At 47.6% G+C, this 70,699-nt stretch overlaps 4 protein-coding genes across 6 annotated transcripts; 3 read left to right on the top strand and 1 right to left on the bottom strand.

The window, feature by feature from the left end:
• The first annotated feature begins 36,268 nt into the window (after positions 1-36,268).
• On the top strand, positions 36,269-39,346 carry LOC127312636 (protein RER1A-like). Its single transcript, XM_051343166.2, has 3 exons — positions 36,269-36,697; positions 38,115-38,295; positions 39,013-39,346. The coding sequence occupies exons 1-3, from the start codon at positions 36,339-36,341 to the stop codon at positions 39,058-39,060; spliced, it is 588 nt and encodes a 195-aa protein (XP_051199126.1). The 5' UTR covers positions 36,269-36,338; the 3' UTR covers positions 39,061-39,346.
• A 2,935-nt stretch (positions 39,347-42,281) lies between these two features.
• Positions 42,282-45,613, top strand: LOC127312638 (peptidyl-prolyl cis-trans isomerase CYP20-1-like). 2 transcript variants are annotated; one of them, XM_051343167.1, is made up of 7 exons: positions 42,282-42,488; positions 42,695-42,773; positions 43,541-43,588; positions 43,676-43,699; positions 44,859-45,041; positions 45,135-45,210; positions 45,312-45,613. In XM_051343167.1, exons 1-7 carry the CDS (start codon positions 42,378-42,380, stop codon positions 45,448-45,450), a joined length of 660 nt encoding a protein of 219 aa, XP_051199127.1. In that variant the 5' UTR covers positions 42,282-42,377; the 3' UTR covers positions 45,451-45,613. The 2 variants fall into 2 exon arrangements, with proteins under 2 accessions (XP_051199127.1, XP_051199128.1); XM_051343168.2 differs by having other exon boundaries at positions 42,283-42,473.
• A 1,292-nt stretch (positions 45,614-46,905) lies between these two features.
• Positions 46,906-49,499, top strand: LOC127312640 (protein METHYLENE BLUE SENSITIVITY 2-like). The gene is made up of 2 exons (XM_051343171.1): positions 46,906-47,356; positions 49,297-49,499. The coding sequence occupies exons 1-2, from the start codon at positions 47,022-47,024 to the stop codon at positions 49,310-49,312; spliced, it is 351 nt and encodes a 116-aa protein (XP_051199131.1). The 5' UTR covers positions 46,906-47,021; the 3' UTR covers positions 49,313-49,499.
• A 549-nt stretch (positions 49,500-50,048) lies between these two features.
• On the bottom strand, positions 50,049-53,008 carry LOC127312639 (WAT1-related protein At3g45870). 2 transcript variants are annotated; one of them, XM_051343170.2, is made up of 8 exons: positions 52,654-53,008; positions 52,423-52,485; positions 52,181-52,297; positions 51,799-52,093; positions 51,516-51,671; positions 51,238-51,389; positions 50,532-50,972; positions 50,049-50,387 (listed from the first exon to the last, which is right to left on the bottom strand). In XM_051343170.2, exons 1-7 carry the CDS (start codon positions 52,908-52,910, stop codon positions 50,795-50,797), a joined length of 1,218 nt encoding a protein of 405 aa, XP_051199130.1. In that variant the 5' UTR covers positions 52,911-53,008; the 3' UTR covers positions 50,049-50,387; positions 50,532-50,794. The 2 variants fall into 2 exon arrangements, with proteins under 2 accessions (XP_051199130.1, XP_051199129.1); XM_051343169.2 differs by having other exon boundaries at positions 50,049-50,384.
• Between the last annotated feature and the right edge of the window lie 17,691 nt (positions 53,009-70,699).

Below are 70,699 nucleotides of genomic sequence, written 5' to 3'. Positions count from 1 at the left end.
AAATAGAGAATAGTTTCTTCCTCACTTCATCCATAGAGATACCTGCACACTTGAATAACCCGCATAATTCATGCAAAAACAGTAAATGATCTCCAGGATGGACAGTTCGATCCCCTTCATAGCGGTTATCCATAACACGTTCAATAATTTTCATGGGTATCTCGAAAGCAGTACTTGGTGTTGGTGGATTTAAAATATCACAAGCATCATTAGAGTTATCGCATATGGGAGATAAAGCATTATCAGAGCAAATTTTCTCCCCTAAAGATGGGAAGCTAAAAAGATCATAAAAACTAGCTTCCCCAAGCTTAGACTTCTCCATAGTATTAGCAGTGATTGCGTTCATACTAATAACATTGCTACTAGCATGCAAATAAGGTTCCATAGGTTTTTTAATTTTCACATCACACAATTCATGTCTTAACTTAGGAAATAAATTAAAAAGCTCACAATTGTTTTCCATTATGCCTTACTAGTGTAAAACAAGAAACAAAAAGATGCAATTACAGGATCTAAAGGAAATAGCTTCGAGCACTCACCCAGAAAATAGCTTAGTTGCCGAGATCCGGAGTGTGAGTACCTTTTACCTTTCCTCCCTGACAACGACGCTAGAAAATAGCTTGATGTCTACTCACGCTTCTTTTCATGTAGACAGTGTTGGGCCTCCAAGAGCAGAGGTTTGTAGAACAGCAGCAAGTTTCCCTTAAGTGAATCACCCAAGGTTTATCGAACTCAGGGAGGAAGAGGTCAAAGATATCCCTCTCAAGCAACCCTGCAATCATGATACAAGAAGTCTCTTGTGTCCCCAACACACCTAATACACTTGTCAGATGTATAGGTGCACTAGTTCGGCGAAGAGATAGTGAAATACAAGTAATATGGATGTATATGAGTGGTAATAGCAATCTGAATAAAATATGGCAGCGAGTAAACATGCAACAGAACAGAAAATAAACGGAGATTCGATGTGTGGAAACAAGGCCTAGGGATCCTACTTTCACTAGTGGACACTCTCAACAATGATCACATAATAAAACCACTCTACACTCTCTTGTTGGATGACAAACACCATTAATTGTGTAGGGCTACAAGAGCACCTCAATGCCGGAGTTAACAAGCTCCACAACATTCGATGTTCATATTTAAGTAACCTTAGAGTGCATGATAGACCAACGCAATTATACCGAGTACTAACATAGCATGCACACCGTCACCGACAGACTATGAAAGGGGGAATAGATTGCATCAATACCATCATAGTAATAGTTAACTTCATAATCTACAAGAGGTCACAATCATAGCTTATACCAAGTACTACATGATGCACACACTGTCAACATTACATCATGGAGGAGGAATAGTCTACTTTAATAACATCACTAGAGTAGCACATAGATGATATTCAACTAGATCACAAAGAGAGAGATGAACCACATAGCTACAGCGGAGCCCTCAGCCCCGGGGGTGAATTACTCCCTACTCATCATGGAGACAGCGATGGCGGTGAAGATGGCGATGGAGATGGCGGTGGAGATGCCTTCCGGGGGCAATTCCCCATCCCGACAGGGTGCCGGAACAGAGACTTCTGTCCCCCGAATTGGAGTTTCGCGATGGCGGCGGCTCTGCAAGGTTTTCTGGTGTTTCGTCAATCTGTGTCGATGTTTTAGGTCAGGAGGCAACTTATAGGCGAAGAGGCGGAGTCGGAGGGGCCACCTCACACTAGGGGGCGCACCCCCCTGGGCCGCGCCGCCCACACGTGTGGGGCCCCCAGGGCTCCCCTCTGATCCCCTTTGACTTTCTGGAAGCTTCCGGGAAAAATAAGATGTTGGGCGTTGATTTTGTCCAATTCCGAGAATATTTCCGTTGTAGGATTTCTGAAACCAAAAACAGCAGAAAACAGCAACTGGCACTTCGGCATCTCGTCAATAGGTTAGTTCTGGAAAACGCATAAAATCATCATAAAGTGTGAACAAAACATGTAGGTATTGTCATAAAACAAGCATGTAACATCAGAAATTATAGATACGTTGGAGACGTATCACACCCATGTTGTCACAGTAGATGACTAGTGGGTCCAATGCACTAGGAACCACACCGAGCTCTACAATGAACCTCTTCATCCATACCGCTTCTGATGAAGCCTCTGAAGCCGCTATGTACTATGATTCTGTTGAAGACTTCGCCACCGTGCACTACTTCGAGCTTGCCCAGCTTACTGCAGCACCATTCAATATAAACACGTACCTAGACTAAGACTTAGAGTCATCAGGATCAGTGTTCCAACTTGCATTGGTGTAACCGTTTACAACGAGCTCTTGGTCACCTCCATAACAAAGAAACATATCCTTAGTTCTTTTCAAGTACTTCAGGATATTCTTGACCGTTGTCTAGTGTTCCATCCCTGGATCACTTTGATATGTGCTAGTTAAACTAACAGCATGTGCTATATCCGGTCTAGTACATAGCATGGCATACATGATAGAGCCTACTGCCGAGGCATAGGGGATCTTACTCATCCTTTCTCTTTCTTCTGCCATAGCCGGTCCTTGAGTCTTACTCAAAACCTTGCCTGGTAACATAGGTAAGAACCCTTTCTTACTTTCGTCCATTCTAAACTTCTTTAGAATCTTGTCCAGGTATGTACTCTGTGATAGCCCTATTAGGCGTCTTGATATATCTCTATAAATCTTGATGCCTAATATATACGATGCTTCACCAAGGTCTTTCATTGAAAAACTATTATTCAAATAACCTTTTACACTGCTTAATAGTTCTATATCATTCCCAATCAATAATATGTCATCTACATATAATATCAGGAATCTTTGTGAGCTCCCACTCACTTTCTTGTAAATACAGGCCTCTCCATGACACTGTATAAACCCGAAGTCTTTGATCACCTTATCAAAGCGTCGGTTCCAACTTCTCGATGCTTGCTTCAGTCCATAGATTGAACACTGAAGTTTGCATACTTTGTCAGCATTTTTAGGATCGACAAAACCTTTGGGTTGTACCATATACAACTCTTCCTCAATGTCTCCATTAAGGAACGCCGTTTTGACATCCATCTGCCAAATCTCATAATCGAAAAATGCAGCTATTGCTAACAAAATCCTCACAGATTTTAGCTTCGCTACAAGTGAGAAAGTCTCATCGTAGTCAACACCTTGAATTTGTCGGAAACCTTTTGCGACAAGTCGAGCTTTATAGACAGTAATATTACCATCAGCATCTGTTTTTCTTTTGAAGATCCATTTATTCTCGACAGCCTTGCGGCTATCAGGTAAGTCTACCAAAGTCCATACTTTGTTATCATACATGGATCCCATTTCGGATTTCATGGCTTCTTGCCATTTGTTGGAATCTGGGCTCATCATCGCTTCTTCATATATCGCAGGGTCTTCATCATTGTTGTCCACAATCATGACATTTAGACAAGGATCGTACCAATCAGGAGTGGCATGTTCCCTTGTCGATCTGCGAGGTTCAGTAGTTTCCTCGTTCGAAGTTTCATGATCATTATCATTAGCTTCCTCTGTTGTCGTTGCATGCGGTATAGGAACAACTTCCGGTACTACGCTACTCTGATCAACTAGTGAAGATTCATCAATCTCATCGAGTTCTACTTTTCTTCCAGTCACTTCTTTAGTGAGAAATTCTTTCTCAAGAAAGGTTCCGTTCTTAGCAACAAAGATTTTGCCTTCGGATCTGTGATAGAAAGTGTACCCTATAGTTTCCTTAGGGTATCCTATGAAGACGCATTTCTCCGCTTTGGGTTCTAGCTTGTCCGGTTGTAACTTTTTTACATAGGCTTCGCAACCCCAAACTTTAAGGAACGACAACTTAGGTTTCTTATTAAACCATAATTCATACGGTGTCGTTTCAACGGATTTTTATGGTGCTCTATTTAAAGTGAGTGCGGCTGTCTCTAATGCATAACTCCAAAATGATAACGGAAAATCAGTAAGAGATATCATAGAATAAACCATATCTAAGAGAGTTCGATTACGATGTTCGGACACACCGTTTCGTTGAGGTGTTCCTGGCGGTGTCAATTGTGAAAGTATTCCGCATTTCTTTAAATGCATGCTAAACTCATAACTCAGATATGCACCTCCGCGATCGGATCGTAGAAATTTAATCTTCTTGTTACGTTGTTTTTCTACTTCACTTTGGAATTCCTTAAACTTCTCGAAAGTTTCGGATTTATGTTTCATGAAATAGATATACCCATATCTACTCAGATCATCTATGAAGGTTAGAACATAACGATAACCACCGCGCGATGCTACACTCATTGGTCCGCATACATCGGTATGTATGATTTCCAATAAGTCAGTAGCTCGCTCCATAATACCAGAGAATGGAGTCTTAGTCATTTTTCCCATTAGACATGCTTCGCATCTATCAAGTGACTCAAAGTCAAGTGATTCAAGTAACCCATCGGTATGGAGTTTCTTCATGCGTTTCACTCCAATATGACCAAGATGACAGTGCCACATATAAGTAGAATTATCATTCAATTTAATTCGTTTAGCATCAATGTTATGTACTCCCTCCGTTTCTATATATAAGCCATATAGTTTTTTGAGAAAAATTCCAGAATATAAGGTTTATTGCATTGCCCTACTTGTATGGACAATATTTTTGGAGATTTGATTAGGTTTACTTATCTTATGCAAAGTCCTCTATTAGCTCACGGCAATTACTTATGGTTAACCCTAGCCAAACATGGTGCAATTTTTCCCAAATATGTGTTTCTTAATTTTCGTGCCAGAAATTATATGGCTTATATTTAGGACCGGAGGGAGTATATGTGTATCACTACTATCGAGATCTAACAGAAATAAGCCATTCTTTTCAAGTGCTCGACCATAAAAGATATTATTCATAAAAATAGAACAACCATTATTCTCAGACTTGAATGAATAACCGTCTTGCATTAAACAAGATCCAGATATAATGTTCATGCTCAATGCGGGTACAAAATAACAATTATTTAGGCTTAAAACTAATCCCGAAGGTAGATGTAGAGGAAGTGTGCCGACAGCGATCACATCGACTTTGGATCCGTTTCCAATGCGCATCGTCACTTCATCCTTCAGTAGTCTTCGTTTATTCTTTAGTTCCTGTTTCGAGTTACAAATATGAGCAACCGAACCAGTATCAAATACCCAGGTACTAGTACGAGAACCAGTGAGATAAACATCTATAACATGTATATCAGATATACCTTCTTTCTTCTTCTTGACAAGGCCGCTCTTCAGATCAGCCAGATACTTGGAGCAATTACGCTTCCAGTGTCCCTTCTCCTTGCAGTAATAGCACTCAGCATCAGGCTTAGGGCCGTTCTTAGGTTTCATAGGAGGCGTGGCAGCTTTCTTGCCACCCTTCTTGAATTTTCCCTTAGACTTGCCCTGTTTCTTGAAACTGGTGGTCTTGTTGACCATCAACACTTGGTGCTCCTTCTTGATCTCAATCTCAGCAGACTTTAGCATGGCGAAAAGTTTAGGTAACTCTTTGTTCATGTTCTGCATATTGTAGTTCATCACAAAGTTCTTGTAACTAGGTGGCAGTGATTGAAGGACACGATCAATCCCCAGTCTATTAGGAATCACTATTCCCAAGTCACTGAGTTTCTTCGCATGCCCAGTCATAATGAGCATGTGCTCACTAACGGAGCTGCCTTCTTCCATCATGCAACTGAAGAAGTGTTTCGATGCTTCATAGCATTCCATGGCCGCATGAGTCTCAAAGATGGTTTTCAACTCTTTGACCAACTCATGAGGATCGTGGTGCTCAAAACGTTTTTGAAGATCGGCTTCCAGACTGCACAGGATGGCACACTGAACTTGAGAGTACCGAGTTTTCCGAGTCCCGTAAACATTCTTTACTTCATCGGTTTCAGTTTCTGCGGGAGGGTCACCTAGCGGTGCATCAAGCACATATTGCAGGTTTCCACCAGCGAGGAAAATCCTCACATGACGGAACTAGTCGGTGAAGTTGCTACCGTTGCTCTTAAGTTTTTCTTTCTCTAGGAACTGGTTAAAATTGATTGGGGACGCCATATCTACAACATATATTTGCAATAGTTTAGACTAAGTTTATGACAAATTGAGTTCAAATTTTAATTCAACATAATTAAAAACTAGGTGAACTCCCACTCAAAACAATATCCCTCGAATTGTCTTAGTGATCACATGAACCAAATCCATCACATTTAAGTCCGATCATCACGAGACAAGATGCAATTTCAATGGCGAACACTCAAAGTGTTCATCATATCAATCATATGATTCATGCTCTACCTTTCGGTATCACGTGTTCCGAGACCATGTCTGTACATGCTAGGCTCGTCAAGGCCACCTTAGTATCCGCATGTGCAAAACTGGCTTGCACCCGTTGTATGCACTTGTTGATTCTATCACACCCGATCATCACGAGATGCTTCGAAACGACAAGTCTTGGCAACGGTGCTACTAAGGATGAACACTTTATTATCTTGATATTTTAGTGAGAGGGATCATCTTATAATGCTACCGTCGCGATCTAAACAAAATAAGATGCATAAAAGGATTAACATCACATGCAGTTCATATGTGATATGATATGGCCCTTTTTGTCTTTGCGCCTTTGATCTTCATCTCCAAAGCACGGACATGATCTCCATCATCAACGAGAATGATCTCCATCATCGTCGGCGTAGCGTCAAGGTCCATGGCGCCGTCTTCATGGTTGTTCACCTCATGTAGCAACTATTACAACTACTTTGAAATACTACTCAACATGAAATTTAAAGACAACCATAAGGCTCCTGCCGGTTGCCACAATACAATAATGATCATCTCATACATATTCATCATCACATTATGGCCATATCACATCACCAAACCCTGCAAAAACAAGTTAGACGTCTCTAATTTGGTTTGCATATTTTACGTGGTTTAGGGTTTTCGAGTAAGATCTAATCTACCTACGAACATGAACCACAACGGTGATACTAGTGTTGTCAATAGAAGATTAAATTGAATCTTCACTATAGTAGGAGAGACAGACACCCGCAAAGCCACTTATGCAATACAAGTTGCATGTCAAGCGTGGAGCAAATCTCATGAACGCGGTCATGTAAAGTTAGCCCGAGCCGCTTCATCCCACTATGCCACAAAGATGCAAAGTACTCAAACTAAAGACAACATAAGCATCAACGCCCACAAAACCATTGTGTTCTACTCGTGCAACCATCTATGCATAGACACGGCTCTGATACCACTGTAGGGATTCGTTGCATAGAAAACAAAAAAATTCCTACCGCGAGAACGCAATCCAAGCCAAGATGCAATCTAGAAGACAGGAGCAACGAGGGGATGATCGAGACTCACCCTTGAAGATTTCCAAAGCCTACAAGAGTAGGCTCTTGTTGCTGCGGTAGACGATCACTGATCATTTGCCGCTTGCAAAAGCGCGTAGAAGATCTTGACGGTGCCACAATCGGGCAGCACCTCCGTACTCGGTCACTCGTTCGGTGTTGATGAAGACGACGTCCTTCTCCCCGTTCCAGCGGGCAGCGGAAGTAGTAGCTCCTCCTTGAATCCGACAGCACGACGGCGTGGTGGCGGTGGCAATGGAGATCTCCGGCGGAGCTTCGCTAAGCGTTGCGGGAGAGGTGGAGGAGAGGTGGGCGGCTAGGGCTTGGGAGAGGGGGTGGCCAGCCTCAAGGGGTGCGGCCAGCTTGGTGGTCTTGTGGTGGCCGGCCCCCTCCCCTATGCCCCTCATTATATAGGTGGAACCCCCAAGTGTTGGACTACAAGTCTTCGAATAAGACCCCAACCCAAAAACCTTCCATGTGTAGGGAAACCTACCCAAGGTGGGACTCCCACCTCAAGTGGGATTCCCACCCTTCCATGTGGGGGGGTGGCCGGCCCCCTTGGTGGAGTCTGATACGTCTCCAACGTATCGATAATTTCTTATGTTCCATGCTTGTTTTATGACAATACCTACATGTTTTTTTTCACACTTTATGATGATTTTATGCATTTTCTGGAACTAACCTATTTACAAGATGCCGAAGTGCCAGTTCCTATTTTCTGCTGTTTTTGGTTTCAGAAATCCTAGTAAGGAAATATTCTCTGAATTGGACGAAATTAACGCCCAGTATCTTATAATTCCACGAAGCTTCCAGAACACCGGAGAGGGACCAGAGGAGAGCCACAGGCCCACCACACAATAAGGCGGCGCGGCCCAGGGGGGCGCGCCCCTGTTGTCTGGCTGCCTTGTCAGCCCTCCGACTCCGACTCTTCGCCTATAAGAACCTCCTGACCTAAAAACTTCGGGAGAATAAGCCACGGTACGAGAAACCTTCCAGAGCCACCGCCATCACGAAGCCAAGATCTGGGGGACAAAAGTCTCTGTTCCGGCACGCCGCCGGGACGGGGAAGTGCCCCCGGAAGGCATCTCCATCGATACCACCGCCATCTTCATCACCGCTGCTGTCTCCCATGAGGAGGGAGTAGTTCTCCATCGAGGCTAAGGGCTGTACCGGTAGCTATGTGGTTCATCTCTCTCTCCTATGTACTTCAATACAATGATCTCATGAGCTGCCTTACATGATTGAGATCCATATGATGAGCTTTGTAATCTAGATATCGTTATGCTATTCAAGTGGATTTTACTTATGTGATCTCCGGAGACTCCTTGTCCCACGTGTGTAAAGGTGACAGTGTGTGCACCGTGTGGGTCTCTTAGGCTATATTTCACAGAATACTTATTCACTGAGTTATGATTTGAGTTCGATGTCTCTATGAAATTGTGGTGTGTTAGTACCTCCTATAAATGCTCACAGTGACAGCGTGGGGTGTTTATTAGTACTTGGGAATACATCTTTAAGGTTTGCCTACATGATGAATTAGAGTTCGTTATCTTGCCAGAGAGTAATTCAGAATAGCATAGTGAAGTACTTATTTATATTCCTTTATGATTGCAATGTGCTTTGTATCACTATTAATCTATGTGATACTCTTTAAAGTAGTCTATTCCTCCTCCATGATGTAATGGTGACAGTGTGTGCATCATTTAGTACTTGGCATAGGTTATGATTGTAATCTCTTGTAGATTATGGAGTTAATTATTACTATGATAGTATTGATGTGATCTATTCCTCCTTTCATAGCTTGATGGTGACAGTGTGCATGCTATGTTAGTACTTGGTATAATTGCGTTGATCTATCATGCACTCTAAGGTTATTTAAATATGAACATCGAATGTTGTGGAGCTTGTTAACTCCGGCATTGAGGTGCTCTTGTAGCCCTACACAATTAATGGTGTTCATCATCCAACAAGAGAGTGTAGAGTGGTTTTATTATGTGATCAATGTTGAGAGTGTCCACTAGTGAAAGTATGATCCCTAGGCCTTGTTTCCAAACACTGCAATTATCGCTTATTTACTGTTCTACTGCATCTTTACTTCCTGCAATATTACTACCATCAACTGCACGTCAGCAAGCTATTTTCTGGTGCCGTTGCTATTGCTCATATTCATTCATACCACTTGTATTTCACTATCTCTTCGCCGAACTAGTGCACCTATACATCTGACAAGTGTATTAGGTGTGTTGGGGACACACGAGACTTCTTGTATTGTGATCGCAGGGTTGCTTGAGAGGGATATCTTTGACCTCTTCCTCCCTGAGTTCGATAAACCTTGGGTGATCCACTTAAAGGAAAACTTGCTTCTGTTCTACAAACCTTTCTCTTGGAGGCCCAACACTGTCTACAGGAAAAGAAGCGTGAGTAGACATCAAGCTATTTTCTGGCGCCGTTGCCGGGGAGGAAAGGTAAAAGGCACTCACACTCCGGATCCCGGCAACTAAGCTATTTTCCAGCGCCGTTGTAAGTGCTCGAAGCTATTTCCTTTAGATCCTGCAATTGCATCTTTTTGTTTCTTGTTAAACACTAGTAAGGCATAATGGAAAACAACTGCGAGCTTTTTAATCTATTTCCTGAGTTAAGACATAAAAGGTGTGTTGCAAAAATTAAAAAACCTATGGAACCTTATTTGCATGCTAATGGCAATGTTATTAGTATGAATACTTTGAACACCATTGTTGCTAATGATACAGAAAATTCTAAGCTTGGGGAAGCTGGCTTTGATGAGCATGATATTTTTAGTCCCCCAAGCATTGAGGAGAAAATTTTCTTTGATGATACTTTGCCTCCTATTTATGATGATTATAATGATAGTAGTCTTTTGGTGCCGCCTACTATGGAGGATAAATTTGATTATGATTACAATATGTATCCTATATTTGATGATAGCTACTTTGTTGAATTTGCTCCCACTACAATTAATAAGAATGACTATGCTTATGTTGGGAGTAGTAATAATTTTATGCATCAGACTCATGATAAGAATGCTTTATGTGATAGTTATATTGTTGAGTTTGTTCATGATGCTACTGAAAATCCTTATGAGCGAGGAAAATATGGTTGTAGAAGTTTTCATGTTATTAAAACACCTCCCTTTTTGCTGAAAATCTTGAAGTTGCGCTTGTCTAGTTTTCCTATGCTTATTACATTATGCTTACATGACTTGTTTATTTACAAGATTCCTTTTCATAGGAAGTGGGTTAGGCTTAAATTTGTTTTGAATTTGCTTTTTGATGCTCTCTTTTGCTTCAACTCTTATTTCTTGCGAGTGCATCATTAAAACTGCTGAGCCCATCTTAATGGCTATAAAGAAAGCACTTCTTGGGAGATAACCCATGTGTTTATTTTACTACAGCAATTTTGTTTTATATTTGAGTCTTGGAAGTTGTTACTACTGTAGCAACCTCTCCTTATCTTTATTTTATTGCATTGTTGTGCCAAGTAAAGTCTTTGATAGTAAGGTTGATACTAGATTTGGATTACTGTGCAGAAACAGATTTCTTGCTGTCACGAATTTGGGCAGTATTCTCTGTAGGTAACTCAGAAAAATCTGCCAATTTACGTGAGTAATCCTCAGATATGTACGCAACTTTCATTAAATTTGAGAATTTTCATCTGAGCAAGTTAAGTGCCTCTAAAAAATTCGTCTTTACGAACTGTTCTGTTTTGACAGATTCTGCCTTTTATTTCGCATTGCCTCTTTTGCTGTGTTGAATGGATTTCTTTGTTCCATTAACTTCCAGTAGCTTTGTGCAATGTCCAGAAGTGTTAAGAATGATTGTGTCACCTCTGAATATGTGAATTTTTGATTATGCACTAACCCTCTAATGAGTTTGTTTCGAGTTTGGTGTGGAGGAAGTTTTCAAGGGTCAAGAGAGGAGGATGATACAATATGATCAAGGAGAGTGAAAGCTCTAAGCTTGGGGATGCCCCCGTGGTTCATCCCTGCATATTTAAAAAATACTCAAGCATCTAAGCTTGGGAATGCCCAAGGCATCCCCTTCTTCATCGACAAATTATCAGGTTCCTCCCTTGAAACTATATTTTTATTCTGTCACATCTTATGTACTTTACTTGGAGCGTCTGTGTGCTTTTATTTTCATTTTGTTATTTTCATTCTCTGAATAAATTCATGCTTGTGTGGGAGAGAGACACGCTCCGCTTGTTCATATGAACACATGTGTTCTTAGCTTTACTTTTAATGTTCATGGCGAAGGTTGGAAACAGAAAATGCTACATGTGGTAGTGGTATAATGAAACACTTGCATAATTTTGTAGATCATTGAGCTTTGATAACTTGATTCTTTGCAAACGTTTTGAGGTATTTAGATGGTAAGGCTTGCTGGATAAATAAGTTAAAATTAGTAGTGGATTGTTGTCTTTAAGCTTGTGCCGTACTACAAACTCTATTTAAATAGTTGAAGGTGTAGTTGGACTTGATAGCTTTCCATGTCTGAGAGTTCCTCATAATAACTAAGTTGTGCTGAAGGTCGAGGGAGCTAGCGGGGTACTTGTGCCACCGTGAACGGCCCTCCTTGGAGTAAATTTTAATCATGCTCTTAATGATGAACCTGCTAGTTGTTTGCAATAAGCTTGTGAGTTTTTTTTGACTAATGTTAAGCTACGGTTTTTGGCACTTCCACCATCCAAATTTGCTAGCCTCTTCGGTACTGTGCATTGCCTTTTGCTCACATTGAGAATTGTGCATACTTCGCTGGTACTTCCAAACCCGTGGGAGGACTTTCTCTTGTTCTCCTACACATAAGCCCATACATCTCCTCAAAACAGCCACCATACCTACCTACCACAGCATTTCCATAGCTGTTCCGAGATATATTGCCATGCAACTTTCATTACATTACATGTTGTCATTTATCATTTATATATTGCTTTGCATGATTCTATACAGCTGATGTGTGGTTTACCCATGTTACGCTAGATCATTGCATATCCTGCTACACTGGCAGAGGCATACAGTTTCATACATCATGTTTTATTCATTATGAGTTATTTGTACCTAAAAGTGTGTTGTCATATTAGGATGTTGCCCCTAAAAGTGAAAAGAGCCATGGAGGCCATCAAAAAGAGAAAAAGAAAAAAAAAATAGAAAAGAAAATAAAAAAAGAGAAAAAAAGAGAAAGAAAAAAGGGGGCAGCATTACTATCTTTTATCCACACTTGTGCTCATGTTTTAGCACCTGCATATTCATAGTCACCATTTGTGCTCATGTTTAGCACCTACACTTCATATGAGAGAGTTTTCATGTTTTACTAGTATAACTATGTGGGGAATTTACACTATAGAACTTGGGTTGTATATTCCAATGATGAGCTTCCTCAAAAGTGCTCTAGGTCTTCGTGAGCAACCAAGTTGGATGCACCCCCACTAGTTCCATTGGAGAGCTTTCATACACATATAGCTCTATGTGCATCCGTTGCATGGCAATCACTACTCCTTGCATAGCTTCGGTCATAAGGCTTCCTCTTGTCTAATGATCACTTATAGCTTTGCAAGACTTTCTTCCATTTGGCCTTCCAAACCCCCATTAACGTTCTTTATGCCATAATATCCTGGTGCTAATACCAAATGCTTGCGCTCACTGGTTGAGTAGACTTCGAAACAGTTGATTCATGACGTTCATGTTTATGTTTACTTGACTGAATCCTTCTTATGTTGTGAAAATTTACTTGATGCTTGGAATGAAGGATAGAACTTCTACGCTGAATACTTAACACATCTTTAATGAACTTTGTACGGTTTCATGTCTTTGAAGCAATAGTTCATGAAAACTTCTAGCTTGTTTAACTCTTGCATTATCATCTCTTATATCAATATAGACATTTGCTTTGAGTGATTTGATCTCAATTCATATGCTTTACATCATTATTGGATCAAGATTATGTTGGTAGCATGTCACTTCAGAAATTATCTTTGTTATCGTTTACCTACTCGAGGACGAGTAGGAACTAAGCTTGGGGATGCTGATACGACTCCAACATATCAATAATTTCTTATGTTCCATGCTTGTTTTATGACAATACCAACATGTTTTGTTCACACTTTATGATGATTTTATGCATTTTCTGGAACTAACCTATTGACAAGATGCCGAAGTGCCAGTTCCTGTTTTCTGCCGTTTTTGGTTTCAGAAATCCTAGTAAGGAAATATTCTCGGAATTGGACGAAATCAACGCCCAGTATCTTATAATTCCACGAAGCTTCCAGAACACCAGAGAGGGACCAGAGGAGAGCCACAGGCCCACCACACAGTAAGGCGGTGCGGCCCAGGGGGGGCGCGCCCCCTGTTGTCTGGCTGCCTCGTCAGCCCTTCGACTCCGACTCTTTGCCTATAAGAAGCCTCCTAACCTAAAAACTTTGGGAGAATAAGCCACGGTACGAGAAACCTTCCAAAGCCGCCGCCATCGCGAAGCCAAGATCTGGGGGACATAAGTCTCTGTTCCGGCACGCCGCCGGGACGGGGAAGTGCCCCCGGAAGGCATCTCCATCGACACCACCGCCATCTTCATCACCGCTGCTGTCTCCCATAAGGAGGGAGTAGTTCTCCATCGAGGCTAAGGGCTGTACCGGTAGCTATGTGGTTCATCTCTCTCTCCTATGTACTTCAATACAATGATCTCATGAGCTGCCTTACATGATTGAGATCCATATGATGAGCTTTGTAATCTAGATGTCGTTATGCTATTCAAGTGGATTTTACTTATGTGATCTCCGGAGACTCCTTGTCCCACGTGTGTAAAGGTGACACTGTGTGCATCGTGTGGGTCTCTTAGGCTATATTTCACAGAATACTTATTCACTGAGTTATGATTTGAGTTGGATGTCTCTATGAAATTTTGGTGTGTTAGTACCTCCTATAAATGCTCACAGTGACAGCGTGGGGTGTTTATTAGTACTTGGGAATACATCTTTAAGGTTTGCCTACATGATGAATTAGAGTTCGTTATCTTGCCAGAGAGTAATTCAGAATAGCATAGTGAAGTGCTTATTTATATTCCTTTATGATTGCAATGTGCTTTGTATCACTATTAATCTATGTGCTACTCTAGTGATGTTATTAAAGTAGTCTATTCCTCCTCCATGATATAATGGTGACAGTGTGTGCATCATGTAGTACTTGGCATAGGTTATGATTGTAATCTCTTGTAGATAATGGAGTTAATTATTACTATGATAGTATTGATGTGATCTATTCCTCCTTTCATAGCTTGATGGTGACAGTGTGCATGATATGTTAGTACTTGGTATAATTGCGTTGATCTATCATGCACTCTAAGGTTATTTAAATATGAACATCGAATGTTGTGGAGCTTGTTAACTCCGGCATTGAGGTGCTCTTGTAGCCCTACACAATTAATGCTGTTCATCATCCAACAAGAGAGTGTAGAGTGGTTTTATTATGTGATCAATGTTGAGAGTGTCCACTAGTGAAAGTATGATCCCTAGGCCTTGTTTCCAAATACTGCAATCATCGCTTATTTACTGTTCTACTGCATCTTTACTTCCTGCAATATTACTACCATCAACTGCACGTCAGCAAGCTATTTTCTGGTACCGTTGCTATTGCTCATATTCATTCATACCACTTGTATTTCACTATCTCTTCGCCGAACTAGTGCACCTATACATATGACAAGTGTATTAGGTGTGTTGGGGACACAAGAGACTTCTTGTGTATTGTGATCGCAAGGTTGCTTGAGAGGGATATCTTTGACCTCTTCCTCCCTGAGTTTGATAAACCTTGGGTGATCCACTTAAGGGAAAACTTGCTGCTGTTCTACAAACCTCTGCTCTTGGAGGCCCAACACTATCTACAGGAAAAGAAGCGTGAGTAGACATCAGAGTCCACCTTGGACTCCCCCCACTAGGGTTGGCCGGCCATGGGAGGTGGAGTCCCTTCGGGACTCCGCCTTCCAAAATGAAATCTTCCGGACTTTTCTAGAACCTTCTTGAACCTTCCAAAATTTCACCGGATCATTTTCAAACTTATAAAATGACTTCCTATATATGAATCTTATTCTCTGGACCATTCCGGAACTCCTCGTGATGTCCGGGATCCCATCCGAGACTTCGAACAATACTTCGAACTCCATTCCATATTCAAGTTCTACCATTACAACATCAAACCTTAAGTGTGTCACCCTACGGTTCGCGAACTATGTGGACATGGGTGAGAACTCTCTCCGACCAATAACCAATAGCGGGATCTGTAGATCCATAATGGCTCCCACATATTCAACGATGACTTAGTGATCGAATGAACCATTTACATACGATACAATTCCCTTTGTCACGCGATATTTTACTTGTCCGAGGTTTGATCATCGGTATCACTCTATACCTTGTTCAACCTCGTCTCCTGACAAGTACTCTTTACTCGTACCGTGGTATGTGGTCTCTTATGAACTTATTCATATGCTTGCAAGACATTAGACGACATTCCACCGAGAGGGCCCAGAGTATATCTATCCGTCATAGGGATGGACAAATCCCACTGTTGATCCATATGCCTCAACTCATACTTTCCGGATACTTAATCCCACCTTTATAACCACCCATTTACGCAGTGGCGTTTGATGTAATCAAAGTACCTTTCCGGTATAAGTGATTTATATGATCTCATGGTCGAAAGGACTAGGTAACTATGTATCGAAAGCTTATAGCAAATAACTTAATGACGTGATCTTATGCTACGCTTAATTGGGTGTGTCCATTACATCATTCATACAATGATATAACCTTGTTATTAATAACATCCAATGTTCATGATTATGAAACTAATCATCTATTAATCAACAAGCTAGTTAAGAGGCGTACTAGGAACTCATTGTTGTTTACATATCACACATGTATCAATGTTTCGGTTAATACAATTATAGCATGGTATATAAACATTTATCATAAACATAAAGATATATAATAACCACTTTTATTATTGCCTCTTGGGCATATCTCCAACAGGCGGGTTCAGCTTTGAAGCCCCCGAGTTTGGCTGAGAAGCCCCCGGGTTGGACTGAGAAGCCCCCGGGTTCGGCTGTGAAGCCGGCGGGTTTGGCTGGGAAGCCCCCGACTTGGGCGATGAGGTCCCCGGGTTCGGCTGTGGAGCCCCCGGGTCAGCCGGCACGAATATGGAATCCGAGTCCGGTGACGGTGTGATGGACGGCTTCCGCAGGTGCGCCAGGGCAACGCCTGACGGAATTGCTTGCCGGGTTGAGCCTATCTTGGATAGTGCGTCAGTCGCCTCGTTGTTTGCTTGCGGCACGTGATGGAATTCGCAGCCATCGAAGAAGCTGGATAGCTGCTGGACGTGGAAGTGGTATGAGGCCATGTTGGCGTCCTTCGCGTCCCAGTCGCCAGATGCTTGCTGTATGACCAAGTCGGAGTCGCCGAAGCAGAGAATGTGACGCACGCCTATCTCCTTGGTCAGCTTCAGCCCATGGATGAGTGCTTCGTACTCCGCCACATTGTTGGATGCGGCAAAGTGAACTTGCAGAACGTAGTCCAGCCGATCTCCCTTGGGAGAGGTGACGACGATGCCGGCTCCCAAGCCGTTTCGCATCTTCGAGTCGTCGAAGTGCAGCTTCGAGTGTGTGGAGTCAGGCACAGGCGGCAGGTATTGCATCTCAGCCCAGTCGACGAAGAATTCCGCGAGGATCTGCGACTTGATGGCCGTGCGTGTCTCGTAGAGGATGGTGTGGGCAGCCAGCTCCAGAGCCCAGTTGGCAACCCGGCCATTGGCGTCTTTGCTGCCAATGATTTCCGCCAGGGGTGCCGTGGCAACCACCTTGATGGGGTGCTCTTGGAAGTAGTGCTTGAGCTTCTTGGCCGCCATGTACACATCGTAAGTGACCTTTTGGTAGTGGGGGTAGTTTTGCTTCCACTGGGAAAGCACCTCGCTGAGGTAGTAGACTGGGCGCTGAACCGGCTGCTCTCTGCCGGCTTCTTTGCGCTCCACCACCAGGACAACGCTAACCACTTGGTTGGTGGTGGCGATGTATAACAACATCGGCTCCATTGAAGCCGGCGAAGCGAGGATGGGTGCGGTTGAGAGCACACGCTTTAAGTCACGGAAGGCTTCATCCGCCTACAGTGACCAGACAAATTTGTTTGACTTCTTGAGCAACTGGTACAGGGGCAGTGCCTTCTCCCCCAGCCGGCTGACGAAGCGGCTCAAGGAGGCCAGGCAACCAGTGAAGTTCTGGACATCCTTGAGGTACTACGGTAGTTCCATCTTCTCCAGGGCACTAATCTTCTCCGGGTTGGCTTCGATCCCTCGCTGAGAGACGAGGTAGCCAAGGCGTTGGCCGGCTGGCACGCCGAACGTGCACTTGGCCGGGTTGAGCTTCATCTGAAATCTTCGCAGATTGGTGAAGGTTTCTCTCAGATCGTCAAGGAGGGTACACGTCTCCTTGGTTTTCACGACAACGTCGTCCACGTATGCGTGAACATTTCTGCCGATTTGATCTTGCAAGCATTTTTGCATGCACCTTTGGTTGGTGGCGCCTGCACTTTTCAAGCCGAATGGCATAGTCGTATAGCAATAAGCCTCGTACGGGGTAATGAACGAAGTCTTTATTTGATCATCCGGATTCAAAGGAATCTAGTGGTAGCCTGAGTAGGCGTCTAGAAAAGACAACAGTTCACAGCCGGCAGTCGAATCTATGACTTGATCTATGCGTGGCAGGGGGAAGGGGTCCTTCGGGCACGCCATGTTTAGGTTGGTGTAGTCGATACACATGCGCCAGGAGCCGTTCTTCTTCAGGACCAGGACCGGGTTCGCCAACCAGTCCGGGTGCAGTACTTCCATGATGAAGCCGGCTGCTAGCAGCCGGGCGATTTCTTCACCGATGGCCTTCCTTCTTTCTTCGGCGAAGCGCCGGAGAGGCTGCTTCACCGGCTTGGCTTCAGGCCTGACGTGGAGGTGGTGCTCAGCCAACTCCCTCGGTACACCCGGCATATCCCTTGGAGACCATGCGAAGATGTCCCGATTCTCACGGAGGAAGCTGGTGAGCTCGCTTTCCTATTTGGTATTCAAGCCAGCACCGATGGTGACGAACTTGTCCGCCTGCGCCGGGTCCAGCAGGATCTTCTTGGTGTTGTTGGCCGGCTGGAAGTGAGTCATCCCAGCCGGGTTGCCTACAACCGGCATGTCCGTCTGCGCGGCTTTGGCCAAGGCGACAGCGTCGTGGATGAGCTGCTTCTCGGTGGCGAAGACCAGCGTCTGGGCCATCTTGGAGCTCTGCATGGCGCAATATATTGAGCGGAGATAGTCGCCGGCTACGGTGATGACCCCTTTTGGGCCAGGCAGCTTCATTTTCAGGTACCCATAGTGGGGCACCACCATGAACTTGGTCATGGCCGGTCTGCCTAACAGCGCGTGGTAGGGGTTGACGAGGTCCACCACCTCGAACTCGACCTTCTCGGTGCGGAAGTGGTCCGGCTTCCCGAACATCACCTCCAGCGTAATCCGGCCGATCGGCTGGCAGCAGTGGCCTGGCACGATGCCATGGAAGACGGTGGGGGTGGGGCGCAACTCGGCCTCTTCGATGCCCAGCTTGCGGGCGGTGTCGCGGTAGAGGATGTTGATGCTGCTGCCTCCATCGATGAGGACGCGCGAGAAGCGCACGCTGCGCCGAGTTGTGCCGATGGTGGGATCGAGGACCATGTCGTAGCTGCCCGGCTTCGGAAGGACAGCTGGTGTGTCACGGCGATCGAATGTGATGGCCTGCTCTGACCAGTTTAGGTACTGGGGACCGGCGGTATGACCGCGTTGACCTTGAGGGAACGGCACTGCTGGCTCGGAGGTGAAGATGATGTAGGTGGCATCCTCGGCCAATTATCGGCCATGTTGCACCTGGTTAGCCTCGTGGTGCTCGAGGTTGGCATTTTCTGCGCCGACTTGGCCACCCGGCCCGCCGGCTGGTGGAGATGGGAGGGGTTCACCGCTTGTTAGCCGCTTCATGAAGTGGCAGTCGCGGGTGGTGTGGTTGGAGGGGTTCTTGCCGCTGTGGTACTTGCAGGGCGAGTCGAGCATCTGCTCGAAGGTGAACTTCGGCTTCCAGGGCCGGTCTTGCTTCTAGCGCCGGCTGCCGCCAGCCGCCGCATGGTCCGACACGGCTGCCACATGGGCGGAACCGTACTGGCGGTCCGGCTGGTCGCTGTGCCGCTTGCCGCGGTAGTTGTCCCGCCGGCTGCCATGAGAGGCGCCCTTGGCCGGCTTGTTCTCGGCCAGCTTGTGGTGGTCCCGCCTGGACGGAGCCGGCGATGCATCAGCCGGCGCCTTGCCGGCTTCCTCAGCCAGCGCGTACTTGTCTGCGATGGCCATGAGGGAGGCCATGGTCTTTGGCTCGCTGCGGCGCAGCTTGTGCCACAGCATGGTGTTGGGCAGCCGCCCATGAAGAAGCTGATGGCTTGGATCTCATGCACACCATCGCAAGAGTTGCGCATCTCGCATCAGTGCATTAGGTACGCGCGATCCGTCTCGTCCGGGCCCTGCTTGCACATCTCCAGCTGCTGAGGGCGAACCGGCCGGCGGTAGGTGCCGATGTAGTTGCTGACGAAGGCTTCTTCGAAATCCAGCCAGCTGTTGATGCTGCCAGCTGGCAGGTTGTTGAGCCAGGTGCGGGCGGAGCCGACTAGAATCAGGGGGAGTAGCGTACCGCCCAGCGTTTGTTGCCCCTGGCGATGCCGACTGCGGTGGAGTAGTCTAGCAACCAGTCCTCCGGCTTGGTTGTGCCGTCGTACTTGGGGGTGTCGCGAGGGAGCACGAAGCCATCGATCATGGGCTCGTTGGCAATGCGGGGCCCGAAGCACTTTGGGCCGGCTGGCCCCTCCTCTTCCGCGATGCAGGATTCGACCAGCCGGTCGAGGCGGTCTCTTGCGTCAGCCGGCTCGATGCGGAGGCCTAGCCGGGAGCGCGCCGGCTGGCGAGCGCCGCTTGCTTCTGGAGCCGGCCGGTGCTGGCGCCTTGGCGCCGCTTGCTCGGAGTCTTGCTCCTGGTTCCGGCTTGGTGGAGGCCGGCTGTGGCCGCTGTGGCCGCTTCCCAGCCGGCTGGTCCGGCTTGAGCTTGCGTGGGTGGCGCGGGAGTCTCAGCGCCAGCTTGGTGATGGCGAGGAGGACTCGGCGGTGTCCCTGGGGCCATCCTTGTCGTTGCCTGCGGCACTGTGAGCGTGAGAAGCTCTGGGAGCGTTGACGTACCTGGGGCTCTTCGCCTGTTCGGCTGCCGCGCGGCACAGCTCAGCCACCCGCCTTGTCTGGCGGCGTAGCTCTTCTCCCTCGAGGAGGCCCAGCTCTTCTACGGCGGCTTCGGCCGCGCGCATGTTCTTGTCGGGGGTGTTGTAGATTGGCAGATCCGCAGATAGAGCCGGCGCTTCCGCGCTGTCGCGGTCGATCTCGGCGGCTAGGCCGCCTCCCTTTCGGCGAATCAGGCCGGCTCGGCTGGGGTTGTCGCCGCCTGGCGTGAAGCCGTGGGCACGGTCGTACTCGCGCCGGGTGATCTCCAGCTGGCGTTCGGCAGCGGCCAGCTCTTCGGCCTGCTTAAGGAGGAGCTGGCGGTGCGCCTCCAGATCCGCCTCGATGGCGGTGGGGTCGCCGCTTGCGGTGAGCGGGGAACTTAGCTTTGCCCGGACTTCGTCCAGCCGGGATGGCGGCGCGGGCTGCTTTGGGCCCGATCCGGATGCGTGGCCGTCGATGTTGCGCTCCAGGTCGGGGCCGCGGACGCGCGTGGACTTGGTGACTTGCTCGTCGCCGGCAGCCATGACCTGCACGATGCAGGGGCTGGCGAGAGCGTTGCTCGCGCCGGCTCCAGGAGGAGGGCTTGCACAGCGCAGCACCTGCCGCGGGTAGCGCGGCGGTGCGACGGTTGCGACGTAGACATCGTGTCCGCCAAAGGAGATGATGCTGCCGCCGGCAGGGTAGGGCCTGTCGGCGAAGCAGCCAGCATTGTCGCTGACGCAGTCGAGGGAGCCGAATCTCCAAATCAAGCCTAAAGCGACTCGCTCGCCGGTGGTGATGGTGAGGCCCGTCCGGATGAAGACACCAGCCGCAGACGCTGAAGGTCCCACGGTGGGCGCCAAATGTCGTGGTATCGTCACGGCATATGCCATAGGGTGGCTAAAGAGAGTAGTTCCTACTATGGTCTTACAGCGGTATCCGAATGCGGGTATGGACACGAGCGACACGACAACGTACCCAGGTTCGAGGCCCTCCTGTGGAGGTAACACCTCTACTCCTGCTATGAGTGTATAAGATGTATCACAGTACAATGGTGCTCCTTGAGCTGTATCCGGCTGCTCCTGGGAGGCTAAGGTAGACGAAGGTCTCTCTCACAGGGCAGCGCTAAGACTAGAATGAGTAAGGATTTATCGATCCCCTGCACGAGAGGGGGTAGTGCAGCTTATATAGGCGCTGGCACTTTAGAGAGAAGTCCCTATGACCTACTGGCCGGCTGGCCGACTCCGGCTTCCCGCTCCTTCCCGAGGCGCCGCTGTCAGGAGCCGTTGGACGTGGAAGCCTTGTCTTGTCACCAGCCGAAGTCAACGGTATGGAGAGGAGGTGTCCCTATCGCCATCGATGGCCTGTAGACGTACGGCGCGGCGCGGGCCATGATGGCTTGTCCGGTGGAGGCACTATTGCTCTACAGTGCCCCGCACTTTACGGAAAGTGAGATCATCGTGGACTTCAGGAGCCAGACCACCTTTCCAGTTCCTTCTCCTGCAAGGCTCACCAACTCGGAACATGTCAGGGAGATTCAAACCAAGCCGGATATGGCAAGTTGAAGCCGGCCCAGCCACAACGCAGACGGCTATGGCTAGACCAGCGTGGACTTTGAACCAGCCGGCTCCCAAGGCAGCCGGCCACGGCTCCAGTCGGCTGCTCCTCAGCCGGCCTTTGCCGCGGGCCGACAGGCCTTGAGCCGGCTGTTCTCAGTCCTTTGCCCTACCCGGGGTCTTCCCCCCGACATCTCCAGATCCCGCTATTGGTTATTGGTCGGAGAGGAGTCTCGACCATGTCTGCATAGTTCACGAACCGTAGGGTGCCACACTTAAGGTTTGATGTCATTTTAAGTAGATATGGAATATGTAATGGAGTTCGAATATTTGTTCGAAGTCTCGGATGGGATCCAGGACATCATGAGGAGGTCCGGAATGGTCCGGAGAAAAAGATTCATATATAGGAAGTCACTTTCCAAGTTTGGAAATGATCCGGTGCATTTATGGAAGGCACTAGAATGTTCTAGAACCTTCCGGAAGAAATCACCATGGAAGGTGGAGTCCCGGTTGGACTCCACCAACCCTAACCAGCCAACCAAGTGGGAGGGTGGATTCCATGGTGGACTCCACCTCCTTGGCCGGCGAAGAAAGGGGGAAAGGGAGAAGTCCTTATCCCCCTAGGTTTCGTCCATATGACAGTTTTTGAATTGGGGTCTTATTCAGATCTTTAGGTAAACCCTTGGGTGTTCCACCTATATAATGAGGAGGAGAGGAAGGGGGCTGCCTATATGTTGGCCGCACCACCTAGGGCTCCCCTGGCCGGCGCCCTAAACCCCCCTCTCTCCCAAACCCTAGCCTCTCTCCTCCTCCATCTTCTCCCACGGCGCTTAGGCGAAGCCCTGCCGGAGATCTCCACCACCACCGACACCACGCCATCGTGCTGTCGGGATTCCGAGGAGGATCTACTACATCCGCTGCCCGCTGGAACGGGGAGAAGGACGTCGTCATCAACACCGAACGTGTGACCGAGTACGGAGGTGCTGCCCGACTATGGCACCGTCAAGATCTTCTACGCGCTTTTGAAACCGGCAAGTGATCGACTACAACAACAACGAGATCTAATCTCGTAGGCTTTGGAAATCTTCGAGGGTTAGTCTCATGATCTTATCGTTGCTACCATCTTCTAGATTGGATCTTGGCTTGTTATTCGTTCTTGCGGTAGGAATTTTTTGTTTTCTATGTTACGAATCCCAACAGTACGGGTATGGAAGGCTCATCCATCTACACCGTGACAGACCTGGCGTCCTCTTGGTTGGTGGACAACCCATCTTCCTTGGGCCCGCTGGCCAAGATGGCAATGTTGGAGATCGTGTCGGTGACTGGGCTTAAGGAGACGGAGATTGAGGTGGTGGAGCAGGGACCGGAGGTGGAGGTGGTGGTGACGGACGTGGAGGCGGGAGGGGTGCAGCAACAGCGGGAGCCGGTGCTTTCATGACCTGCATAGGGAGGCGCGGGAGGTGACCCCACTGGCGCATGGACCACACCCTCCATGGCCATCCCGTACGCGCGGAAATCCTGCGTCAGCGGTGCGCAAGAGCGCGCGGCACACCGGTGACGCATCGTCTGTGTCGATGCTGGAGAAGGCTCAACAGCTCACCGCCGGCAAGAACCTGGAGAACGCCAACGACGTCGAGAAAGTTATGGATTTTTCTGCCCTCGATCTTCTCCCTGATTCTCATCTCACGTCGGTGGTCAACGATAGTTGTATTGTCTTCTCTCCGAGTGCGGGATGCCCAGGGGAGGCTTTATCCATCATTCGGGTGAAGGAACGTACAGGTACATGCAGCGCTTATGGCCACGGCGCGACGGCTCAAGCTGGAGGCCGAGGCTCAGAAAGCGGCAGTGGTGTATGCTTTGTTAGTGCCTCACGAGGGGCAGGGGAACCCCGACGAGTGGACGATGGACCCGGGGAGGGAGCCAATACTCGCGAGTGATGGGGTAGCCCTGCCACCTTCCCGGGAGGAGGGTTGCGTTGCTAAGAGGGACATACCAGATCACTCACTTATGGTGATGGCCGATGGGGGAGATACGGTGGGAAGTGCATCTGGCACCCGCATACCGACACCCAAGAGGCGGAGGAAGAAATCCTCCTTTATGGTCAGGAAAGGGGCGAGCAAAAGAAAAGGTGCCTTATGAGGTTCTTGATTCAAAATATTCACGGCTAGAATGCGTTGGGACGTCGCACGCAGCTCAAGGACACTTTCAGGAACGATCGGATATATATAATCGGTCTGCAAGAAACCATCAAACAAGACTTCTCTGCGCACGAATTGCGCTGGCTTGAGCACAGGGGCCAATTCAATTGGAACTGGGTACTGGCGACGGGGCACTCGGGTGGGCTCCTCCTAGGGATTATAGATGAGTGCTTTGAGGTTGTCTTTTGGAGGAAGGGATCCTTTTTCATTAGCGCGGACATCCTGCAATGCAACAACAACCTCAAGTGGAGGTTCATGCTGGTGTACGGCCCGACAGACCATGTAAGAACTCCTGAGTTCCTGGGGGAGCTCGAACAGGAAGTCTCAAAGTGCCAACTTCCTATTGTGGTAGGAGGTGATTTCAACCTCGTCCGAAGGGCGGAGGATAAGAGTAACAGGGTGGTCAACTAGCCTAGGGTGCGCCGCTTTAATGACGTCCTAGCTACCTTATCACTGAGGGATATCGTTCAAGCAGGGGCTTGTTTCACGTGGACTAACAACCAATCCTCGCCTATAAGGTCGATGCTCGATAGGGTTTTTGTCTCCCCCTCGTGGGAGATGAATTTTCCTTTGTGCACCCTCATGGTAGTGACCAGGATTGGTTCGGACCTTTGCCCGCTCATCCTGGACAATGGGGACAAGGTTCTCAAACATTCCCCACGATTCTTTTTCCAGACGTGGTGGTTCGGGGTACCAGGCTTTGGGGAGCTGGTGCGGGGTAAGATTCAACAACCGTTGGACGACTGGCCCTCACCGCTCTAGTATTGATATTTGGCAACCCATTGCTCAACAAATGAGACAATTCCTTAAGGTATGGGGTGCCAACTTAGGCAAGGAGCGAAGGGTCTACCGGGAGGATCTAATTAAGCGCATTGAACAACTATACTTGACTGCCGGTGCGACTGGTCTGGATGAAGAGGGATGGTCCCTCCGTTATAGCCTGGAGGATCAGATCATTGCCCTCGACAACCTGGAGGAAGAGTACTGGAGACATAGGAGAAGGGTTTAGTGGACGCTTAAGGGGATGCGTGCACGACCTACTGTTATCACCAGATTTTGGCCAAATCAGGAAGTGGGCCGTAAGGGAGATGGGCTTGGAAGGTTACACGTGGAAGATCTCTGAAGCGGCCTTGCACGAAGAGTTTGGGCTAGATTGCCCGTGTATCTTTAATTATGGTAGATTGTATCTTAGATTAAAAGTTAGAGCTTGTATCGTGCACGGTGGGGATTATTCCCACGTTAGAAAGTCCCCTGGACTATAAATATGTATCTAGGGTTTATGGAATAAACAACAACCAACGTTCAACCAACAAATCAATCTCGGCGCATCGCCAACTCCTTCGTCTCGAGGGTTTCTACCGGTAAGCAACATGCTGCCTAGATCGCATCTTGCGATCTAGGCAGCACAAGCTTTTTGTTGTTCATGCGTTGCTCGTACTGAAGCCTTTTTGATGGCGAGCAACGTAGTTATCATAGATGTGTTAGGGTTAGCATAGTTCTTCGCGTAATATGCTATCGTAGTGCAACCCTTGCATATCTAGCCGCCCTTACACCTATCTTAGGTGTAGGGGCGGCACCCCACTTGATCATTATTTAGTAGATCCGATCCGTTACGGTTGCTCCTTGTTTACAAGGATTAGTTTAATATCTGCAATAGTTAGGCCTTACAAAGGGTTGGAGGATCCAGCGGCACGTAGGGTGTCGTTTACTAGTCCTAGACAGGATGTTCCGGGGATCAACCTCGTGTTGGTTTTTAGGCCCTATCTAGGATCGGCTTACGATCACCGTGCGTGGCCGCGAGGCCCAATCGTGAGTAGGATGATCCGATTATGCGGTGAAAACCCTAAATCGTCGTAGATCGCTTTAGCTTTATCTTGATCAAGCAGGACCACCATATATTTGTGCACCTCGTACGAATCATGGGTGGATCGGCTCCTTGAGCCGATTCACAGGATAACCTGAGAGCCGATCGAGGCTCGTATTTAATGTTTACGTGTATGCCATGCAGGAAACTAAGCGAGGCATCTCCATCACCTTCCTGACCAGGTATAGGTCAGGTGGCACGCCCTTGCATCAGCATCGGACGTGTGTACCAGAGGCTTTGCGGGCCGTCGCTCGGAGGGACCTGGGCCAGCCGCAGCCCTAGGTTGTTCCCGGCTCTACTGTGTTGCCCGTCGCTGCCCGCCGGTGGGTTTTGACCGCAACACATTCTGGCACGCCCGGTGGGACAATCGTCTACATCAACCACATCGCCATCTACATCTGAGATGGCGGACGGCACGCCAGTCACGTACGAGGATCTGACAGACGAGCTCAAGAAGAAGTATGACGAGGTCAAAACCATCCTCGAAGCCGACCTCATCGGCTCTTTTCACAGAACCCGTTCTCATGGCATCAGGTGGAAGGGGTTCTCGCCTGATGGTGCACTCGATGGGATAGACCTCTCTGCCCCGTCAGAAGAACGCACCAGGTCCCTGCGGCAGGAGATCAACTACTTGGTGGCTCACTCGCTACACCGCCACTCTGAGAACCTGGTAAACACGTTGGAGCGTGTCGCTCTTCGGGTGATCCAGGAGATCATGAGGCACCAGTACTCGCCGTCAGGACCAGCTCTCGGGACGCATCAAGGAGAGTTGCCACTCCAGTCCCGTCCACCGCTGCCATTTGCGTTGGCAGCACCAGAAGTGCCGAATTCACCGGCATTCGTCGTCTACAAGATCGGTGGTGACCCTAGTGACTGCCAGTTCTTACATGAGGCGCCTAAGGAGATCCCTCACGGGTACACGTGCACGTATGTGCTAGATTGCGGTAACTGGGCGCTCACAAGCCAGGCCACAACATCAGGGACTTCTGGGAAAACAGGAGGGACGTCAGCGACAGATCTTGAGAAGCAGACGTGGCTAACTAAGTACGCCACCCCGACGAACCTCCAGAGCTCAGCTCCTGCAGTTGGCTCAGAGCTGGAAAAGCACACATGGCTGGCTAAGTACGCCACCCCGGCGAATCTTCAGAGTTCAACTCCTGCAGCCAGCACAGCGGATCAGATCAGTACCATACTGAGAGACCAGTTCGGCATGGTGCCGAAAAGGAGGGCAATCGGCTATTCCAAGCCGTACCCCGACGACTACGAATTGATCCCGCTACCACCTAAATATCGGCTCCCTGATTTCTCCAAATTCAGTGGATCAGATGGTTCCAGCTCCATCGAGCACGTAGGCCGATATTTGGCATAGCTAGGACCGGCCTCAGTGTCGGATCAACTACGCGTGAGGTTCTTCTCACAGTCCCTCACGGGATCGGCTTTCGGGTGGTACACCTCGTTGCCACCAGACTCGATCCGGACTTGGAAGCAGTTGGAAGAACAGTTCCATATGCAGTACCATTCAGAGGCTTCCGAGTCCGGCATTGCCGATCTAGCACAAATACGTCAGAAGCGTGGAGAAACTGTGACAGAATACATCCAGCGCTTCAGGAATCTTAGGAACCAATGTTATTCGGTTCGTGTAACTGAAAAGGAAGCAGTCGAGTTGGCAGTAGCGGGCCTCGCAACACCGCTCAAGGACATGGCCTCCCAAGCAGACTACCCCTCACCGGCGCACATGGTTCAGAAACGCCGGCATATGAACAGCGCCACCGGACTTGTACCATGACAAATTCAAGCGTGCAGTAGTCCTGGTCGAGGCAGAGGAAGACGAAGTTTCTGCGGGAGATCAAGAGGTAGCAGTGGCTGAATGGACTCGGGGGGCAACCCCCGTGTCCTGCAAATGGGTAAAGCCACCAGGCCCGCCCAGGGGGTTTGATTTTGACATGACCAAAACTGAGCAAATCTTCGACCTCCTGCTCAAGGAAAAGCAGTTGAAGATACCCGAAGGTCTCAAATTCCCCACGGTACAGGAGCTGAACGGAAAGCCATACTGCAAATGGCATAACTCGCTCTCCCATGCCACCAACGACTGCAGGGTTTGGCGTCAGCAGATCCAAATGGCGATAGAACAAGGACGTCTGATTTTCAACCAGTACGCCATGAAGGTCGACACCCAACCCTTCCCCGTCGTTAACATGGTGGAATGCACTTACCCTGAAGGTTGCCAGCCAGGATCCTCGTTCAGCATCAACATGGTAGGACCTGGGCATCACTCTGGCAAAGATGGAGACGAGGGCAGCTGCTCTCGTAGCAAGGACTCAGAGGAGGCCGCTCCACGCGATCGGCTTCGTCATGATGGCAAGCGCTACGTCACAGAGGGAGAAGTGAAGAACATGTGAAATATCAGCGACCCCTCTCTGATCACCTCCTCAACAAGTATGTGAGTCAGTATGACCAACGCCGACGATCCAGCGATGATGATGAAAGAGATCGTCTGGCTAGAGAAGCCAGAAGACATCGTCGGCACGATCGCGATGAGGAGGAGCACGAGCGCCGTGCCAAAGGAAAATCAAGGGAGCAAGACGACAACGATAGGCACTGGGACTGCCCCTTCTTCAGACACTGCTGGGATTCAGGAATGAGCCGATTGCCCACAATCGGCAATTGCCTAGAATGCAACCAGAAGAAGAAGGAGGCAGCCAACGTGTCCGTGTTCAAGCGCCTAGGGCCTCTCCCACCACCAAGCAAACGCGCTGAGTCCCCTCGGCTGGAAGATCTCGAGGATTCAGAAGACGAGGGAGAAGAAGAAGAAGACAGGTACCACCGGCCAAGGTGGTGCCCTGATGGACTCAGCCGTTCACAAAAGCGCAGGGTTCAGCGATTGCGCGGCCTGGAGGAAGCCGAAAGGTTATACTTGCATACGTTAAGGAAGGCACGACCTGATCTGGCTGCGAAAGTTCAGCGAACCCTGGACGAAGAGGGCCGTCCACGGAAAATGGAGTGGCGCCCCAAGCAAAGGAAAGACGATGATGAAACATCGGCTGGCACAAACATGGTGCTCGTCCTTCCGACGGAGCTTAGTGCTCCACGATTACACGATACACTCAAGGTGGACGACAGCAAGCGCATCAACATGATAAAGTCAGAGGTTGGGCTGGTTTTATCCACCAGCCTGACCGAGTAGCAAGGACAAACCGATGAGCAAACGGGGTGAGGCTGATCCTTGTGATCGGCCCCAAAAATCTATGAAGGGACATTACAGAACCTTCAGTCAGCGCTTCAATCGATATGGAGGCCGATTCCAGCAATCGGCCAAAATTATCTTCACCACATGTTCTGCTTGTGTTCAACATCGATATACTGGGCAGCGGTCACGTCGGCGGATGAAAGTCAACACGAATCCTCGCGGAGCCGACGTGCAAGTACAGCGCCTTGGCTAACAACAAAGCTGATATCTGCAGTCACCTGGCAGATTCGGCTCGGGGGGCATATAGTCAGATGAACATGTGCAGATAAACATGTGTAAACATGTGTGCAGTGAAACACTGGGAGCCGATTAGGAAAAATCGGCCAGTAAAATTTTTTTTTTTAACATACAGCCGATGCAAGGGCATCGACTTTAGAATTAGAAACGAAGCCGATGCGCAGCCATCGACTCTAGTACAATTACACAAGACCAAGACCTACCGGCTATGTGCTTAGGGCTCACATTGTCGCCAAGATGGTCAACCCTTTGCGTCAGTTAAGCTGTTGGTGTTTCATCTACAACATCGGCGCTCAGTGGAAGGAAACTGACCAATGGGGGCAAGTCTGGCTGATTCTTCATGGTGGCTATCTCGGATTACCAGATTACCTAAAGTCAGAGCCTTTTTGTTTGATCTGTGCATCCATGCCGGTATTCTCGCCTTGATTGAGGCTCGGGGGGCAGCTCGCCCTAAAATGTCTTTGTTTTGGAGAGCCGATTTCATTGGAATCGGCTGGTTCCATATTAATAACTTGGAAGCCAATGGTAACGTGTTTGGCTGATTCATCACTATTCTCGCCTTGGGTGAGGCTTGGGGGGCAACTCGCCTGAAAGTTTCTTGGCTCTGGAGAGCAAATTTGGTTGGAATCGGCTGGCTCTACATCGCAACTGTTCTGAAAAGGGGTGCTTTTGTTACAGAGGTATCAGCTTTAGCATCCAAGCTGATTCAGCGACAGTTCCAGGGCCCTTGTAAAGACACCTGCTCAAGACTAAACCCACGGCTTACTGTGATCGGCAGTGTTATCATCATCGGTAAGACTGGCTAATTTGGAGGGATGACTGAATTGACCTGTCTCGCAGATTATCGTGAGAGACCGATGCGTTGCCATCAGTCATTGAACATTGATTGGGCTAACGGTCGACAAAGTCAGATGAGGGAAAATCGGCTGAATCAGCATACAGGACATCGGCAAAATCAAAAGAAGTTTTCATTGATAATAAAATTTCTTACAAGGAGAAGCCGATTGTTCAACAAAAGGGAACGGATTACTACTGCCAACCCTATGCTAGTAAATCCCTACTCTAAGGGCTGTTGCTGTCTTCGCCGTCGCTGAGGTAGCTGCCGCCAGTGCTGCTGTCGGCGAATTCCTCGTTGCTGCTACTGTGACCTTCAGCAGAGGCCTCTTCCTCGTCATTATCATCGTCCTCGTCTGACCAAGCCCAGCCCCGGATACGCTTTGGTGGTGGTTCGTCGGAGGAGGTGTCGTCCTCCTGTTCTTTCTTCAGGTCGGAGGAGACGTCTTCTTCTTCGTCGTCCTCTTCTTCTTTGAAGGGAGGGTCGTCGTCATCGCTCTCCGCCTCCAGTGCTCCGTCAACCAGGTACCGGAGGTCATCTTCCCCGTCGGTTAGGGGCGTGGCCCCATCTGACCAGACGAGGTCCTCACCCTCCGGCTCGAAGTCGAAGTCCCACTCCCGCTTGTCCCAATGTTTGGGAGCCCGGCGGTTGTACGCCTCCATCTGGTTGTGCTCTGGAACCAACTCGCTTGAGGAAGAGGATTGGAGAGAGACAGAAGAGGAGGAAGAAGACGACATGGCTGAGGAAGAAGAGGGTTTTTGGGTGCCGATAGCTAGAACAGAGGAAGGGGATGAAGAGGGCTAATCGATCGGCACGGATAAATAATGAGAAATCTGGTGGAAATTTAATGCTATTGCAGTTTCCGAGGAGGTGATGCTAAAGCTATCGAATTGTGCAGAGAAGTTGAAAAGACAGGGCATCATGATAAAGGATGCTGCAACGGGTCTGCTCTGCCAAGACATGACCCTTCGAGGGAAAAACAGAGTGGTTTTGGAATTATCATTGCCAAAACCAGGGGGGCATGTGTTATCACCAGATTTTGGCCAAATCAGGAAGTGGGCCGTAAGGGAGATGGGCTTGGAAGGTTACACGTGGAAGATCTCTGAAGCGGCCTTGCACGAAGAGTTTGGGCTAGATTGCCCGTGTATCTTTAATTATGGTAGATTGTATCTTAGATTAAAAGTTAGAGTTTGTATCGTGCACGGTGGGGATTGTTCCCACGTTAGAAAGTCCCCTGGACTATAAATATGTATCTAGGGTTTATGGAATAAACAACAACCAACGTTCAACCAACAAATCAATCTCGGCGCATCGCCAACTCCTTCGTCTCGAGGGTTTCTACCGGTAAGCAACATGCTGCCTAGATCGCATCTTGCGATCTAGGCAGCACAAGCTTTTTGTTGTTCATGCGTTGCTCGTACTGAAGCCTTTTTGATGGCGAGCAACGTAGTTATCATAGATGTGTTAGGGTTAGCATAGTTCTTCGCGTAATATGCTATCGTAGTGCAACCCTTGCATATCTAGCCGCCCTTACACCTATCTTAGGTGTAGGGGCGGCACCCCGCTTGATCATTATTTAGTAGATCCGATCCGTTACGGTTGCTCCTTGTTTACAAGGATTAGTTTAATATCTGCAATAGTTAGGCCTTACAAAGGGTTGGAGGATCCAGCGGCACGTAGGGTGTCGTTTGCTAGTCCTAGACAGGATGTTCCGGGGATCAACCTCGTGTTGGTTTTTAGGCCCTATCTAGGATCGGCTTACGATCACCGTGCGTGGCCGCGAGGCCCAATCGTGAGTAGGATGATCCGATTATGCGGTGAAAACCCTAAATCGTCGTAGATCGCTTTAGCTTTATCTTGATCAAGCAGGACCACCATATATTCGTGCACCTCGTACGAATCATGGGTGGATCGGCTCCTTGAGCCGATTCACAGGATAACCTGAGAGCCGATCGAGGCTCGTATTTAATGTTTACGTGTATGCCATGCAGGAAACTAAGCGAGGCATCTCCATCACCTTCCTGACCAGGTATAGGTCAGGTGGCACGCCCTTGCATCAGCATCAGACGTGTCTACCAGAGGCTTTGCGGGCCGTCGCTCGGAGGGACCTGGGCCAGCCGCAGCCCTAGGTTGTTCCCGGCTCTACTGTGTTGCCCGTCGCTGCCCGCCGGTGGGTTTTGACCGCAACACCTACTTCCATGCCCTTGCTAATGGGAGGTGGAGGAAATGCATGATTCCCTGCTTGCTGGCGGACTCTAGGGAAGTGTCTGTGCAACAAGACTTGGTAGACCACATTTACGAGTTTTACAAGGGGCTCATGGGGGCTGTCGGGGAGGAGAGGGCCTTCTCCCTCGCATCCGACCCGTGGCCGGTGGAGGCAAGGATCTCCGAGGGGGGCAATGCGGAGGTGGAACTTACTTTCATGGCTGGGGAGCTTGATGAGGTGCTAGCAATCATGCAGCCGGACTCTGCTCCGGGACCGGACGGACTGTCGGTGGCTTTCTTCAAGAATTTTTGGGAAATTCTTAAGGGATCCATACTTGCTATCCTGAATGACTTCGCTCTAGGAGAGTGCACATTGCGCGGCTAATTTATGGCATTATCTCGCTTATTCCGAAGGTCAGAGGGGCAGATTCCATCAAACAATACCGGCCTATTGCCCTTATTAACGTCATTTTCAAGTTTATTGCTAAGGCTTATGCTTATAGGCTGACCCCGATAGCTCATAGGATGATAGATATGAGCCAAACTGCTTTCATCAAAGGACGGTGCTTATACGAGGGGGTGTTAGCCCTCCACGAGATTGCTCACGAGTTACGTTGTAAGGAGCTAAAGGGCTTGCTTCTTAAGCTTGACTTCGAGAAGGCATATGACAGAGTCAACTGGGATTTCTTGAGAGAGGTCCTGCTGAGAAAGGGGTTCTCAGCGTTTGTGGTTCACAGACTAATGCAACTTGTCTCGGGAGGACAAACTACGATCAACATCAATGGTGGGGTTGGTCCCTATTTCAGGAATGCCAGGGGGGTGCGTCACTCTCACCGATCCTCTTTGACTTTATGGTTGACGCCCTAACGACTATCCTGACAAGGGCCAAGGAGAGTGGATACATACAAGGGGTGGTGCCACACTTGATCCCAGGGGGATCACCCACTTGCAATACACGGACGATACGATGATCATGATTGAACCATCGTCTCTTGGGATCACGAACCTGAAAATTTTGTTGCTATGCTTTGAAAACATGTCGGGGCTGAAGATCAACTTTAATAAGAGCGAAGTGGTTGTCACAAGGGTCGATGACGTGGAGAAGCTAAGGGTAGCTGACTCGCTCAACTGTAACCTTGGGACCCTCCCAATGAAATACCTAGGATTGTCGGTGTCGGACAAAACCATGTCGGTTGCCGACTGGCACTTCCTGACGGAGAAGGTGGGGCATAGGGTTGACCCGTGGCAGGGGCTATTTCTGGCTTCAGCAGGGAGACTTGAACTCATTAATTCAGGTCTCTCGAGCCTCCCGATGTTCGCGATGGGGATTTACCTCCTTCATGAGATGACACACGGGGAGATGAATAAGTACATAGCTCACTTCCTCTGGGAAGGGGTGGGCACCAAGAGGAAGTACCATATAGTAGACTGGGCCACAGTCTGCAGACCACGGGAATTTGGGGGACTGGGAGTCATCAACACAAGGCTCATGAATATTTCCTTGATGTTCAAGTGGATCTGAAAACTCTACCAGGGGGCAGAGGGTCTATGGGCAGACCTAATCAGAGCTAAATACCTGGGAGGGAGTTATCTTTTCTCCCCGGTGGTTCTGACCAAGGGCTCTCAGTTTTGGAACGCCATCTAGAAGATAAAATTGTATTTTAAGCTGGGAGCAAGGCATAACGTCGCAGACGAGAGATGCACGTACTTCTGGCTCGATTGGTGGACAGGGAGGGGGCCCTAAGGGACATATTGCCCCGCCTTTTCCAGTGTTGTGATAACCCTTTTGCGACGGTAACCGAGGTGCGAGACGCCAATGGGTGGCGAATTCACTTCAGGAGGACTTTTGGTCTTGCTGAGATGGTGGAATGGGATAACCTACGTAGGATCTTCGATCTCCACCCTTATACGACAGGGGAGGATGAGGTGAATGGTCCCTAGAGGCCTCAGGAGAATTCTCTACCAGGTCCATCTATGGGTGGCTAACGCAAGGGGCGGTAGTAACTCACTTCAAGGAGATATGGAAGACGAGGGTACCACCGAGAATCAAGGTATTCTTGTGGCAACTCATTAGGAGTAGATTGCCATATGGGGGTCAGGTGGCCAAATGACACGGTCCTACTAATGGTGCTTGTGCACTCTGTGGGGAGCAGGAGGATTGCAACCACATATTCTTCTCTTGTCATCTTGCGAAACTGATGTGGGCGGGAGCTAGGGATCTCTTGCATTGCGATTGGAATCCAACAGGGGCTGGGCAGTTCATTGGTCTCGTCCAGAATCTGTCGGGATCCTTACGTATGATAGCTTGGTTCACCTTTGCGGCTCAAGGCTGGGCGCTTTGGAACATTAGGAACAAACTAGCTATGGAAGAGAAACTTATCAACAACTGCTGACGTGTTCTTCCATATGTTCACATATATGCAGAGATGGAGGGTCCTCGTCAAGCCAATGGATCGAGGGATGCTGGATGTGATGATGGGCGAGGTTAGGAGCCTGCAGACGATACTGAGAGCGGGAACCTGAGACCCGGGAGCAGTGGAAGCTGATGTATCTTTGCTTTGTCTCATTTGTGCTAGCCATGTTGGACAATCTGTAGGATCATGTGTTGTGCGTTGCTGTCGTTCGTTGTCTCAGACGGAGGTGTGGGGCTTGAGGAAGCCATGTGTCGTGTCTTGTATGTGTATTGCTACTCTGGTTGCCGTATGGCTTTATATATAAAGCCGGGCCTTCGGCCTTATGTTTAAAACTGGAAATTGATTTATCTCTGCTTTTGATAATTGGAAAGTGCATTCTCTCTCATGTTGATATTTGTAAAGGAGCTATTGTTTCGTCTATTATATATATATATATCTCTACTAATAAGTTACGAATCGGTGGTGTTGGTAGGTAAAAAACCGAAATAAATTTTCATCCGTCAAAAAACCGGATCCAGTTTTCATCTGTGGTTCCTTTCCTTTGACCGATATCCGTCGGGAGAGGAGTCTATAAACAATTCGTGTCGGTGGGACGATAGAATTGAACTCCGAGAGACACGATTCGTAACGGAGCTTGTCGTGATCGACATCGACGACGAGAACCAGTAGGCGCTCTTAGGACTTCTATTTTCCTTTCTTTTACTATGTAAATTATATTTTCATGTTATAAAAATGCAAAATCGAAAAAATTCGTCGTGCCGCTGAAACCACCCGACGCAAACGGACGCGCGATCGATTTCAACCATTTAGACCGAGGCAAGAGAACGCGCGCCAACATTTTCAACATCCAAAATGCGTCGCCCCGTCGGAGATACTCCTGGAGAAAATCTCCATGCAATAAATTTCGAAAGAAATTGCACCCAAGTTGGAGAAACAAACCGAGGCTGGCTGGACTGCGTGTGCGTGTGCGTGTGGAACGCGTGTCCCAGCACTTTACAGCATCTCAAAGCCTAGCGCTTGACCGGTCCTCCCACTCGTCACACGCAAGCCGGAGCCCAGCCCACCCCACCCCACCGACCGAGCTCGCCCACCCCAAGAAAATCCCCAAGCGGCGACCACCACCACAGCCATGGAGCCCCTCGGCGCCGGCAACGGCGGCTCCCCGTCCTCGTCTGCCGAGCGGTGGCGCGCGGAGGCGTCGCGGGCGTTCCAGCACCACCTGGACCGGGCGGCGCCGCACACGGCGGGGCGCTGGGCGGGCACGCTGCTGGCCGCCGCCGTCTACGCGCTGCGGGTCTACTACGCGCAGGGCTTCTACGTCGTCTCCTACGGCCTCGGCATCTACCTCCTCAACCTCCTCATCGGCTTCCTCTCCCCCATGGTCGACCCGGAGCTGGAGGCGCTCGACGCCGCCGGGCCCGCGCTGCCCACCCGCGGCAACGACGAGTTCAAGCCCTTCATCCGACGCCTACCCGAGTTCAAGTTCTGGTATTGACGCCGCTTCTCCCAATACGCTCTTCCCTAGTCTTTACCCACTCCCGTTTGATTCTAGATAATTTGTATTCGAGATCGCGCTCTTCTCCCTAGCGCCAGATTTGATTGGGAACCAAAACAGCCTGCTTTTCTTTGGCCAGTCAGGCGAGATTCACCTACCATCGAAATGGTTCGCTGTGTCTCTCGTCGACTAACCCATGGAATAACAAAACCAATAAAAGGATAACCTTGGCAACCTGTAACTACACACATATACTTCGCTAGTAATTCCTATGCATTTGCTTGTTGACCTGCCTGCTTGACGGGTTTCCTCTCATAGTAGAAGCTACTCCAGACAAATCTGTCTAGTGCAATGAACCTGAGGAGGTTTGCACGTTCTGGAAAAGGGCATGTCTCGTTTTCTTTCTAGGTGAGCTCTTGCACTTGTGTCTTGTGCAATTGAAGTCTGGAAAGCACATGTTGCATTTTCCAGCTGAGCTCTTCCGCTTTGGTGTCGTGCAATTAAGTTCTGCTGCGCAATGACTTAAGGCTGCATAGTCCGGAAATGATACAGTTGCATTTTCTTGGTGAGCTCTTGCACCTTTGTGCATTCAAGTTTTCTTAATGCAATGACTTGAGGCTGCATAGTCTGGAAACGATATGTTGCATTTTCTGGGTGGGCTCTTGCACTTTCGTGCGGTCTCCAACTTGTGAACTTCAGCTACTTCTCTAGTGACTTCCATTTTTATGACTCTCTTTTAAGTTGTTGTGTTGTTAAGTTTTGCTGCGCAATGACTAGGCTGCATAGTCCGGAAAGGATACAGTTGCATTTTCTTGGTGAGCTCTTGCACCTTTGTGCATTGAGTTTTTTTAACGCAATGACTTGAGGCTGCATAGTCTGGAAAGGATATGTTGCATTTTCTAGGTGGGCTCTTCCACATCTGTGCGGATTCCATCTCGTGAACTTTAGCTACTTCTCTAGTGAAGAGTTGTTAACCTTCCATTTTTATGACTCTTTTAAGTTGTTGCGTTGTTCTTTCGTTGGTAGTCACGCTGTTGTATGGTGCAGAAGTTCAGATGAGATTCTACGATCAATCTCTTTCCAATTTGCAAGTAGTATATGTTGAGTTTATAACTGTGCATTTAGTACTGATTTTCCCTAGCTAGCTCAATGAATGATGGATTTGCTGCTTTTGGAGCAGGGAATGAGTATCGCAAATTAAATTATACTACCTCTGTTCCATATTATAAGACGTTTTGGGTAGGCTAATATGTAGCAGAGGAGTACTGCTTGCTGTTAGATATCATGGAATCTGTACTAGCTTAAAGATTTTTCCTTCCGGTGCCTATGGGTTCAATCAATGGCTTTTGTTTGTCTGTTATGCAGTGCAAATGTACAAAAAGTACACTAACCAACTGCTACTCTTTCCAGGTATGCCATCACAAAAGCCTTCTGTGTTGCTTTTGTCATGACATTCTTCTCGGTATTTGATGTTCCTGTCTTCTGGCCAATACTGCTCTGCTACTGGATCGTGCTCTTTGTCCTGACAATGAAGCGACAGATTTTACATATGATCAAATACAAGTATGTCCCATTCAGCATGGGAAAGCAGGTGAGAACTTTGCTGTTGGTTCAAAGGCTTTTAGTTTCTTTCAGTTGCTTGAAACTCAATTATGCCGTGCTTTCTGCAAGATTTTTTAAAGAAATTATCACTTCAGTCATAACAATGTTAATGCCGATTAATCATTGATGCACAGTTTACATTGTCACTTGTACGAGTTGGTGCCTTGAGGCAACCATAATATATAACCTTATTAAGTCATCCTGACTGAACTTTCCATTTAGGCCTTGTTTGTTACTAGAGGTTTTGGGGGTATTAGTGCGGATTATCCCCATAGGGATTGGGGTGAAACACTACCTTCACCCAATCCCCCTCAAAACCCCATATAACCTCAATCCTCAATCCACCAGGGAGAGGTAGTGTATTGGATATTGGAGAAAACACTAGGTTTGGGGCATTCGGGGGAAAAGTGGGGATAAAACCAGCCCGATTCACTAGAACCAAACGGGCTTTTAGGACTAATCCACACAGATCCCTAAAAATACTCTAGTAGTCGTACCAAACAAAGCTTTGCATGCGATTGTTGGCTCCCTATAAGTTAACATATTGGTCCACCATGTATTAGCAATCTTCATTATGAGGTCAACTGTTTAACATCATGCCAGGATATCCACCCTAGGACTGGTCAAAGCCATGAATCTGCACTTCATAATTCGGCAACATACCATGTTTCGGTTCACTGAACTTTGTTTCCAATTCCAACTGCAGAAATACGGAGGAAAGAGAGGCCCAGGAGCCAGTTCATCGAAAGATTGAAGGAACCTGGAGACCAAATCCCCGCGTCGCTCTTCTGTGAGGCGAGGCGCGGCAGTGATTATATGCTGGCATGGTGGTTTTTATTAGTACAACCTACTGACAGTGAATGTACAACTCGTGACTTTGCCATTGGTTGAATGGTTGGTGGCTCTTGTTCTGCATAGCGCTAGCTTCTGTACAATTACCTTGTGTCAGCTGTTTTATGCTACTACTATGAAGTACGGACCTTACTGGATCGTGTGCAATGCAAATCAAATCAAAACTGTTGTGGCTCGTGCAACAATCATTAGTTCTTCTCCGCTTTGCAGTCTTCGTAGATGATCTCTGAAATTTGTTTAATGTATTCTCTTGTAGTGAACTGCCAAGTATATTTTGTACTCTCCATGTTCCATAATTCTTGTCGTGATGATTATAATTTAAATTTAAACTAAAGCCACGAGAAGTATGGATGGAGGGAGTATGTCGGTATGGTGGATCAACCTCTCTCTCTATTGCTTTCTGGCTCAAGGAGAGTTCAGGAGTAAGAGCATCCCCACTCGTTGGCGCTCCCCACGCCCAAATCCGGACGAAACTACCTCCGGATTGGACGAAATTAAGGCGTGGGGAGTACCGTATTTCCAGTCGTCCACCCGGAGTTCGGCGGATAGAGTTTAAATTCAAACAAACCGTCGTCCCACGCTACAAGTACGGCCAGTTGATCGGCAAAAGGAGCAAAAGGATCAGCCACAGATCGGCGATCGGAGGGAAATTACACGGAAACAGGCTCGTCGGCAGTCCCGGCCGGCACGGCTTCGTCCGACGGACCAGTTTCCTCACACGTCGTGGCCGAAGCGGCTGCGGCGGCGGATGATGAACCAGCGGCAGTGGACGTCGAAGCAGCCGCAGTCGACGAGGTAGATGGTGAGGCAGACGAGGTAGGAGCCGGCGGAGACGCCGAAGGACTGGCCGGAGTGGCTCGGAGGATGTCGTTGTGGTGGCCCTGGTACCAATTCCTCGTCTCCTCGTCCATCAGTTCCATGTCGCCGCCGCCCATGAGGAACGCCAAGTCTGTGTTCCTCTTCTTCGCCGCCGCCGTCGTCTTCAGCAGGGCGATCCGGACGCCTTGGTTGGCGAGCATCTCCCGCCACCTGCCGTCGAACTTGTCGTTCCTCCCGTCGGCGTGCGTCCTCAAGTCGGCCCAGCACTTGTCGATCGACGCCTGCATCCTGTCGGCGGGATTGCCCGTCTTTTTGAGCTCTTTGAGCTTCTTCGCCGAGTTCGTGGCGCCCTTCCGCCGCGCTTGCCGCCGGAGCGTCGGGGTTGTACTGCTCGGTCTTGCTCTTCGAGAGGGTCGTGCGGACTTCCTTCCACTTCTCGCAGTTCTCGAGGCGGGCGTAGACGTTGAGGAACTTAAACTGCAGGCCGGTGTCGTCCGTGTACATGTCCAAAGCTCGGCGCAGCTGGGGAAAAAAGAACACGGCGATACGGGTCAGCTAACGACGATGTACCTCGGTGATGCAGGGTCGACGGAGCATACCTTTTGCTCCAAGTCGTGGCCGCTGATCGGCCGTTTCTCGCACTCCTCCCGTATGCCGTGCCATTTGCCGCACGCCGTCCGCATGAGCCCCCAATGGGTGGCCATTGCCTTGTCTCCCCGGAACACGTTCATGTTCGTCTTCTTGAAGTAGGGATCGACGAGTTTGCGCTCCTCGTACGCCTGCTTCACTCGAAGCCAATATGTGTCGAACGACTGATTGGCCCCGATTATGCCGTTCGTGGACACGGTCATCCAAGCTTCGGCGAGGCACTCCTCTTCCTTCGGCGTCCATTTGATACGCGGTTCGGCAGCGGCGAGTCCTTCTTCCTCTTCTTCTTCCCCTTCGACGGGTTGGCGGCGGATTGAGTTGGCTCTTCTTCTTCCTCGCCTTCTTCTTCGACGGCTTGGCTTCCGTCGGCAACATCCTCCCGATGCTCGTTGCGCGCGCCGCCACGGCTGCCGTCGCCCTCGTCTCCTCTTGCGTGAAGAACCCCGGGCACGCGGCGGCGGCGGTCATGAAGAACCCCGGGCTCGCAGCGGCGGCGGTGGTGCCGGAGGTGATCATCTCGTGGATCTCCTCTTCGTTCGGCGCCGCCATCGCACCGAACGTGAGCGGCCCTCGTCGCAGGGCCGGCGAGGTGCCCTCGAACAGGCCACCGCCGCCGACGTCAACCTCGGGCGGCGACGGTGTGGGCTTGGACGGTTGGACGTAGGCGCCCTCTTGGAACACGGCAGTCGGCGACGGCGAGTACAGCGAAGGCGAGAAGGAAGACGGGGAACTTGTTGTACCTTGCGTCGGCCATTGGCCGGGGAACATGCCGCCGCTATAGGCCATGCTGATCAGCCTCGCTTGTTCCTCCTGGGCCGCCTCCGCCGACCTCTTGGCGGCGGCTCTTTTCACCCTCTCCGCCCTGGCGCTTGTTTCCACGTCGCGCCGTTGCTCGTCCGCCGCCCACTCGGCGTTCGACATGCCCGGCGGCTTCGTCTTCTTCGCCCGCATCTTCCTCGCCGGCGCCTTCGGCGGCATTGTGGTGGACGAGAAGACGAGGAGGAGAGTGGTGGTGGACGAGAAGACGCCGCCAGGAACTGGAGCTGGAAGACGAGGAGATTGGGGGATTTCGGCGGGAGAGAATGGGGATATGCAAGCAAATTGGAGGGAATGGGGATATGCAAGCAAATTGGAGGGAAAATCGACAGGATTTGGTTTTCCAGTCGCCGACTACGCGGGTCCACACGCCGTTTCGCGCCAAAATCTTTCGTCCGGAGTCCCCGAGCGCGCCCCGGGGGGCCGGGGGTGGCGTGGGCTCGCCGGATGGATTAAGGGCCAAATCCGGACGAAAACGAGGAACCGGGGGCGCGACTGGGCCGAATTTCGCCGTCCGGATGGAAAAAACGTCGCTCGGGGGCCTCGTCGGGGGGACGAGTGGAGATGCTCTAAAAAAACAGGTTTTCATCAACACAAAAATTCAACTTGCTTGTTGGTTACACACGCATGACACACCTACACACCAACATGATGGAGCTGTAGCAAACCTCAGATGTCAATTAGCCTCCATTAATCACCTCCATTAATCTCAGAATTTCTGTTTAACTTACACAGCAAAGAGCACTCCGATGAGTGCGGTCGGGTTGCGGCAGGTGCTTCGCCTGACAGTTGGGCCCCACCTTCCAGCCACACGCCCCGCTCTGTTTATCACGCCCGTGGACTCCCTCGGAGACTGCACTGTTGAACGAGCAAGCAGATCTGTTCTCTTCTCTCCATCCCTCGTCCGCGGCGATCCGATCGCACGAGAGCTCCGAGATGGCGATGCGCGCGTGGATGGCGAGGCCCAGGTCGCGCCCGGCGTCGGTGTGCCTGTGGCTCGCGCTCATCGCCGCCACCTTCGCGTTCGCCCAGGTGCTCATCCACCTTGTCCGTCCCCCGCGAACCCCTCTCCTTACCTTCAGTACTCCCCCTCTGATTCTTCCGTTATCCGATCTCGCGCTAGTGTCTGAATCTGGTTGCTGCGGATCCGGAGGCCGTACATATGTTCGGAGTCGCTGATTTGTTAGGGGTTTGGTTTGGTGTGATGTCTCTATACAATTGATGCGTACTTACGGTTTATTCCTGGTTCGCAGGCCAAGAAACCCAACGCGGACCTGTCCAAGGTGACGCACAAGGTCTTCTTCGACATCGAGATCGACGGCAAGCCCGCAGGTAGCTTAATTTTCAGATCAGGGCGATCTACCATCTTCAGGGGCGGGCGAACAATACAGAACTCTGCTGTATACACCTATTATTTTCCCGACTGCTTTTCCTAGCCTGGGCGCCTAGTACTTAATTTGATATCGGCTGGAGAAAAATCTATTACTACCCGGACTCATATTTCAAAATTATAACTTTGACCGAAAGAATTGAACAACAATATCTGGATTACATAGTATGCAGTTGATATTGTTAGATTGGTATTGAAAAATGCTTTCTAACGATACCAATTTTGTATCAAAAATATTCTTGATATACATGCATTAATTCTTGGTCAAAAGACAAATTTTGAAATACGTGCACGCCTTATTCGTTGGAATGGAGGGTGTATGGTGAGATGACTGCATTTCGCTAGCTAATATTTGATGGAAGGTTGGAGCCATGGTCGACCCTAACCAAATTTGGCTAGGTAATATTTTATGGAAGGTTTTGTTTGCCCCGATTTGCCAAATATTGGCAAGGAAAATTATCTAGATTGGGAAAATTGACATGGATATACCAGAAATTTGTAACCATCCAAATAAAGACCAAAAAATGTTGGCCATGACCCAAAAATCACGTCAGTTTGCTTTTGGACACCAACCAAACATGCCCCTAGCCCCCTAGTGTTTCATGTTTAATGTGAAACATTTCTGTGCTATTCATGTATCTTTTTTGGTGTTCTCTGCACATCATTTGATTGATCTGTTGGCATTTAAACTACTTCTATATTTCCATAGGTCGGGTTGTCATGGGACTTTTCGGAAACGCTGTTCCTAAAACAGCAGGTACCATCACCTTTCCTTTCAGATTACCATGTATTATCGTATTGGATGATAAGGAATGCTAACGGCTTGGTATCTTATGTCGTACAGAGAACTTCAGAGCACTTTGCACAGGTATGCTTCCATACCACATACCTCTATATGCTAAAAGTGTTTCCCTATCTTTCTTGTTGAAGTTTCCAGATGACTGATCTAATGTCAAGGCTGTCTCCTAGGATAAGATTTGCTCTATCCAAACCTTTATCATGCTGCTTTGCGATTTCTCATCTTAACATAAACTACGTTATGATAAATTTGGTTACATCTTCAAGTAGTTTAGCCAATCTAATAGAAGTACTTCTCCAATAAGTAGAACAAAATTTAACGGTGTAAATCACAATTTATTTGATGCACGAGTATGCTTGTGACATAGTTCCTTGCCAATGTTAATCACAACGACATAGAGAGAATGACAGCAGCCTGTCTGCCTGCAAATTTTGGGGAGGGACTGTCAGACCACAAACTCGCTCAACCATCATTGAAGGGCTCCTAAGTTTTAACTTCTCTACAGTCAAGTTTTAAGTTCCCTTTCTGTGCCATCTGTCACACTACATCTGAATTTCAATAGGGAAATGAGAAGAAGTTAGGTAGCTGGTCTAATATGTTACATCACATATACTTCATGCGAAAAACATAGAAAGATAAACATAAACTGTCATCTCATTCTTCATATTCCACAGTAGTGTAGAGTTGTAAGAAAGTCCTATTTATACTCATATTTACTACATACTCCCTCCTTGCCATAATGTAGTGAGCATTCAAACTCCACTAATTATGACCAAGTTTAGTGAGAAAGTTATCAATATCTACACTACTGAATGTATACTATATTAAAATATAAACTTCATGATGAATCAATTGGTATTGATTTGATATTGTAGATGTTACATACTCCCTCCTTGCCATAATGTAGTGAGCATTCAAACTCCACTAATTATGACCAAGTTTATTGAGAAAGTTATCAATATCTACAGTACTGAATGTATACTATATTAAAATATAAACTTCATGATGAATCAAATGGTATTGATTTGATATTGTAGATGTTAATATTTTTTTATGCAAACTTGGTCAAAGTTCACATGGTTTGACTTCGAAAATATCTTGGCAGAGGGGGTATTATTATATTTTAGTGGGGCCCTGTATGTTTTCTGTGTGATGTCTACTGGTGGTTACTTACCATTGCCAAGTTGCGTGTTTGATGTGGTCTCATGTAGCTCTTTCAACTTCACAGGCGAGAAAGGAATTGGAAAGAGTGGCAAACCTCTCCACTACAAGGGAAGTTCATTCCACAGAATTATCCCCAGCTTCATGATCCAAGGAGGTGACTTCACACATGGCAATGGAATGGGCGGCGAGTCTATCTACGGCACAAAGTTTGCTGATGAGAACTTCAAGCTCAAGCACACTGGACCAGGTACTGAACTTTTTTTCTTGAAATCCTATCTGCAACTAGAGATACTTTGTTGGAGTGATAGCTGATTAAGACCTTCTCTTGTTATCCATGCAGGCTACCTTTCCATGGCCAATGCTGGGAAAGACACAAACGGATCCCAGTTTTTCATCACCACTGTAACTACAAGCTGGTAATCTTCACTCACCACTCCCTTGTAATTGCGCCAGTTTGTGCCAAATCTTTTGTTCTGTTGGAACTCATTACTGATGATTCACACATTTTGTATGCTAGGTTGGATGGCAAGCACGTTGTGTTCGGCAAGGTCATCTCTGGAATGGACGTGATCTACAAGGTTGAAGCTGAAGGCAAGCAGAGCGGCACACCAAAGAGCAAAGTTGTCGTCACGGACAGCGGAGAACTGCCCCTGTGATTGAGATGAAAATGATCTCTGATGGAACATGGAGGCTACCGCTCCTTGTTGTAGAACTGTTATTAGTTGGGCTGTTTCCGCATACTCTACTGTTCTACGTTATTTTAGATGACCATGTTTCTCTTGACTATAAAGTATAATTACTTATATAACGACTTGCTTATTCGCGTGTTGGGTTGGGGTGATGCGGCGAATGGCCTGATACTTATACACTGTTTCGTTTATCTTTTTTAAGTATCATATCATATGTGGTCAAGGTTCAAGAAAGCGTTATGCGTAATCGGTGTGGTGGCCTTCCGGTTAGCGCTTCAGCGTGCATAAGCGACGCTTCTCTCCTCTTTTTTCTGCTTAAGCGTTTATGCAATCGATGCGGAAGGCGCCTCCGCATTGCGCTTTAGCGCGTATAGGCGATATTTTTTCCGCTTTCCCGAACTTTGTATGTGTAAGATATAGGCCATGTGTTTCTAAATCGGATGCTATAGTATTTTCTCATTTGGGTTCCTTTAATTCATAGGATAGGAAAATCATAGGAACAATAAAAACATAGGATTAAGATATCATGGCTAGTTAAATCTTATAGGAAGATAAGTTGTGTTTGATTATGTTGAAGGAAATTTTCTACGAAGTATGATCTAATATTTTGTTCTTATAAAATTTGCACTACAAGGTTCCTATAGAATTAGTTTCTATAGGATATATTTCTATAAATTAAACAACTAGTGTAGATTTTTTTTCCATATAATCTAAATCCTACATAATTTCTATACGAATCCTATAAATTAAAGAAGCCTTTTAGTATTTTTATCTGAAGCAGTTGAAGCTTCGGAATCTTGTACTAGCAAGTTCACAGGATACAGTTGGAGAGTAGGATGTGGAAAACAAAGTTCCAAATGGTCGTCCACTCTTTACAGTTGAACTGAATATCGAAATTAGTTACCTGTCACATTTTACGTTCCTTTTGCGGCGGTGTTGCACATGAGTACTGTATGACCATCATGAATTCATTACTACCATGAATTCCTTTCTGTTGGAACTCCTTTCTGAAATTCTTGTGCCCCAACGAAGCTCGTCCACCACCCGTTGCCCCGTAGAGAATCTTTGACAAAAGCTCCACACTACAAGTATTCTCCTTCGTAGAAAAAAGAATGTCTTTTTTTTCCTAGGTAGGAAATCTTATCCCATATGCAGGCCGTAACAACATGATCGATACGAATATACAAACATGGAAGGAAAAAAAAGAGTCCATCGTTTCAAAAAAAAAGGAGTCCTGCAAAAACCGGAAGTCGAGCAACCCTAGACGCCGCATCTTGTTTCCAAACAAATCTATGTGCCTGGAAAAACCAGAATCTCCCAAGCAACAATCTCGTCCGTCCGTTCCAGATCCGACGGCCGAGATGCCACAGCCGCACGCCCCATGGCCCTAATAATTGGCGCCCCTCCCTCCTCCCCACCAGAGTCTCCTTCCCCCACCCGTCGCATCAAACGCAAAAAGAAGACAATTTTACGCGAATAGGGTTAGCAGCCGGCGGCGGCGGCGGCGGCGGAGAGCGAGCGGCGCAAGGTCGTCGGAGATGACGGGGAAGGCGAAGCCGAAGAAGCACACGGCCAAGGAGCTGGCGGCGAAGGCCGACGCGGCGCTGACCAACCGCGGCGGGGGCAAGGCCGGCCAGAAGGACCGGCTGGGCCAGGAGAAGGGCGGCCACGCCAAGATGGAGTGCCCGCTCTGCAAGGTGACGGCGCCCGACGTCAAGTCCATGCAGATCCACCACGAGGCGCGCCACCCCAAGATCCCCTTCGACCCCGAGAAGATCAACAACCTCCACGGCTCCACCGCCGCCGCGCCCGAGGCCGCCGCATCCAGCTCCAAGCCCAAGCCTGGCGTCCGCGGCAGCCTCAAGAAGACGGGGTAAATCTCCCCCCTTCCATCCACAGAATCCGATCTGCTATCAATCAATCAAACTGCTTGCCGCCTTCTGCTACTACTAGTCTACTTGCCGTGTCTGCCGCTGCTTGCTGCTGCTTTACAATAGATAGAGCTGCTGCCGCTGCTGCTAGTACATGTCGTCGTCGTGTGTCGTGTGATGGACGAGTTATTTCTTGTTTCCCGTATACAACCTGATGATGAGGCCATGTCCTCGCTGCCATGTTTAATTGCTGTATTATGTCGCTACTCTATGATGATGCTGGCGAGAAATTGTTTGCTGATATTAATGTCTAGTGGCGCTCTGAAAAGTTTGTACTTGCTCAGTTCCCTATCTTGGCAGCTTAAGCGCATGAATTGGAGAGTTGCACCTGTGTTTCTTATCCTCTGTGCGCAGTAAGAAGAAATTTAGCTCGTGGATGGTTTGCTTTCTGATGTTAATTTTAGCACTATGATGCTAATGTTAATTTTAGTGGCGCTCAAGCAATCTGAAGAAATATCTGCTCGTTCAGCTTTCCTCTGTTGGCAGCTTAAGTGCATGGATTGGAGAGTTGCACCTGTGTTTCTTATCCTCTGTGCGTAGTGAGAAGTATAATAGCTCGTTGATGGTTTGCTTCGGCTACTCTGTAATGCTAATGTCGTGTGATAGATGCTTTAATTTTTTTGTTCCCGTATACCCGAGTCCATGTCCTCATTGCCATGTTCAATTACTGTATTCGCTACTCTGATTCTGGCAAGAAATTGTTTGCTTTTTATTAATGTGTAGTGGCGCTCAAGCAATCTGAAAAGTTTGTACTCGCCCAGTTCCTTCTCTTTGCAGCTTAAGCGCATGAATTGGAGAGTTGCACCTGTGTTTCTTATCCTCTGTGCGTAATAAGGAAAAAATTTAGCTCGTCGATGGTTTGCTTTCACTACTCTATGATGCTACTGTTAATTTTACTGGCGCTCAAGCAATCTGAAGTAATATCTGCTCCTTCAGCATCCTCTGTTGGCAGCTTAAAGTGCATGAATTGGAGAGTTGCACTTGTGTTTCTTATCCTCTGTGCCTAGTAAGAAGTATTATAATGGCTCGTCGATGGTTTGCTTCGGCTACTCTATGCAGCTAATGTTGTGATAGATGCTTTAATTTTCTCTCCTCGGAACTATTCTATTCCGATCCTTGTACGATAAGTCATCCGATGGTTGGCTGCACTTTGGTGCTACTTGCTGTATTATGTCAGCTACTCTATGATGATGCTGGCAAGAGATTGTTTGCTGATATTAATGTCTAGTGGCGCTCAAGCAATCTGAAAAAGTTTTTACTCGCTCGGTTCCTTCTCTTGGCAGCTTAAGTGCATGAATTGGAGAGTTGCACATGTGTTTCTTATCCTCTGTGCGTAGCAAGAAGAATTTTAGCTAGTCGATGGTTTACTTTCGCTACTCTATGATGCTACCATTAATTTTAGTGGCACTCAAGCAGTATGAAAAAAAATCTGCTCATTCAGCTTAAGCTTTGGCCACTCTAATCTTAATGTCTAGTGGCGATCAAGCTATCTGAAAAGGTTTCTACTCTTAGTGTCCTCTGTTGTCAGCTTAAATGAGTTGCACTTGTTTCTTATCCACAATGCGTTGTAAGAAATATTTTAGCTCATCAATTGTCTGATTCGTACAGTTGGTTTTATGTTCAACTATCCTAAATCCGAACCTGACTTACCTAACCTTTCTCCATTCAAGAAAGGGGAATTTCAATTTCAGAAATCCCTGCTATAGTTTCCTCGCTTATCCTTTCTCTTCATTTGTTTCCATTCAGTTAATCATGCCATACTGATAAGTCATCATCATCAATCAGTAGAATTGGTCTCTTGGCAGTATGGTTTATACCCATACTTGTGGTAGTAACATTGGCAGTCTGGTGTTCTCATTTGACGATGATTGTGTCATTGCAGCGATGAACAGAAATGAGGCCTTCATAGCATCAAATGCCTCTTCAAAGTCTCTGTTTGCTATCGCAATGGGTTATGACTATCTCGTTTGGGTTGTCGTTTTAAGATATTTGGTTGTCTGGCTTGCTTCGTTCAATCAAGTTGTAATCCGATATATTATGCGTTCCAGAACATCTGAGATGAACTAAATAACTGGTTGCTGCCTATTATGTTGGTTCCTAGATTAGTAGATTGCCAATTACTGTTGGGGTTAAACACCATAACTGTTTGTCCTACGCAGCTAGTAATGAATGTTGGCAATGCGCTTTTGTTATCATATTGCCCACCGGAGAGGCATTGCCATGATGTGATTTTATGATTACTTGAATCATGGTGAGGTACTTTTGATAGGATAGCATGGAATCTATGATGCTTGAAGCAATGGTGAGAAGTACTTTTCATCATTCGTTTGATGCCATGGAACTGATGCTGAAATAATGTCAACCATGGAACTGGTAAACTGTTATCACTAGGCTGATTCACTGCCTGAAACGTTCCACGGCAATTTATTATTTGGATGAACCTAGTGATAGCCTTGTCCATCGTATCTCCCAATGGTTGGGTATGCATATTTTCTTGGAGTATGCATGCCAGGATGCAGTGTGCACTCAATTATTTTCCGTAGGCATTTGGGAAGAACTGGTATATACTCTCAGGAATCATGGGAAAACCATATGGTTGTACTTGTACTGATGAGCCCAATAAAACATATGCACTTACACAGACAATAAATTCCCTTTATAAAATATATCTAGCGCCTTTGTAATGCCACGCTAAGTAATCCCAAAAAATGATACAGTATTGTAACCGTGTGACAAATTGACACCCTAGAGGGACGCAACATAGGAAGTAGAAAGACAAATACAAGAATAGAGCCGTAGTAACACCCCAGAAAACCTATTGCCTGTGGCAAGAACACTGGAATTTGGAGTGATAGTTTGATTTCTTCAACTAATGTAAAGCCCGAAGCTGGAAATCATCACAGGAGAACAGTTGTCTTGATGGTATAGAAGTAGCTATTGCAGCGTCAGTTCCAAGGCCTAAAAAAGAAACTGCTGAAGAAGAAGATAAGATGCAAGTTAACATGAGTAGTCAAAACAAGCTCTATACTACAGAAAATTATGTTGTTAATATTATGTTTAGATGTCAATCATGATGATAGCAAACTGCTAGAGTAATAAAATGTGATATGCATTGACCTTTGATAACTGAAGTTGTTCCTCCCGCTGCTAGCCCTGAACCAGTGAAGACAACTCTTGAAGCTGAACGATCACCCCACATTGTAAGCCAGTAGCTTTGCTAAGAAAATGATGACTGCTATCCACTTCAGCTCCAACACATCTTCCTTACAATCGAACTTAATCCAATGATAGCAATGGTAAATACATGCTTTCTAACAAGAATATCTGAAACCAATATATGAAGCAATTCTGGTGATGCTAGTGCGACTCTTCTCCATGCCCTAGGGGTCAATGGAGCCATTGAGGGAACTTTCTGCTGACTTGTGATCCGGTGCACCATCTGCCTCTAATAGAAGAGGAGTCAGATAACTGCTACCCATTAGTAGTCTTTGAGCTTCCTTGTAACGAATCCACGTAACAATGTATAGACCAGCAATGATGAAGACGCCTCCAATGACACTGCAAGGAGTATACAAGGTGGCACTTAGTTCTGCATAAATTTGTGAAAATTTTATAGCTTACAACTTTATAAGTGAGGTAAACTAATCAAGTAACAACAACTGTCTCTACGAGATACAACATCTGTTTACACCAATGACCACTGGTACTATGTCCTGATCATTTAGTAGCGCTGTGGTAAACACAATGCAACTTGACCAATTTGAATGACCCGAAACTTGAGAAAATGTTCATGAGAGACATAGGGTAGAGTGTTGGTCCAAACCTTCCGAGATAAATTGGGGTTCCAAGGAAGATAGTAGAGAGGATGGTTGAACATGCTGGTTGGAGCGGATTGTAGAGGGCAACCAGGGAAGGTCCAAGGATCTTGTTTGCCCAGGTCATGATTGCATAGTTGATACAAGATGCGATAATTCCCTGTTGGCACAGGCAAGAAATTGGGTTAGAAGATGGTAGTAGGAGAGACCTAACATGGCCATTCAATTCCTGGATCTGATCAAATCCAAATGGCACATAATAAATATTAGTTGCTCAGATACTCACAGCATATAGAATGGCTATTATCTCTGTCCCTGTCAGTGCCCACTCGTGGAGCCCATTTGTTGCAAACACCCCAGTCAACACCATGAAGATGGTGGCAAATGAGTAGGAGTAGGCTGTCAAGGATAAGCTCGCCGGATATTTTACGAGCACCGGGGCCTGGAATTTGGCACCACATGAGAAAAGGACGCTCAATCAGACATTTTTCTTAGTAGCAAGATGATCATGATATCCTTGACACTAGCAGGCCCAGGGTTGAGCTATGAATGCACCCTGATTTGCTTACCTGGATGACAAGATAAGCCCCCATCAGGAAGCAGTTGCCGATGAGGCACAGGACACCAATGTTCCAGGTTCCTAAACCGAAACTGAGCATGGCTGGTGTGATCCACTGAGCAGGGTAGCTGGTGCTGCTCCATGATGTGGCGCCCAGGGCGTTGCCGCCCGCGGCATTGGTGCCCGCAAGGCCGATCAAGGAGGGGCCTTGGTAGAAGACCATGAGGACGGCGCCAGAGACGCACACGGCTATGCCAAGAACCTTGACCATGCCGTCCTTGGAGAAGACGTTGAACACCTCAACACTGGAACATTTTGTAGGAATTTGGTTACAGTTGGGTCTAGCATTTGAAACCAAGGCAATGTCAGGAAAACTTATGTTAATTGATTACCCAACAATTGCAGCCAAGAGAAAGGTGAAGACTGGTATGGCGGGCTGGAAAGCCGCTGCGTAGGAGGCGTTGGTGAAGCTGAGGCCGAGCAGGAACAGGAGCTGGTTCCCGAAGATCCTGCACAGGACATACACATCAGTCATCAGAATGTGACGCACACACAAGAGGTGATTGAAGTCTGAAGAGTTGTTATTGCTCCATCAGGTATGAGGCATCAGCGGCAGCAGAAATGCAAGAATTACCCGGTGAAGCCAAGAAGCGCGAAGGACCCGAGGAGCTGCGGGGTCACCGGTCGCCGCACCCGCCTGAAAATTCAAAATTCGCACTGAGAATACAGTGAGCATCAATCGAATTTGATTTGATTCTTCAAAATCGGAGGGAGAAGGAGAGGTGTCGCTTTCGCTTCTTGTTGCTGCAGAGCAAGGGGAAGACTAGAGTTTGGTGTAGCAAGCAATCGGCAGGAAGCAACGAACCTCTCTTTGAAGAAGGCGACTGGGGCGAGTATGGCGAGCGCGACGAGGTCCCGGTAGACGCAGAATACGATCTGGTTCATGCCGACGTTGAGGACGGACTTGGTGAGGACGTGGTAGCCGCCGTAGGCGATCTGGACGAAGGCCATGCCGGCGTGCGCCAGCCACGCCTTGTTCTCCCACAGCCGCATCCGCCCGCTGCCGCTCATGCCGCCCCACACCGACGACGACCACCGCTGCAGCATCGTCGTCTCCCCCATCGCTACGCTGGCTGCTACAGCCACTTAGGAGCAGAGAGAGAGACGAAAGAAAATCTCCAGTATTGACGGGCGGCTGCGGTGTGCGGTGGTGTGTGCCGCCGTGGCATATTTATTGGGGAACAGTTCTGTGTTTGGGGTCCGCATGCCATTCCACGCACGCAACTACCAACATTGCTAGCAGATCCTGTACTTCCCAACTCTTAAAAACGGATACATACGCGTATCAAGCTCGTGTTGATCAGATCATGTATCCACGAACTGAAAAACTCGAAATCAAATTTCGCGGAAGAATTCAAATACTACGAAGTTCGTCGCAAGATCGAATTCATCGCTACATTTTAACATAATTTACAACATACATCGCCAGGATACTAAAATCTACGCGGCAGCTATCCAAGTTGACCAAAATTCGGCCTCGGGATACATCGCTGGGGCATCTTGGCTTCCCTGTTACTAAAGGACTTGGGAGTAATTTTTGTTCTTTCCTCACAGTGGACAAAATGGAGGACAAGCTATATATAATATTTGTTAGTTTCAAAAAATCGAGAATTATATTTTAATTTTTAACGTTTTGATGTTTTACATGATGTATCATCGTACTAATGTGTAAAATCTTAGTGTAAAGTTCTTTATATTCAAAAAAAGGGCTACAGAAAATGACAAAATTTAACAGGCTTTATAGTTTTTGAAATATGTACCGTTCCCTGTTCTCACATCCCTTGTTAAAAAACTACTCTCAGATCAGACATTTGCCATTTATATGTAGCCTACGATACAAAGAAGTTTACATTGAGATTTTGTGCGTAGCATATATCATTGGCTAATCCAGAATATTTTTCCGGTTATTTTTTTAAAAAGTTTTTAGAACATTTTTTTAAATTTTTCGAAAATAAGGAGCTACATGTAGCTTGGCCTCAATTTCTGATTTCCGTTTTGTTTCCTTTTGAGTAAAATGCCAGTCTTTATTCTGAGGGGTACCTTTGTTTCATGCACTTGAAAATGGTTAATCACATTTGCTCGGGAATTAGCACGCACTTGACATGATGTGAATATATGCTACATAAATCATGTACAACTGGATCGTGCTCATAACGGAAGGAAACACGTGCAACAACATACATAGAGGAGATAACACACTTCGATGGCCGTACCTAGGTTGAGACGGTGTCTCCGACATTGTCTCACCGAGACTTCTTTCATAGCAATGGTAGCAAATCAATACAAAAAAAGACATCTTATCTTTTACTTGGAAACCCTCAACTTGAGCCAAAAATCACGTGCAAAAGCCTCTAAATCTCTTCCAATATCATCAAATGTGGTTTAAATTAATTATGTAAAAAAACTAGACACTACCATAAAAGAAACATTTAGAACCGGCTCCTCACCATAGGCTGGCCGTGGTTTTCCATCCTGCTTTAAGCGTTAGTTGCTAATTATATGTTTTGTTATTGGGGAAGAGCGTCTCTCCTGTTCTTATGTCTATGCGGTGCCAATCCACGCACGCAACCCCCACGTGAGTAAATCAATGTACAGAACCCACTTGGATCCTAAGTCAAATTAGGCTCATGTAAACCTTGCATTTCCTGTTTCCGAAAGACTAGCAACAGTAACCTATTTTTCTTTCTTTTAAGTAAAATGCACTTGGAAATGGTTAACTCGTCATCATATTAAATATCACACAATGGTTTCCTGTTAGTCCAAAATATCGCACATTAGTTGAGTAATTAGCGAACACTTGACGTGATATGGATATATGGAGCTGAAATAATGTACAACTTCAGCAGGATAATGCATGGTTGAACCGGCCGGCATATGCTCTTGGCGGAACTCGTCATGTTATTGGCTGGGAAAGAGAGGTGGTCCCTCAGCTCCATGCGATTATTTTGGATGCAATCAACAATACAATGTATAAATACTTATGATGGGACCCACCACTGAGTGGGAACAGAGAGAGAAAACGTGAGCAAATTTATTTCCCAACTGACTGCTATCGCTTTGTGGCAGAACGAGTTCTTCCCCGGAGATTCTTCCCAGCGAGATCCCAGCGCGCAAACGGCGAGCTGATGCAGTGCAAGGTGAGCGCCTCCCATGAGCGCGTGTTAGCCGTCACAATGGCGACGGCGTGCGTACCCCGGCGAGCTCGGCGTTCCTGACAATGGTGGAGTTGCCGGAGGGCCACTCGTCATCGCGCCGCTCCCTCAGCTGCCGGAGGGCCACTCGTCGTCGCGCCGTTCCCTCGGCTGCATATCTTACGGCGTGGTGGATGTTGTCGTCGCGCCATCCCCGACCCCGACCAAGAAGTCGCAGATCTTCCTGGAGCAGATGTACGTCGGCTTCTCGGCGTCCACGCCTCCATGGGACTCCTGGTGAGCTCGCACTACCTCATGGGGTGGAGCTTCAAGCTGGACGGCGGCGCGTCGCCGCTCGACCTGTCGTCCCTCCCGTCGCTGCTGCAGTCCAAGCCGGACATGATGAGCTGGACGACGCGGATCCTGGCGTCGGTGTTCTCGGCGCTGGCCGGCGCGGGTGCCTACGAGGCGTGCCGCTAGAAGAACCGCGAGGTGATCGAGCCGTGGGACCTAGACTACAGCCCGCACCTGTACAAGTACCCGGAGCTGAAGTACGCCACGCGGGGTTTCCGCGAGCGCGAGCTCCTCGGCTGCGGTGGCTTCGGCAAGGTGTACTGCGGGGTGCTCCCGGGCACGCCGCCCACCGTGGTCGCCGTCAAGCGCGTCTCGCATGACTCCTAACAGGGGTTCCGCGTGTTCGTTGCGGAGATCGCGTCCATCGGCCGGCTCCGCCACCGCAACCTCGTGCAGCTGCAAGGGTGGTGCCGTCGCCGCACGGCGCGCGCGCCGAACTGGTTGGCCTCGGTCCTCCCACCATGCTCCTCGAAGGCGGCGCGGAGGTGGCGGACGAGCGCGTCGAGGCTGCCTCTGGCCAGCGGGCACAGGCACGGAACCAGGGCGGGCGGTGGTTGCGCTGGTCAAAGGCGTGCCAGTCCTGTCCAGAGCTCCATGGGCGGGCAGTGAAAGAGAGAGAGGTAGGTGGGAGAGGATGAGGGTCACGGTCTCACGGCAGAGAATTAATATCTATGGGATCCACCATCCACGTATTGTACTTAGGCAATTACTACTCAAATTAATGGTAGAGTAGAAATACCCTGCCACCAGATTGGGGCCACTCCTTACGTGGACCAATAGAATTTTGAGTTCCGCCAGGTTCATATGCCGCCGGGTTCTGAAAATGCAGTCCTCAGCAGGATAATGCACCACTATATTCTCACTTACAAATGCATATCACGGAAAGAAGAAAAATGAAACCGGCCATGGTTAGCTCTTGTCCCACATTGTTTTATAGGAGAAACAACTATGACCCGCGGAGCAAGACTCAAACCTAGGTAGATAGCCTTATCACGCAAAGAAACATATCCAACAACACGTATAAAGGAAACACCACATTTCTTAGGTCGCATCCAAGATGAGACAATGTCTCTTCTTACGAAATCAGACCACACCTAGGTTGAGACAGTCTCTCACATAGGGAGAGAAATTCTTCGAATAACGGTAACAAATCAACATACATAGGCACCCCATGGAACCCTAACTTGAGGGAAAACCCCGAACAGAAACCTTCCTAATTAATCTTTTTTCATTTTCTTTTTAGAAAAACAGGGCTCCACCTCAATTCCATTTCTGAAACCAAAGTCTTACACACATCCATGCTTTACAGGACACACATCCCATCTTGCCAAAATAGCCTAGAGTTTTCAAGACACCACATCAAAACAGAAACAAACACTAGAGATTTTAAACAAATGGGAAAAGAGAGGGCACATCAACAACAACAGCGTTCCCTAACTATGGCCTCTCCAGGACTTCAAAACCTGCACCATCACCAACCAGCATCAAAGCGTTGGCCTCCAACGTCCTCACCAGGTCTTCTACCGTGATCAACATAGGCCTATACCCCCTTATGTTGTCCATATCACACACCTCCAGAGTCGATCTGGCTTTCTTCTGGGAGTCAGCCAGGCTCCAGCCACGATAGCAGAGGTGGCAGACGAGCCAGCAGCTCTAACTTGTCCAGCATTGCTATCAACCTTCCTTTTTCTTCCTCCTTCAATATAATTTTCCATTGTGCACAGCTGTAGACCACTTTTCTCCACAACACTTTCATCCCAAACCATTGAGTTCGGTTGAAAACCATGTCATTTCTGGTAATCCAGATACTCCTCAAAGTAGCAGCAAAAATCATATTATACAGGACATGCTTTTTCTTATCTTTACAGAAAACAGAAATATCAGACATAGTTAGAACCTGAGTCTGAAGACCCATGCCCAAACCTATTTCCTTCCAAAGATTGGAAGAAACCACACAATCAAAAAACAAATGCTAGACTCAATGTCATTGCAAAAAACACAAGTCAAATCATCAACATTTTGTCTTTTACTCAAATTATCTCTAGTGCGCAATTTGTTATGAGCAAACAACCAAAGAAAGAAGTGAATCTTAGGGGGAACTTTCAATTTCCAAACACAATGAATATCAACAGTTTTAATCCCTCTAAAATTCACAACAACATACATAGACTTAGCACTATAGACTCCATTGGCCTCCCACATCCAAATCAGAGCATCACTTTCAGTATTAAGGTGGATAGATTGAGCAATTTGTTGGATTTCAAACCATTGCACCATCAGATTATGATCAAAGCATCTTCTGAAGATTACTTTTAAAGATTCTCCATCCCAAAGCTCAGCAATAGTTTTGTTTTGCTCATTGACCAGGAAATAAACTTCCTAGTATTGAATAGCTAAACTACAGGTCCCAAACCAGTGATTTTCCCAAAACTTTACCTTTTTACCATCTCCCACTATCCAATGGTAACCCATCTTAATAGCTTTAGCAGTCCATATCACCCTCCTAAAAGGGGAGGCACCAATAGAAGTACAGGAGAAAATATTTGGATTATCAATATTATACTTAATATCAACAATCTGTTTCCAGAGTTTGTTCTCATTCAAATTATATCTTTTAATCCAGGAGGCTAGAAGGCATATATTTATAATCTCAGATAGGTCAGGGATACCCAAGCCTCCATATTCCTTTTTCCGAGTAACTAACCCCCAATTAGCTAGATGATACTTATGACGACCCTCATAATTATCCCAAAGGCAATGAGCCATTTAAGAATTAATCAGAGTAATAGCCCACTTAGGGAATTTAATCACACTAAGCAAATAAAGAGGAATTCTAGCTAGGACACTTCTTACCAGCTCCAATTTAGCAGCATGATTAAGAAGTTTTCCCCTCCAGCCAATAGCTTTTTTCAAGATTTTATCAACCACAGGTTGAATATCTTCTTTCCTTAATTTAATATGATGCAGTGGAACCCCTAGATATTGCATGGGGAACTCGCCCAACTTACAGCTCAATGCCTGAGAAAAGAGATGTGCATCACCCTCTACCACATTAATTGGAACTACACATTAATTTGTGGAAGTTGATTCTCATCCCAGACATTTGTTCAAAGCAGGTTAAAATCCACTTGAAGTTAATAGCAGAAGAAATATCATTTTCTAGGAAGAGTAGGGTGTCATCAACATATTGCATGCTTATAACACCCCACCCCCCAACTCTTGCATCAGGCCAGCTTGCTGCCTATTGGCAGCAGCCTTGGACAAAATCTTGGTAAAGACATCAGACATAAAGTTGAAGAGGATAGGGGAAATAGGATCCCCCAGGCTCACCCCTCTACTAGTTAGGAAAAAAATGATTATTACAATCATTGATCTGAACCCCCACAGAGCCATTATGCAAAAGCCTTTCAACAATAGACATCCATCTGGGGCTAAGTGCATGTTTATTTGGGATGCAGCTGAACGATAAGCAGCTGGAGCTGGTGAGATTTGAGAAGCGGCTGGAGTTGGACGGCTGGTGGAACTCAAAAATGCTGTTTGGCAACCGGCTTTTAGGATGGCTTGTAGATATGTAGTTGGTACACAAAGTTTGATATACCCTGTATGCTGGTGATGATGTTTAGATCCTGATCTGACATGATTTTACTGATTATGCATTGTATTAGCTCAAATAGTATGGTTAACAACATTTTTAAGTAAAACAATATTTGTTTGTTGATAAATGTTTATAATTAATTGGAAGTATTTACCTTGGTAATCAATAAATTGGATTTATGTAGAGTATCGATACAATATAGACCAAAGTATGCAGTCCTAAATAATACAAAAATCATAAATCGAATCATACCCACAAACAAATATGCAGTCTAAATCAGTCAAAAATCACAGATCTGAATTACACACAAATGTGCAGTACTAAATCATTCAAACATCGCTAGCAGTAGAAATTCGTATGGGATAGGCGTGGTCGACATGTGCTCGTTCCTTGCGGCTGAAGACGAGGCAGCCATGGGTGCGGCGATGGGGAGGAGTTGCAGGAGTGTGGGATGGAAGGGGAGGCGTGGGGCAGGTAGGTGGAGAGGCGCGGGGGAGGCGCCCCGACGACCACCGGCCGCCGGCGAGGATGGAGATGCGCGGGGGAGGCGACCTGACAAGCGCCGGCCGGCGCCGAGGCTAGAGAGGCGTGGGTGACATAGGCATCCCCAATGGGCCTGCCGAAGATAGTACCCGGGATTTATTCAAGGCCCACGACCCGAAAGATAAGAAGATTCGGAAGCCCAGTATGTTGTTATGGAAAGATAGAGTTGTAATAGGAAGTGTAAAGTGTAATCTTACGGGACGGGTCAGAAACCCTCTCGAACTCTGTAAACTTGTACATCACGAATCCCTCGGCTCCGCCTCCTATATAAGGGGGAGTCGAGGGACAAAGAAAGGATCGAATAATTGTTTTCTAAACCTTAGTTTTACAATCGTCAAGTACTTTTCGGCTGAAACCTTCGAGATCTACTTGCCCTCTACATCCAACGAAACCCTAGTCTACTACTTGTAGGCATTGACAAGTTGATACCTTGTCAATTGGCGCCGTCTGTGGGATTTAGAGGCGACAAGGAGCTGATCTCGATGGCACGTTCAGAATCGTCGATTTCGTCGGCAGCAAGCAACACCATGGACAGAGGTAAACAGATCGAAACTGGTCTCGTTGATTTTGTACCTCACCCGCCCTCCCGTTTGGATGCATATGCGTATCTGGAGGAGCCCATGGAGATGACGTTCGGAAGGTTCCACTTTCGCGTCGGGAAGGAAGGAACGTATCGTCTCGAAGTTCCGACCTTCTCGAGGTTTTCAGTGGTCCATACTGAATCTTCAAGCTCAGCATCATCGGTCGAGTCAGGCGACGAAGGAATCTCCTCGCCACGCTTTATCAGCACCAAGGCAAGCGAAAAACTCGCCAAGATCTTCAGTGACATATCTTTCGAGTCGTCTGCGGACTCCTATATAAGCAGCGATTCCGATAGTGTCGACAGCTTCGACTTTATCGACAAATCTACTACTGTGGGAAAGGTCTTCGCCAGTCTATATGATGGTGTCACCGATCTCGAAAAAATAGAAAAAATAAAGTATCATCAGATCTACGCGATCGGGGATTCAAGCAGACCTCAAGAACAGACATCAGAAAACTTCGACGAGGCGGGAAATCCGTTCGTTGATCCTACGGACCTTACGCGAGGACTGGGGACAAAATATATCGGCACGGCAACACGGGAGATGGTGCGATTTCCGCAGGCAGTATGGGATCGAGTGGAGAGAGCTATCAATGGGACAGAACCAATGACTGTCGCGGCAACACCAGAGGAGTTACAGGCATACCAATATAAGCTCGCGCGTGCCAGGCGAGAACTCGAGAGACAAAAAATAGAGCTTGATAAAAGGCAAGAAGCAGCATCGGCGTCGAGTAGGCGAAGAGCAGCATTGAGTCGACAATCAGGAACTTCGGGCAGCAGTCACAGAGAAGCTCGCAACAGGGCAAGGTCTCGATTAAACAATATACCTGAAGCAGAGAGGGAGAACCTAGTCCAAAATCTCGACATGTCCTTTATGTCGATAGACACAAGGGGAAACATTATCCCGAAAACACCAGAAGCGGGGTACATGGCGACGCAAGCTTTCATCCTCGCGTCCAAACCACCTGCCGGAGATCCAAAAGAGGCACTGTACAACATGGCTATAGCGGGAGTTGGAGCCATGGGAGCAGCATTTGTAAATTCACCTCCCGAAGGATCAGCAAGGCAAAACAGTCCACGTCCTGCTGTCGTAGAGGCAGTTCCAGAGAGAACAGGTGAAGCAAGGGATACGGAAATCCAAGCAAGGGTAGACAGAGCACGACAACATAGAAGGGAGCATCGACATTCTCCAGAGATAGCCGAAGAGGACATGTGTGGGCTACCATGTTTTACAAGGAGGGTCCGAAAAACTCGGGTGCCTTCGGGGTTAAAGTTGCCTGATAATTTCAAGAAATTCGACGGATTGCAGGATCCTGAGGATTGGCTGGTAGATTATCTCGAGACAGTGAAGTTAATAGGCGGAACAAGGGCAACGGCGATGCAAAGTATTCAGGTGCACTTGAGCGGAGCTGCAAGATCTTGGATAAAGAAGCTTCCTTCAGGTTCCATCGACAGCTGGACTGACTTCGAGGACATATTCGTCAAGAACTTCCGATCTACCTGCAAAAAGCCTGCAACACTCGAGGAATTGAGATCATGTCGACAAAAACATGATGAATCAATGAGGAAGTACATCCAAAGGTGGAACATCATCAAAAACTCGGCAGAAAACATATCGGATGAGAGAGCAATAGATGCGTTTGTGGCAGGAGTTCAACGAGGAGATTTTGTGGAGGACTTGGGAAGAACCAACCCAAGAACAGTATCAGCATTAATGGAAATAGCGAACAGATGGGCAGATGGCGAGGATGCTGTGCATAATAAACGACACAGGTCACCGGAGGAGGACCGCAGTCGAAATTTTCAAAATAGACGACGATTTTCTCGATTTTCGAGTTATGATCCACCAGGCCAAATTTCGGCTGGGTTTCGAGCAAGCGCTGGAGGAAGCAATAGAGATAATTATCAACGAAGCAATGAGCAACGAGGCGACAACAGAGATGATTCCCGAAACAACAGGCCACATAATGGGCCTAGGTTCCAAAGGCCCTTCGTGTCCCCTGAGGATATGATGAACGGCCCATGTTAGATGCATTTCTATGTCGACAATAATGGGAAGAGGCAGTCGGGACATTTACAGAAAGACTACCAAAATTTTCAAGCAATGATGAGGTTTGCCGGGCAAGCCAATGCTCAGGCAGCAAGTCGAAATCCTCAAGGACCTAGGAGTGAGATCCACTTGCCACCTCCTCCCGCAATTACGGACGAGAATCGACATCAAATCAGAATAGCGGCAGCACCAGCACCACCACCTTATGTTGATCCCAACTCCCATGGAGCGGTCTCGATGATTCAGAAAGGCAGACCGTCCAATAGAGCTCAGAAAGTAATCTCGCGACAGGTGTTCATGGCAGGAAAGATGCCTCCACCAACATTCGAGTACCTCAATTGGTCAGGACAGGATATTGGCTTCACAATTGCGGATCATCCGCAGCAAGTTCCTCGACCAGGGCAGTCAGCACTTATTCTACCAGCAGTGATCGCAGGATTTGATGTATCTCGAGTTTTCATTGATGGAGGCAGCAGTCTAAACCTTATGTACGCAGATACACTAAGGAAGATGAACATATCCTTGGCAAACCTCAAGCCAACGGACACACGTTTCCACGGCATTACACCAGAAAAGCCAAGTTACCCATTGGGGAAGATCAATCTCGACGTTCAGTTTGGCACTCGAGAAAACTACAGGATAGAGAGGCTGGAGTTTGAAGTCGTGGATTTCCCATCACAATACCACGCTCTGTTGGGGCGCCCAGCATATGCCAGGTTTATGGCAGTACCACATTACACATACTTGTTGTGGAGGATGCCTGGACCTAAGGGGCCAATCACAGTTAAAGGAAGTTTCGCGCTAGCCGATAAATGCGATAAGGATTTTCATCGGCTTTCAGAAACCTTCGGGATGCAAGCAGAATACATGACGTCAAGGCTCACGACTGACTACGACGTACTGCCAGACGTAGGGAGGCCTAATAAAGAATCAACATTTAACACTGCAAAGGATTCCAAGGAAGTACAGATCCACCCGACAGATCCGAAGAAAACGACGTCCATTGCAACAAACATGGACATCGCATAGGAAAGCGCGCTCGTCGAGTTCCTCCGTGAGCACTGGAGAATCTTCGCATGGTGTCCAGCTGACATGCCAGGAGTACCCAGGGAACTTGCCGAGCACCACCTAAACTTGGATCCAATTGCGAAACCAATCAAACAACCTCTGCGGCGTTTTTCGGAACCAAACCGCAAGGCTATGCTGTCGGAAATCGATAGACTCAGAGAAGCTGGTTTTATCAAGGAATTACATACAGAAGCCACGTGGGTAGCTAACCCAGTGCTGGTGCCGAAGAAAAACACAAAAGTCCTTCGCATGTGCGTCGACTTCACGTGTCTCAATAAACATTGTCCAAAGGATCACTTTCCCCTCCCAAGGATCGATCAAATTATCGACTCCACGGCAGGATGTGAACGTCTTTCCTTCCTGGATGCATACTCTGGTTATAACCAGATCAGATTGAAAGAAGAAGACGAGGTCAAAACAGCGTTCATCACACCGTACGGCGTGTTCTGCTATCGAACAATGCCCTTCGGTTTGAAAAACGCGGGAGCCACATATCAGCGGATGATGCAGAAGTGCTTGGCAACACAGATTGGGAAGAACGTACAAGTATACATCGATGACGTTGTCATAACAACAAAAAGGGGGACACGTTAATCGAGGATTTGAAGGAAACTTTCGACAATCTCGATAAGTTCTGTCTCAAGTTGAACCCGACAAAGTGCTCTTTCGGTGTCCCTGCAGGAGAACTTCTCGGGTTCTTAGTTTCAGCAAGAGGGATCGAAGCAAATCCCGAAAAAATCCAGGCCATCGTAACGATGAGGAAGCCAACAAAGTTGAAAGAAATACAGCAGTTAACCGGGCGAGTCGCAGCTTTAAGCAGATTCGTCGCCAGGTTGGGAGAAAATGCGTTACCGTTCTACGCCTTGATCAAGCAGGGAGAGAAGTTCCAGTGGAACGAAGAGGCAGACAGAGCCTTTGAGGATCTCAAGCGCAAAATTTCGACACCTCCAATCTTGGTGGCGCCGAAAGAGAAGGAACCTTTGTTGCTATATATTGCGGCCACACCTCAGGTGGTAAGTACAGTACTTGTCGTGGAAAGAGAGGAAGAAGGAAAACTCCATGGAGTACAGAGGCCAGTATACTTCGTCAGCAAAGTTTTATCGCCTTCAAAACAGAGGTATCCTCAATATCAGAAGCTAGCATATGGAGTGCTTACAACAGCAAGAAAATTGCGACACTATTTTTCGGCACACCCGATAATAGTGGTCAATGAGGCACCCTTGTCCAATATACTCAACAATCCAGAAGCTACGGGTCGTGTCTCCCTTTGGGGAATAGAACTTTCCCCTCGGGACATCACATATGAAAAAAGAAAGGCAATAAAGTCACAGATTCTACCAGACTTCGTCGCAGAGTGGATGGAGCTACAAAACATAGGACCACCAGATCTATCGAGAACTTGGACCATGAATTTCGACGGGTCCAAGAGATTAGAAGGAGCTGGAGCAGGCGTGATACTAATATCACCTGAGGGCGACAAGCTGAAGTACGTTTTGAGGATGACTTTCCCAAACGCATCTAACAATGAGGCAGAATACGAAGCCCTCATACACGGGATGAAGATGGCGAAAGCTTGTGGCGCAACTCGATTAAAAATATTTGGCGACTCGCAATTGGTAGCACAGCAAGTCATGAACCAATGCGATGCAGTCAACGATAGCATGATAGCATACAAGGAAGTTTACAATGAGCTCGAGAAGCTGTTTGATGGATGCAAAGTAAATCATATCAGCAGGCTGAGCAATGATGAAGCTGACGTTCTCGCAAACATCGGGTCACAATGCCTTGCAATCCCACCTGGCGTATTTTGGGAAGAGATAGCAGAGAGGTCTACGAAGTCAACAAAACCAAAAAAGAAGGAGAAGGACAAGAAACCCTCGGGGGCTATCAAAGAAGCACCAGAGGAAGAAGAAGAAGAGGAACAGGACCTGGTTATGATGGTACAGATACCATGGATGTAGGTGTACATATCATACATCCTAAAGAAAGAGATACCCGACAATCCAGTTGAAGCAAGGCGAGTTATTAGACGATCTAAAGCTTTCACTGTGGTCAAAGGGGAGTTATACAAACGGAGTATTTCGGGAGTACTACAAAGGTGCGTCACACCCGAGGAAGGAAGGATGATCTTGAAAGATGTACACGAGGGAATTTGTGGTCACCACGCGAGCAGTCGAGCTATTGCAGCCAAGGTCTTTCGAGCTGGATTTTACTGGCTAACAACAATCGAGGATGCGAAGGAGATAGTACGAACTTGCGATGCGTGTCAGAGATTTGCCGCGAAACCCCACTCCCCGGCAGCAGAGCTGATGCCAATACCATTGTCCTGGCCCTTTGCTCAATGGGGTCTCGATATGGTGGGTAAATTACACAAGTCCTGGCCAGGAGGAAAGGAATATATGCTCGTAGCTGTCGATAAATTCACAAAATGGATAGAAGCAAAGCCGATAAACTCACCAGATGGGGCATCTGCCGTCAAGTTCATAAAAAGCATCATCTTCAGGTTTGGAGTGCCTCATAGCATCGTCACAGACAATGGTAGTAACTTCACATCCCATGAATTCAAGGATTATTGTGAAGAAGTGGGTATCAAGCTACACTTTGCGTCGGTTGCGCACCCACAAACTAACGGCCAAGTCGACAAAGCCAATGGCATCATCTGCAATGGCATCAAGAAGCGCTTGTTAGCGCCACTGGAGAAAGCTCGGCACACCTGGCCAGAGGAGCTGCCCAATGTGTTATGGAGTATACGAACAACACCAAATACAGCGACACAAGAAACGCCGTTCTTCTTGGTCCATGGAGCGGAAGCGGTGTTGCCAATCGAAATAGAACACGATTCTCCACGAGTCGTGGAGTATGATGAAGAAGTGTCGAGAAAAGCACTAGAGGATGACGTCGATGCACTCGACGAAGCTCGAGATGAAGTACTTTCACGGGTAACCAAATATCAGCAGGACCTGAAGAATTACCACAGCCGACGTTTACGACCAAGATCCTTTCAGGTGGGAGACCTAGTTCTTCGGCTCACGCAAAAAAGTCATGAAAAGCTCGAGTCGCCATGGCTTGGCCCTTACATCGTCACAGAAGTAATCGGAGGAGGAGCATATAGGATAAAGGACAAGAAAACAGGGGTGGTCGAGCAAAACCCCTGGAACGTGGCGCAACTTAGGCGGTTCTACGCCTAGAGTCGAAATATAGTCCTTGTAAAAATACAATGTACTGAAACGCCCGCGAGTTTTCAGACGCACTCTTTTCCTTTTTCGGGGCACCGAGTGGGGCCGGGAAAGGTTTTTAACGAGGCGGGCTCGTGGTGCTGCAATATAATAAAGATAGTTGAGATATACATTTCTTCGACAGGCTCGGGGGCTTACGCCTCAGACTTGCAATATATATATTTCCGAAAAATATTTTGCCTTGGTGCACAAACACCTCGCAAAATAAACATAGATACAAGAGAGCGATCAACAACAAAGGCACGAGGGCTCATACCTGCAAATATAGCATACTCAATATAACTTAGCTACTTTGGTTCAAAACCTCGCACATACAATATAGAAATTCGCCACCACAACACCTGGAGGTGTGATAAGGAAATTTATGGGCTTTACAATATATAACATATTTACAACATACAAGAGATAATTTTTGAGAACAATTCAAAGAAAAAGAGAAGTCAATGATGGCCCAATATATTATCTATGGTCATCCGATTTGAAGAACGAGTGCTATGTTCAGCATACCTGCCTCTCACGAAGAACTCAGAATCCATCCGAAGAAGTTCGTCCATCATAGCTTCGGCTACAGGGGTTACATAATCGTCAATTTTGCTAACATCCCTTTTCTTTTTCGCCATCTTCGCCAAGCACTTGGGGACAATTTGGCTCATATCAAACTTAGGATGGCAGATTTTGATCATAATCATAGCAAATCTGGCACCAGCAGAGAGCTGCGCCCGAACAAAGTCATGGATCTTCGGAGCATCTCGAAACTTCTCCATCAAGCCAAGAAGAGTATCGGGTGTTTTGTTCCGAGGAAACATTGTTTTATAAACCAAAGACAAGGTTCTAGTACAGAAATCCAGGAAATCGCGAACTTGACAGGCGCGGTCTTGAAATCTGACAATCTGTCGGGTCCTTTCTGGAGTGGCCCAGAACAAACAGCCATGGTCAAGGGAGAGATTGACGAGCAGGTTGGTCCTCGTGTTTACCCTGTCATCTTCAGCAGCAGCATCGAGAAAGGAACCTATTTGACGACAGCATGAAGATTTCAAAAAAGGATACAACAGAAAGATAGAAGGAGCTTTGGTTCGAAATAAAATACCAGATATATCGTCAGCGGCCTCATTCATCAACTCAAGCATGGAATTCTCTCGAGAAGTTGCTTTCTCAGCTTCAGAAACGGCGGCTTCTTTGGCAGCCATAGCCTCTTGAGCTTGTTGAAGAGCAATTTTTTCAGCTTCGGAGGCCTTGCGAGATTTCTCCATCATTACAAGTGTTTGCCTCTTTGCATACTGGAGCCGCTGTCGAAGTTCTTCCAAATCTTGCGACAAACTCTCACTCGAAGGATTTTCACCAAGTTCAGTATTAATGAGAACTTTCTTTGAGTGAGAGGTAGGCAAAATATCGGAAGGAGCATGAGTTGGAGTATAGTTATCAAATATCAACTGAAATTAAAAAGATTCGACATCAATCGTCAAGCAAAATAGAATTCCATTGATCTTCAGAATAATTACAAAGACATTACAAGGAAGCTAGCGGGAAAAGTGTCGCCAAAAGTTACTTTGGCGACAGCATCAAAAGGAAAAAAGAAAAAGGAAAAAAGAGAGGGGAGGAAAGACAAGGCGATCTACTTGACCTCCGGCTTCGATGAACTTGGAGCTGGAGTTGGTTTGAATCCGAGGAAAGCAAGGATTTTCTTTGAGTTGGGCTTGGCGGCCTTGATCAAAGACACCCATGTCTTCGTTTCCATTTTCGGCACGTCACCAACCTTGGCCCAGTCGACGTTTTGCTGGCTGCTAGCAACCAAGGCAATAGTACCTTCAACACCAACCTTCAAGCCTTCTTGTCGAAGGTTGTGCCCAAGATCCTCTTCACCATTGAAGCACTTGGCTAGATCGCTGAATGTCTTTGGTTCTTCTTTCTTCGGGAAGAAGTACGGAAATAGCTTCGCCAAGCCTGAGTCAGCATCCTCCATGCCTTGGCGCGCTTCATCTCCGTGAATCTCAAGAAGGGAGAGCGCGTCGAGGAGGGGGTCATTTTCAGGAAGTTCGAGTTCACAGGGTTGACGCGTCTCCCTGTTGGTGGAAAATATAGCTTGTCAAATAAGGAACACCAAGAAAAGCATGATATCCAATGAACAAAGAGAGTTAAGAGCACTTACTAACAAAACGTCGACTCTGCGACGATAAGCGCGAGATAATTTCTTTCTCTTGAGCTATTTGTTGGGCAATGTGGTCACTCAGAGATGTTTCCGCGTTGAGAAGTCTTTTTCGAAGATCCTCAACAAGGGCGGCGCTAGATTCAGCCTTCTTGCGAGCCTTTTCGCTCTGTTCTAATTTTAGAGCAAGAGCATTAGCACGTTGGTTGGCTTCTGCAAGGTCAGCTGAAAAAACAGTCGACAATAACAATTGTCGTGTCAACAATCATGATACAGAAGATACAATCAGGAGAAAAATAGCAAGATAGTACCTTTCAGCGAGTCCGAAAGATCGCGGTACCCGATGAATTGGGTACCAAGGCGGAAAAATTCTTTCATCAAAGACTGAGGAGAGAACCAGAGAAAGAAAAATCAAAATGGTGCGAGGAAAAATTCGAAAGTTACAATCCAAAATAGAGGTGCGAAGAAAAAGAAGGGAAGAAACTTACGTCATTTAATGAAGAAGTCGTGAAACCACCACTTAGTTGGGTGGGTTCTTCGACTGGCTCAACCCTTGCTCTCTTCGATGAAGGGGCTCGGGGGCTTGCAGCTGGAGCAATAAGTTCGATACCTTGTTGAGGTGTCGAAGTTTCATCTCCATCTGGTTGAGCTTCCGAAACAACCAAAGTGCGAGACGTGCTCGTTCGAGCAGTCACATCAATGGCGGGATTATCTTCCTCTTCATCAGTGCAATAAGCAAGTTACAGTATAAAAAAGACAATGTAGAAAAATTTCGAGAACAAATATTAAAAGGAAACTTACGAGCTGATAAGGGCAGCTTCATAAGGGTTTAAAGTTGTCCCTCCTTCAGTGGGAGCAACTTCTTCGGCAGCTTTGGAGGTGCCTGTGTCGACAACTTCAAGCCTTTTCCCTTTGTTTCTTGGGGAAACAGCAGGAGGAAGGGATTGTGTTGACTCGCTGGCTTCAGATTCAACTTTTTCAGAGGAAACTGCAGATTTACGAGAACCTGCAGCTTCACTCTCAGGGAGAGAAGTACCCTGGTTGTCTTCAGTGACAATAGCCTGTTCTTCGACTTCTCCATCTTCAGGAAGAGGAGGAAGGGAAGCTAGAATTGGATGGTTCTGCAGAAAAATAGGGACAAGGAAATTTACAGAGGTGTCAATAAAAACTTAGCAGTCGGCAAAAGCAGGAAAAGTTAGAGGAAAGACAAAAGTCGAGAAGACAAAATACCTGGGGGAGAGGATTGGTGGCACTGTATGGTTCCACGCGGCAAGATGATGGAATAGGATCCTTCTTGCTGAGCGAGGAAATTCTTCGAATAAGCTTCTCCAAGTCCTTCACAGAGAGATCCTTGGAGAGCCTATTGGCATCGTTTGCACCAGCGTAAGTCCAAAGGGGATTTTTGCGAGCCTGTAGAGGCTGCACTCTAATCCTAAGGAAGTAGGCTGTGATTTGGATACCCGACAATTCCTTGCCTCGGGTATTCTGAAGCTCGTGAATACGGGACATGAGTGCCTCTGTCGCCGTTTTTTCCTCTTCGGTAGCTTCAGTATCCCAGGAACGGCGGCGAAGAATCTTGGCGCTTCCGTCAAAAGGGATTATGTTGTGCTCGACAGAATTGGCGCTTTCTTCGTGTATATAGAGCCATCTTTTGCGCCACCCTTGGACAGAGTCAGGAAATTTGACGTCGAAGTATTCGACGTCGAAACGGACACAGATAACAATGCCGCCTATGTAGTAGGTGGCGTTGTGGGAGCCATTGCGGCGAAGGCAGAAAATGCGCTTCCACAGAGCCCAGTTAGGAGGGACTCCGAGGAAGCACTCGCAGAGGGTGATGAAAATTGCGACATGGAGGATGGAGTTGGGGGTCAGCTGGTGCAGCTGAACCCCATAGACAAAAAGAAGGCCGCGGAGGAAATCATGGATAGGGGTGGAGAGACCGCGGATGAGGTGGTCGACAAAACTAACCCGATACTCGATTGGCGGAGTGGGGTAGCTTTCTTCGCTGGGGAAGCGGATGGCGCCTTCCTTCTCCATCAGTCCCAGCCTCTTCAGCATGTTTGCGTCCTGGTTGGAGATTTTGGATCTCTCCCACTCGAGGTCTCCAGCGGCCATCTTGGATTCAGGAGTGCTGTGGCGAGTAAGTCG

This window comes from Lolium perenne, chromosome 7 (assembly GCF_019359855.2).
Source record: "Lolium perenne isolate Kyuss_39 chromosome 7, Kyuss_2.0, whole genome shotgun sequence".
Taxonomy (NCBI): domain Eukaryota; kingdom Viridiplantae; phylum Streptophyta; class Magnoliopsida; order Poales; family Poaceae; genus Lolium; species Lolium perenne.
Note: the sequence above shows the minus strand (reverse complement) of the source record. Positions and strands in the feature narration are given on the sequence as shown.

What these genes read in the sequence shown, in the direction of transcription:
- LOC127312636 (XM_051343166.2), top strand. Translation starts at nt 36,339, where the DNA reads ATGGAGCCCCTCGGCGCCGGCAACGGCGGCTCCCCGTCCTCGTCTGCC. An exon ending in CTACCCGAGTTCAAGTTCTG is followed by an intron (nt 36,698 to 38,114) that starts GTATTGACGCCG and finishes TACTCTTTCCAG; the next exon opens with GTATGCCATCACAAAAGCCT. An exon ending in CATTCAGCATGGGAAAGCAG is followed by an intron (nt 38,296 to 39,012) that starts GTGAGAACTTTG and finishes TTCCAACTGCAG; the next exon opens with AAATACGGAGGAAAGAGAGG.
- LOC127312638 (XM_051343167.1), top strand. Translation starts at nt 42,378, where the DNA reads ATGGCGATGCGCGCGTGGATGGCGAGGCCCAGGTCGCGCCCGGCGTCG. An exon ending in CGCTGTTCCTAAAACAGCAG is followed by an intron (nt 43,589 to 43,675) that starts GTACCATCACCT and finishes TATGTCGTACAG; the next exon opens with AGAACTTCAGAGCACTTTGC. An exon ending in CTTCAGAGCACTTTGCACAG is followed by an intron (nt 43,700 to 44,858) that starts GTATGCTTCCAT and finishes TCAACTTCACAG; the next exon opens with GCGAGAAAGGAATTGGAAAG.
- LOC127312640 (XM_051343171.1), top strand. Translation starts at nt 47,022, where the DNA reads ATGACGGGGAAGGCGAAGCCGAAGAAGCACACGGCCAAGGAGCTGGCG.
- LOC127312639 (XM_051343170.2), bottom strand. Translation starts at nt 52,910, where the DNA reads ATGGGGGAGACGACGATGCTGCAGCGGTGGTCGTCGTCGGTGTGGGGC. An exon ending in GTCGCCTTCTTCAAAGAGAG is followed by an intron (nt 52,486 to 52,653) that starts GTTCGTTGCTTC and finishes TTGAATTTTCAG; the next exon opens with GCGGGTGCGGCGACCGGTGA. An exon ending in CTCTTGGCTGCAATTGTTGG is followed by an intron (nt 52,094 to 52,180) that starts GTAATCAATTAA and finishes AAAATGTTCCAG; the next exon opens with TGTTGAGGTGTTCAACGTCT.